The 72,089-nt window shown below is 36.3% G+C and overlaps 1 pseudogene; it reads left to right on the plus strand.

The window, feature by feature from the left end:
* Positions 1-26,958: 26,958 nt before the first annotated feature.
* Positions 26,959-57,471, plus strand: LOC122042889 (annotated as a pseudogene).
* The last annotated feature ends 14,618 nt before the right edge of the window (positions 57,472-72,089 follow it).

A 72,089-nucleotide genomic window follows, 5' to 3' on the forward strand; every position in this document is an offset into this window, starting at 1 on the left:
ACACTCCATAAAGGATCTTCGTGATCTTCAATGTAAAATACTTGCTTTGCTTGGCTTGCCAGGATAAAAGCGTCAGATTTGAATCCAAGTCTATTGAGGTTTACCAATGTGAAACCAAGATCATCTACTTTAATGCCGTTATTATGCTCCACCCAATTACATTTAAACATTGGAAGTTGAAATTTATGGTAATCAACTACCCATATTTCTTCTATAACTCCATAAAAAACCATATCTGACACAATAGGATTTTTATCCTTTGCACTTGCAACTTGCATTGTCTTTGCAACTAAGCTGACTCCGGAGTTTTGAACAACTCGTATAGCATCACGCTCTTTTGTAGCATAAGTAACCCCATCAATCAAATAGCTAGAGTATTTTAGTACTTGCTTGTTAGGCCCACGAGCTATCCACATCAATCTTTCTGAAACTTGATGAGTGGAATGGTCAACTACATCAACAACCTAAATTTTTTATGCAATAAATTTTTAATTATGCATAAATATGAAAATGAATGTATGCCAATATGTAATACTAAAGAAACTTACACGATCACGCAACCAAGTAATAAACGTTCGATTATGCTCATCTTGTAACCACTTCTTGGACTTAGCCTTACGAGGAAATCTTGCATTCAAATACGTCATGTGTTCCCTAATCAAATTATTTGGTATAAATAAACCAACAGAATGTAAGCAAACCACATTAAAATATTAATAAGTTAGATACATTACTCGATATAGAGATCAATCTCAAGATCATTTGCCAATACATAACGATGTGCTTGCGTCAACTCATCGTGAGTAGTGGAGTAGACTACTGCACCTGATAAAGGCTTAGTAAGTTCTATTTGTCGATGACTTGATGGGATCCCAATTGTGTGCACACTAGACAGATAGTCTGAGCAAAATTCAAACCTCTTCAGAATATAAGATTCAACTATACACCCTTCAGGTCGATTGTGATTTCGACATAACCTTTCAAAATCTTCATGTATCTTTCAAATGGATACATATACCTATACCAAACCGGTCCACACAGTTTCACCTCCCGCACAAGATGAACACTTAAATGAATCATTATATCAAAAAATGAAGGAGGGAAATACTTTTCAAGTAAACACAATATTGTCACAATCTCTCTTTGCATATCATCCATCCTTGAAACATCTATCACTTTATTACATAACACATTGAAGAAGAAACACAAGCGAGTGATAGTGTCTCTAACATGTTTGGGCAAAACACCACGTATCGCCACAGGAAGTAATTGTTGCATTAAAGCGTGGTAGTCGTGTGACTTAAGGCCAATAAGTTTTAAGTCCTTCAACGACACGAGGTTTTTAACATTAGATGAGTAACATGATGGAAGTTGTATTCCAAACAAAGAATTCAAAATTTTCCTTTTCTCATCCTTACTAAGTGTATAACAGGCTGTTGGCAAAAATGTTTTCTTCTCCCCCATCCTTGGTGCCAAATCTGTCCTGACATTCATTTCCAAAAGGTCTAATCTCGCTGCTACTCCATCCTTTGTTTTTCCTGGAATATCAAGTAACGTTCCGATAAGACTTTCACAAATATTCTTTTCAATGTGCATCACATCAAGAACATGTCGAATGTATAGATGTTTCCAATACTGAAGTTCAAAGAAAATTGATTTTTTTTTCCAGCATGATTTTACATCATCATTCGACTGAGACTTTCTACTCATTTTTCCCCAATGACAATTAATTCTTTCAACTCTTTCAAAAACTTCATCGCCACTTAATGGTTTTGGAGCAGGGTTAAATTCTTGGTTCCCATTAAATGTCTTTCGTTGCCTTCGATAAGGATGAGTTGCAGGTAGAAACCTTCTATGACCTGTATAAGACATTTTCCTACTATGCTTCAACCTTGTTGAATAGGTATCTTCACCACAAATAGGACATGCATGATATCCTTTCACAATGCATCCTGACATGTTCCCATATGCAGGAAAATCATTGATCGTCCATAATAAGATAACCCTAAGCATAAAAGTTTCTTGGCGATATGCATCATATGCTTCGACACCTATATCCCATAAGCATTTTAAGTCATCAATTAGAGGTGCTAAGTAAACATCAATATCATTTCCCGGCTGTTTGGGACCAGAAATTAACAATGTGAGCATCATAAATTTTCTCTTCATACACAACCATGGAGGAAGATTATAAGTAATCATTAAAACTGGCCAACAACTATATGCAGAACTCATTAAACCATGAGGATTCATCCCATCAGCTGATATAGCTAATCTGAGATTTCTTGCCTCAATACCAAAATCTGGCCATTTGCGATCAACTATTTTCCAAGAAGGTGTATCAGCTGGATGGCGTAAATATCCATCACAAAGTCTTTTTTCGGCATGCCAAGTCAACTCCTTAGATATCTCTTTATTCCGAAACATTCTTTGAAATCTTGGAATAGGGGGGAAGTACTACAAAACCTTGGCAGGAATTCCTTCATTTATCATATTTTTTTTCCCAACTTCCACCTTGACATCCCGCAAGTAGGGCAATTAGTTAAATCCTCATACTCCTTCCGGTATAAGATACAATCATTAGGATAAGCGTGAATTTTTACATAATCCATCCCTAATGCAGATAAGCTTTTCTTTGCATCATACAGAGATAAAGGCAATTTATTGTCATCTGGAAGTATTTCTCCTAACAAACTGAGTAGGTCAGTGAAACTTTTATCACTCCAACTATATTTGGCCTTCAAGTTGAATAATTTCACAATTGCATATAACCTTGTAAATTTAGTGCATCCCGGATATAAAGGTGTCTCGGCATCTTCAAGAAGCTTATTGAATTGGGTTGGATTCTCAAAGATAACTATCATATGCATCATGAACCATATTTATTGGTTCCTCACGAACATATTCATTTGGCCCTACTTGGTCACTTTCATTTTGTGAAATCCCTATCGTAGATCTTTCGCCGTGCCATATCCATGTATGATATGTCATATCTATACCGTTACAATACAGATGTGCCCTGATAGTTTGTATATTTTTCTTCTTTAGATTGCCACATTTTGCACATGGGCAAGATATTCCCATATTCGGATCATTAGTGTTTTCCATTGCAAATTGCAAGAAAGACTCAACTCCATTCTCATATTCACGTGATAGTCTATCCTTTGACATCCAATCTTTGTCCATTCTTTATAACTAATCAATCAACAATGAGCTAATACCTAAAAATATTAACACAAACAATAGTGTGAAACTATAACAAAATATTTAAACAATTAATCAAAATTGTATTTCTACCTGAAAATTTTTGACCATACAGGTTTCTCATCAAAATGCAATCCCAATAGCAAATTTCTCACTTGGGGAGATAACCTAGTTATCTATATTATCCATATGTACATGTTTGTTAGAGTCTACGTATAGGTAGTTAGGTACTTTTGCCTTGGTATAAATTGTAGAGTCATATAATATTGGAGCATTCACCAAAACATATTCTCTATTGAAACATGTTAACCTTTAGTTGAAAAATGAAACCATTCTAGGAAAATGCTTGAATTATAACTTATAATAAGCAACTTTGTTTCTTTAGCACTTGAGAATCTGCAACTTCCTCAAAGGGACATCAACATAAGCAACTCAATGCAATAGTGCATGATGTATTAAATCATACTTAAGCCATTAAGCTCTTAGAAGGCAAGTGACATAAATATAACAATAGTAGTTGATATAAATTCAACAAACTGAGTAGGCACAAGTCACTGTCCAGAATTAAGATGAGATAATGCAGAACACAAGTTTTAGATACAATAAAAATGAGAGATATTCTCTGCGCATTAAGGGTACACAATAAAAATAATAGTAGAATAACACTAGAGATTGATTAATTTCAAGCTGCACATTATACCTGACGACAAAGAAAGGCTGGAATGTGAATAATATCTACAACTTGGCCAACAGCTTCACACTGAATTTGAGAAAAAAGGATAGCATGTTATATGCTTCATGCTATTTTTAAGGATTAATACCTACTGCCAAAGTCTATAGCTAAACGTTTAAAAATTCCAGATTAAATCATGAGAAAATACAATCAGGGGAGGGGGAAAATTGATGCAGTATGAATCCGGCAAAATGGCTAGTTCGGAAAATAATCAAAAATAAACAAAATCTTATTCTAGAGGGATGGAAGAAATTTTACCTTTCTTTCTTCCGTTCCTCCTACTCTCGAATCTGCTCTGCGAGGAAGGAACTAAGATCGAAGGGTTCAGAGGAGTTGAGGAGCCGTGAGAAGATTAGGAAGGGTAAGCTGACTTTGATTGAGGAGATGGGGAAATGCGAGATTAGGGATCTCGACTTGGAGGAGTTGGGCCGGCGTGAGGAGTTTTGCGTGAGGAGTTTGGGTCGAGATTAGGGTTCAGAGGAGATCACGCGGCAAGGAGAGGAGAAGGCGCTCGTGGAGAGGAGAAGGCGCTCGTGGAGAGGAGTGGAGAGGAGAAGGCGCTCGTGGAGAGGAGAAGGCACTCGTGGAGAGGAGAAGGAGAGGAGAAGGCACTCGTGGAGAGGAGTGGAGAGGAGAACTCGTGGAGAGGAGTGGTGAGGAGAAGGCGCACGCGCGTTGAGGGTTTAGAGTTTAGCAAAGCTAGGGCTGCGAATTTATTTTAAGTGAGTTTAGGGGAAACATACACAACACTTTAAAAAACGTTTTTTAAAAAAATGTTGTCTTTGACCATAAACAACAACACTAAAGACAACACTTCATTAAAAACCGTTGTCTTTAGTAAAAAGTAAATACCATAGACAACGCTTTTCACTAAAAGCGTTGTAAAACAAAGAACGACAACGTTTTTATTAAAAAGCGTTGTCTATTGGGTGTTGTTGAATGCAAAAATTCTTGTAGTGGGTGTTTTGGGTTGAACTCGGGTTCGGGTCGAGTTCGGGTTGGGTTAAAAAAAAACACTCAACCTGACCCGACCCACCCGAGTTGACACCCCTACGTCTTCTGCTCAATGCCGAAGCATGTTCGCTTCTTCTGCCAAAGCCACTCCCATAGCACGTCGATGTCGTTTCTGCCACCCCATATAGTGGCGAGGTTGCTGACTACTATTGATCCCCCTCTAGCACTTTTCGATCCTATAGATAGGTCTGATTAAACCCATTCAAGTAAAGTGAATTTCTGAGACGGTAAGGAGTCCAACAGTGCCCTCCATTTCTTTTTTTTTTTAACTTTTCTAGAGGTATTAAAATATTATTGAAAGAATTAGTTAAATACTAAACTCTGTGAGCCTGATATAAACCATATCATGCTCACGCTATATATGCATTCAAAAGAGAGAGGAAAAGAAGAGAGAAAGACTAGAGGGATACAACAGAAAAAGTAAAAAAATTAAATTCACTCTTTGATAAAGTATAATGCATTTCTTATCCATGGGCAAATCTATATGTGCTCTTTGATAAATTGTTGCCTTTATTAAAGACTGCGTAGAGGTGAGTAAAAGTTCGATTAAACGGAATTAACCGACTAAATTGATCGAAGTTAAAAGTTCGGTTCAGTTAATTTGGAAGTTTGATTTTTTTTTTTGAAAATAAGTTTAATTTCAATTTTGAAAATCAAAGTTCAATTCAACCGATTAAAATAATATATTATCAGTGCACCAAAACAAAATAGAACTTAAATCCTAAACCAAATCAATAAACCCTAGATCTATTCACTCCTCACTGCTAACGCCGCAACTCCCATCCTGCTGCGATCTCGCTACGACTCCCATCTCCATCGTCCTCAGCTAGCCCTCCCCTCCTCCTGTCACACAACCACTCTACAAATTTGTCAGTCATCCCCTTCTCCCATCGCTCTCACTGTTGGTGAGGCCTTTCGTCCTCACGCCCCGACCAATGCTGCAGCTCAGAGACTCAGGCGACGTTCAATCCTCCTTGTTGGTCTCTCCATCCTCACCTCCTTGGCCATCTTTCAATTTTAGGTCACATCCATTTGTATTTGAACATCAAGTTGCTTATGAATGATGTGCTTAGTTCAGTAGCCTCAGGTTGCCTTCATGATTTTTACTATGATTGCTCTACTAGGTTATTGCTATGTTTTTGTTATTATTGATCTATTTTTACCGTTGTTGTCATACTAGGTTATTGGACTTATTGCTCTATTTTTACAGTTATTGCTCTAATAGGTTATTACTCTGTGGCTACTATTATTGCTTTGTTTTCCTATGCTTTCCCTAATAGGTTATTGGCATTCATGGCTTTTACTTGTTTTATCCATGTTTCCTTAATTTTGAGTGGTTTATATATATAGTCATCCATAGTAGATGTCCATGCATGGAGATTTATCAAATATGGAGGTCGATAATAGTTGTTGAGTACTAGAATTTGATATCAATCCTTCAGTGGGAACAAAAAAAGCTATAGATTCTAAAGGAAAGATAATCAAGAGAAAAACAATAAAACCAAGAAGTGAATTATGGGATCATTTCACAAAGTTTACTAATGATGAATCAGATAATAAAGCCAAATGAAAATATTGTGATAAAGAATTTTTTATGATCCATACAAAAATGGAATAATGAGCTTGAGATCTCATATTACCTCATGTAAAAAACACCCTCATGTTGTTCAAACAACTCAAGCATAGCTAAGTTTACAACCAGGTTCAAGAGAGGGTGAGGTGTGTTTGACTTCTTGGAAATTTGATCAAGATGCATCTAGAAAAGCATTAGCTAGAATGATTACAATGGATGAACTCCCTTTTAAATTTTTAGAAAGAGAAGGATTTAAAGCATTTATGGCCGGTATGTCTAATGTTTCGAATTCCTTCAAGATGGATGGTTGCACGTGATTGTGTTGAATTATATACAATTGAAAGGGAAAAATTGAAATGTTTGTTGCATGATTCAACACAAAGAGTTTCTTTGGCTATTGATACATGGGCATCGATTCAAAAAACCAATTATATGTGTTTAACATCTCATTTTATCGATATAAATTAAAATTTATAGAAAAGGTTTATCAATTTTTGTCTAATTATAAGTCATAAAGGTGAGACAGTTGGTTTATCCATTGAAAATTGCTTGAGGGATTAGGGAATCAACCGAATTTTTACTATTACAGTTGATAATGCAAATTCAAATGATGTTGCTATCAATAGTTTTAGAAAAAAAAATGATTAATTGGGATTTCACTATTTTAAAGGGAGAATATATATGTTCATATGAGATGTGTAGCTCATACACAGGCCGGAGGTGGGAGAATCTGTTTCAAGGAAACTGCGACTCGCATGCCTCGATCAGTTCGCCTGGTCGGTCTCTTTGTCAGACCGACAGACTTCTCTGCCCGCTTGGGATCTTCGCCTGGCCTATCAGCTTGCTCGGTCGACCAGTCTCTTTAACAGCCCAACCTATCTGCTTCACTCGGCCTGTCTGCTCGACCCGGCCGACCTCTCTGACAGCCCAACCTGTCTGCTTCTACCAACCTGTCTGTCGATCGGTCTGTCTGCTCGACCCGACCGACCTCTTTGACAGCCCGACCTGTCTGTCGCTCGGTCTGTCTGCTTGACCCGACCGACCTCTCTTGCTCGACCTGTCTGCCTCGTCTGACCGGCCACTCTTGCTCATCTTGTCTGCCTCATCCGACTGGCCTCTCTTGCTCGGCCTGTCCGCCTCGTCCGACCGGCCTCTCTGCCTCGTCCGACCGGCCTCTCCTGTTAGGCCTGCCTGCCTTGTACGACCGACCTCTTTGCTTGGACACTTTGCTTACTCAATCACTCTGAGGTTGACACTTGGATAAAAACCAGCCCCCTGTTGGCAGCCTGAGATCATCTGATCAAGTCAGCTCAACTGCAAGTTGAATTTAAATTTTGTGTAATTTTTAAATTCAACTAAGTCTCCTAAAAATCTCCGGCAACAAATTGTTTGTATTCCAACACCTCTATAGTAAGCAAGTTCAAAGAATGTGCAGAGATTGAAAAAATTGAAAGCAAGGAATCATTATGTTTAGATGTACCGACTAGATGGAACTCAACTTTGATATTGAATATTACTAAAAAATTTGAAAGAACTTTTGATAGATTTGATGAACAAGATCCATTTTTTAAATTAGATTTTCAATATAAAGATTGGCATGCTGTTTTGAATGAAAATGGAGAGATGCTACTTGGATCAAATGGTAAACCTAAAAGAGAATTGAAGACTTTTGATGGGAAGCTAATAAGTGCAGATTGGAATAATGTTAGACTTTTTGCATCTCTTCTGCAAGTTGTTTATGATCTAATATTAAAAGTTTTAGGATCTTTGTATGTCGCATCTAATACTTTTGCACACGATATTAGTTATATTCATACCATCTTGAAGGAGTGGCAAGAAAATAATGATCTTGATGTGTATTCGATGGGAATTAAAATGAAAAATAAATTTGACAAGTATTGTGGAGATCCTGAGAAGATGAATAAGTTGCTTTATATTGCAGTGGTGCTTTATTCAAGGCATAAATTGGATTTTGTAGAATTTTTGTTGATTGAATTATATGGAGATGAGAATGGTGCAAAAGTAGGAAAGATAATAAAGGATACTTTGTTTGTTTTGTACAAGAATTATAAGAAAAAAATGGAGCCTCAATGTAATACCTCAAGAGTTTCATCTATTTCAGAATCTGACAATAACAATGCTCTAGAAAGTATGAGTTAAATAGATTTGAAAAGACAATCAATCATTGACAAGTATAAGAAACAAAAGACACAAGTTTTTCGTGATGACAATATGTCAGAATTAGACAAGTATTTTAATGAAATAGTTAAAGAATATTGTAATACTTTTGACATTTTGGAATGATGGAAACAAAGTTATCATAGCTATTCTAATATCAACAATTACTTTAGAATCCACTTTCAGTACTAGTGGTACTTAATTATTTTAGGAGTTCATTGATTACATCGTGCAAAAATCAAGATTTATCATGTCATGCAAGAATCAAGATTGCAATGTGATGTTTAATCTTCACAATGAATTATTTACGTGGAAGATGCAAGAATCAAGATTGCAATGTGATCTTTAATCTTCACAATGAATTATTTACGTGGAAGTTGAATTATATGTATCATCTCTTTAATTTTAATTGACATTTGGCAAAACTTGTAATCTCCTAATTTTGAATTTTGACCATGTAGTGACATTTGTAACTTTGGAACTTGGAACTTGTAGATCATTCGGGGTTTATTGTAAGAATGTTATTAATTTTATAATATGCAAAAATATAAATAGTTTTTAGGTATTTTCTTCAGTTAATTCTATAAATGCACAGAGAAATTAATTCTACGAATATAGGAGAGTTATTTTGATTTTTTTATAATTTATTGAACCGTGTGGAGCTACATTTATTATTCTAAATATAAAATGATTAAAATTGAAAACTTATCTAATATATAAACTCTTTAAACAATTGTTCTCAGTTCTCACATGTATTTATAAAGTGAGGATAAAGATTGTAATATTACTCAAAAAAGAAAAAAAAAATTAAAGCAAAACCCAAGTTTATTGCTCATCGGTTAGATCAGAACTTTGGTATAAAAAATTTGATTATTTCGATCAAACAGAATTAATTAATCAATATTTTATCAATTTAATTAATTTGATTATTAAAAGGTCAGTTATTTTTAGATTAATTGGTTTGATCTATTGATCTATTTCGTCGATTCGATCAATTCAGTTTAAATCGATTGCTTTACCAAAGACTGCGTACGCCATTCTTTAATGTTTGCCGAACATTTTTCAGCAAGATCACACGGTGGCAAGACTCTCATTGCATGCTGTTGTTTCATGCGTGGCTACATGCGTTTAGTAGTTGACTAGCAGGCATCGTAGCACGTGGTTCAAACTCTCGGCGGCGTGAGTGTCGCGGCTGGTCAATTCCTGCTGTCTCGTGGCACCCGTGGCCAATGCCGTTCTTTAATTACGGTAAAGTAACTAAGCAGCTCAAGCACTTAATTCGGGTACAATGATGTTCACCCGATGGCTGCATTGGCATAGCACGCCCAACGTGAAACACAACGTCAGACTAAGGATGACAACTTTTGATTAAATCAAAATAACCCATAAATCGAATTAATTTAAAATTTTAATTCAGTTTATATATATATATATATATATATATATATATATATAATTTTGATTTAATTGTGTTCACACGCACAGTAATACACATGGTTAAATCTATTAGTATTATATTGGAAAGATATTATATTTTTTTTTAGTTGACATGAGGTATTCGATTAATTTTAAAAGTTATTTATTAATTATAGAATAAATAAAAAGTGCTAATGATGACTCATCTAAATTACCATCATTTTTTAAATCCATTTTTCATAGAGGAGAAATTTCTTATAATATGTTGCATCTAACATTTAAATCTACCCCTTAAGTTTTTTCATTGGAAGCATTGCATCATTACCCTCGAGCGTTAAAGGCATCAGGCTGACATAGGTATCGGGACATTTTAAAATTTTCAAACTTTATTAGAGAGGTAAATTAAAAAAAAAAAACTCACAGAAGGTAAAGCACACATATATTTTATTAATAAAATATTTTTAAAATAAAACATATTTAATATTAAATAACATATAATACTGGGCATAATATATTCAAATAATATAATAAAAATATTCTTAAAAACCACTTAAATATTACATATTTTATAAAAAAAAATCTCTACAAATACGTTATATCTGAAAATCAAATCATAAATACTTTAGAGATAACTAAATACCTTTACCATTGTATTATAGTCCTGGGAGAATCAATTTTAATCTGAAGAAACTTCTTTCTATGAATATAATGGTAACTGTAACTAATATAGTTAATAAAATTATATTGACAACATAAACATTTGAATAATAATCATTTACTTTTTATAGATAAAACAACACAATCGTTTTTTACTTCTGCTAGTAAAGAAGATCATTAAGTCCAGATATAAATCATGGCCATTAATATTAGAATTCCTACTATGCCTTTAAAGTTTGTTCGAAAATTTTACATGATTTCAGTAAATAATTATCATCAATAGAATAACCTTTCCAAACTAAATAAAAAAATCATATTTCTAAAATTGTTCGAACCGAGTTTATTGTGAAGAAATTTGATCCATTAAAAAAAGAAAGTAATATTAACTTAGAGACTCTTTAGTTGATTGTGTTATCTCTTCACCATCACTTTCATCAAATGGTGTCTTTCTTCAAATAATATATTTTTCTTTGGAGATAGCTTCTACTCACGTGTGACTTATCATTTGTTTAACTTCCTTCGTTGCCTTATCAAACCCAAATTATCTAGTCTTCAAAAGTGAAAATATATTCATATTTTCATCTTGAATAAGTTTACTCATAGTTTTCACCATAAAAAAAACCATGCATAAAGTCAATCATGAAGTGAATTATAGTCATCCAACCATCATGTCAAGTCAACCAAAGTCTCATAATCAGTACAAAAGATCAAATATAAGTCTAATCAAAAGATGAAGGTGGGTGCCGGCCCATGTGATAGGACCTGTAAAAATCCATCACCTCCTGGGGCTACTCCTCTTGCCACCTGAATCCTACTATTTGGGAAAAGGCAGGGAAGGAAATAAAAAGATGAAGAAAAAAAAGGAGATTTGAAATTTTATTTGTTTGTGAGAAAGTGGCATACTGAAAAGAATGGTAAAAAAAAAAGGATAAATTTAAATTTTTTTTACCTATGTAATGAATGAATTTTTTAAGATAATTTTTTACATCTTAAATGTGTAAGGAAAGTTAAAGAAAACTTAAAAAAAATTATGTTTCAATTTTATCTCTATTTTATTATATTAATTCTAAAAATCATTACTTTATGTCTTCTTTATATCGCGATGAAAAACACTCGCATCGTTCGACTAGCACTGTCCAATGTTCACAATCTATCGACGTCGATGTCGACTTTAATGTCGATGCTGACTTCGACGTCAACACCGATGCCGACATCGATGCCAACACCGATATCAACTTTGATGCCGACACCGACTTTAACACTGATTTCGACGTCGACTTTCATAAATAAGCTATAATTGCTTCAATGTGTAAGTCTTAACCAATAAATACATACAAGTTGCACTGCATAAGTCTTTAACAAAAGTTAAGATAATTTTATAACTTTATATATTTAATCTTCATTCTCCTTCTCTCCCAAATAAGAATAATATAAATATTTTACTTCTCCTCTCTTCCCCCCTCCCCTTCCATTCTTTCTTTTCTATTAATAAATCTTCGCTCACCCCATCGACACATCATATTTTTCTCGAGTCTAGTTATTCTTTCTTCCCTAATGAGTGGACCTGGAAGTGTCAACTCTAGTACAGGGATGATCTGGCATATCATTATTGTCTGTCCCAGGACGTAGCGTAGACGGTGGGCGCATGACATCTCTAGCGTAATGGTCAAGAGTCGATTCTAATTAAGAACTGATGACTTAGGATTTATCCCACCATATGCCTATGATCTGTGTATCTGCATGTATATCCTTTCATATCCGTAAGACTGGTATTAGAGGGCGCTAAGATAACATATCTATTTTTTTTTATTTTTCCAAATCATAAATCAATCTCCCTTTTCCATCTGGGCTAAAGACAACTGCATAAATCCTATTTTAACGAAGGATTCAGATTATGTTATGTTGCTTGATTTACATTTATGCCTATGGCGAAAAAAAAAAGAAAAAATAAAGAAAGGGTAATGACATGACACTAGGGCAAATGGACCTTCCTATCAGTACTAATGTTAGAGTAGTAAATGATGGAGTGGAAAATATGGATAATTACATTTATGACCAATCTATGACGAAAAGATAAAATATAAATGAGTGGAAGGTTTTGATGGCGTTAAGCTCTCTAGTGTTCACAGGTAGGGTGAAAGCTATGATGACTTTATATAAAATATAGTCATGATCCCTAAGATTAACAACACTAAAATTTGTTGATTGGGTGGGTGCACCAAAAATGGGTATCAAAAAATGGGTCAGGTAGTGGCTCAGTGTAGTAAGTTGTAAAAGGTGGAATCGTCATTTTAGCGATCCTCTGATCCGATTCCATAAATATTCAGAGGGGATAAATTATAGTTAAACTGAACAGGAGGAGTGACTGGGGGTCGAGTGGAATTTAAAGTGCAACAGACCGAGATTTTACGTCTATGTACAACTGACGATCTTCGACTCCCGAACCTCCGTTGCAAACGTCATGTACCCTTTCTGCCCAGCTTAGTGTAGTAAGTGAAGCAGTGAAAGCTGTTAATTGAGATGTCGGTGCAATTATATTTAATTAGGATGTGACGTTTCAATATCTGACAAGTATTTAAACTTAGAGAAAATGTGGATCTTACTTGTCTTGTGTGAGAAGTTGTTGGAAAAGTCATTACCGGTCTAGAGACCAAATACAAGATAAGAGGAGACATCAAGGGATAGATTCTTGTCTAGGAGAAGTTTTTACAAATCGGAAGATTGAATGTAAGGTATGGAAATTTAAGGAGGCCAAAGGGCTAGATTATTGGTAGAAGGAAAGCCTGAGAGGATTATGAGATCAGATATAAGGATAGATAAAAATTTAAAGATGAGAAAACTCTAAGCATAAAAGTCTAGAGAACAAGAGGTTCATCTAGCATGAGATATTCATGGGATGAGAATAGTGAAGTTAGGCATATTCCAACCATTAGGATGATTGAAACTATATATCAATTAATTGATAGAGTTTAATAATCAATTAATACATTGCAAATGAGAAGGAGTTTGTGATTGAGGGGTTGGGCGTGCAAACCCTAAAATAGGATTATCAATCAATTGTTGGGTTCCATTAATCGACTGATTGACTAAACCCAAAATGAGAAAAGAGTTTAGCAGAATAATCGATTGTGTCATAACAATCGATTGTTGAGCTAAACCCCAAATTAGGATTTTGCATAGTAACCCTAGCAATCAATTGCTAGGTAAAAGAAATCGACTAGTAAACAATGGCGAGCGAACATAACACTCACAATGCAACTGGTTAGTTTGATTGGTGGCTAGTAGTTGATTGCTAGGTGTTTTTCTTGAAGTATAAAGATCAAATCTTCGATACCTTGATTTATTTTTGTTAAAGAGTAGAAAATGAAAAGAAACACAAAATAAATTATATAAAAAATGATCATGGAGGTGAGTTTGAAAATGATAGATTTTCTAAATTTTATTCAGAAAAGGTTATAAATATGAATTTTCAACTAATCTTAAGGCACCACAACAAAATGAAGTTGTAGAAAGAAAGAATAAGGTGTTGAAAGAGGCGGTTAGAAGTATGTTAAATGAATATTGACTTCCTAGTCACCTTTGGGCAAAGGCAATGAACACGATATGTTACTTATAAAATTGAACCTTAATTTATAGATTCTTAGGTAAAATTCCTCATGAACGCTAGTTTGGTAAATATGCAACAATTAAGCATCTTAGGGTGTTTGGTTGTAAGGTTTATATTATAAACACTAAGGATCAATTAAAAAAAATTTGCAAGCAAGACTTATATGGGTATTCCTGTTGAATACTCCGGTCATAGCAAGACCTATATAGTTTATAGCAAAAGAACATGCTTAGTTGAAGAATCCTTAAATGTAGTTTTTAAAGAAAACCTACCATAAAACTTGACACAAAGAACATATTATGACATATTGTTTGAACTTAAAAAATTCAATTTGGAAGAGGGTAATGATCAAGGGGGAGTTAAGGAAGAATCAGATAAAGAACAAGGTGAAATAGAACAGTCATCACTTAAGGATGTAGTTGTCACAACTCAAGTACCAAGATCCACTAGAACAAGTTCAAATCACCCTTTGGAGCAAGTTGTGGGAAACATTGTTCAAGGGGTGAGGACTCAATCATATTTTAGAAATGAAAGAAGTCAAGTAGCCTCGATCTCCCAAGTTGAGCCAAAAGCTATTGATGATGTCTTACTTGATTTAGACTAGATTTTAGCAATGCAAGATGAATTAGCTTAGTTTGAGAAAAGTCAAGTTTGAGATTTAATCCCTACACCTGAAGCAAATTTAATTATTGATTCAAATTGAGTCTTTAGGAATAAACTTGATGATAAGGACGTGGTTATAAGAAATAAAGCAAAATTAGTTGTTAGATATTTTAACCAAGTAGAAGGATTGAATTATAATGAAACATACACACTTGTAGCTCTATTGGAATCTATTAGAATAATATTAACATTTGTTATTCACAAGATTGTATCAAATAAATATGAAGTCAACATTTTTAAATAGTTCATAAGGAAAAAGTTTATGTTGAATAACTATCGGAGTTTGAAATTTTAAAATTTCCAAACCACAAGTTTTAATTGAAAAACGACGTGTACAGACTTAAATAAGCACCTTATTTTTGGTATGAATAGTTGTCAATATTCTTAATGTCTAAAGGATTTCATAAAGGTCAAATTGATCCTACACTATTTTTGAAAAATAGTAGAGAATATATTTTATGGTCCAAGTATATGTGGATGACATTATTTGTGATAATGATTATCTAAATAAGTTTATAAATCACATGAAAAGTGAATTTGAAATGAGTTTGGTTGATGAATTGATAATTTCCTAAGCTTGCAAATTAGGCAAACTAAAGAAGGAATATACATTCATCAATAAAAATATACAAAAGAAATCCTAAATAAATTTGGAATGGGCAATGTTAAAGAGATACTACTCCAATGGCAATTACTCAAAGTTAGATAATGATCCTAAAGGAAATGAGGTAGATTTCAAATTATATCATAGTGTTATAGGAAGTCTCCTATTTCTTACAACTAATAGACCCGATATATTATTCGCTGTGGGTATGTGTGCGAGATATCAATCTTATGCCAAAGAGTTATATTTAAGCACATTAAAATAAATACTATGATATTTAAAGGGAACCCAATATGTAGGATTATAGTACCCTAGGACCGAAACCTTTGACCTAGTGGGATACTTCAATTTGATTATGATGGATACAAATTTGATCGAAAGAGTACCAATGAAAGATGTCAATTTCATAGTTCATCCTTAATTGGTCAAGTCGTAAATAACATTGTGTAGCACTCTCAACAACTGTAGCTGAATATATTGCTATGGGTGATTGTGTATTGCAATTGTTATGGATAACTTATACCTTAGAGGACTATGGTCTCATCTATAAAAATGTACAAGTCTTGTGTAATAATATGAACACCATAAACTTGACCAAAAATTCAATTCATCATTTTGGACGAAGCACATAAAGGTTAAATATTATTTCATTAGAGATCATGTAACTAGAGGAGACATTGCACTCAATTATCACTACAAGAAAGTTAATCTATTGTGACATTATCTTAATGACATTTATTTATAAGTATCATAACAAATACTTTATAATGACATTTATCAAAGACCAAAAAAAGAAAACATATTAAACCCTTTCTTATGACAGTTTTAATAAATGTCAATGTCTATTCGTTTGATGTTCGATTCTCTACCCACCAAGTCTTCCTGCCCCTCCGTCCAACAGACCGATTACGACTTCCTTACCTAACCACAATTAAGACTTTCTACCTGGTGTCTGATTCTTTTGATCCAGACATGGGAGTTCCCACTTCCTTTATTTGAGGTCAATATTCTACTCACATAGCTCGATTTGACTATAGCTCTTGTGCACAGTCGACGGTTAGACCTTCTGATAGTCCGGACTCTGATACTAATTGACAAGACCAAAAGGAATTCATATATCTCCATAATGGTATAATATTATCCACTTTAAGCTTAAGTGCTCATGGTTTTATTTTTAGTCTCTACCCAAAATGCCTCATACCAATGGAAATATCTTTCTTTTATAAACTAATGATCTTTATCATGTGTTTTCAATGTGGAACTATGTTTGGAACCTTTCAATCCCAACAATATATACATGTATAAGCTTATGAATGTATGTTGATTTTTTATTATAACATGTTAGAACTTCCTGAGTCTTAAATTCACTAGATCCATATGGTGCAGGTAATGAGGAGATGAGGTACTTGATGTTGAAAAAAAAATGTGAATGGAAAGTGGTGGAGTGGATGAAGGAGGCTTCATTGTGCATGAGACTTTAGCCCCACATTGGAAGTTTCAATGCTTAATGGTTGATTTATATTGTTTCTCAAGCATGTATATTGTGAACAAATGCTTGAATAGAAGCTTTCTCTTGTGTGTGGGTGTGCAAGGGGATGCAGATCCAGGGCCCGGATTGCACTGAATCAAGTTGGCTCGTGTGCGAGCACGACTTATGCATGCCCAAACCAATTAACTAACATTTTTGCCACCTAAATTATTCTTTTTCCTTAACGCTTAAATAAGAAACACACATTGATATAATGCATGTGACATTTCTTTAGCAAATGAAAAGTAACCTCATACAAGGCATCCTATAAAAGGCCTTGAGCATTAGAGGAAAAACAATAAGGAGAAAAAGAAAAAAAAAACTCCATCTACCTTTCCCCCTCTCTCTTCCTCTCTGTCGGGTATCTCTCGCTTGGTAGAATACTGGTGATAGCATTCGGGTATTTTTTTAGTTTGTTGCGACCACCTGTGCTTGGTGGAAATTACGGTTTAGTCGTTGTATCCTGGGAAACGGACGACCCACAAAAACCTCAAAGCATCGTGGAGGTGGGACGAATCTGTTTTAAGGAATCTGTGTTAAACGCAAATCTCGGCTCCTCAATTCCTGTGCACTCTACACAGGCACTCTATTTGGAATCCCGACTACTCAGTCAGACATTTGATCGACTCAGCTACATGCTTCCCTACTCGGTCGACTTGCTTCCCTGACTCGGTCACTAGGCACTCGGGATTCTTGACAGAGGACTCGCCAAAAAGGACTCGGCCCTCAGCCGACAGCTTGAAATTATCAGCTCAAGTCTCTCAACAGATAAGTTTGAATTTAGTTTATAAATTCAGCGTTTTCCCAAAATCTCTGACAACTTCTATTGTAACAATCTTAAAACAGACTCAATTATATTTAAGATGGCCACAGAACGGAATGTTGAGGTGCAACATACTCAACACGTGCAGGCCCCCTCCGTCCCGATTGAAACTGTGCCAATCAATCACAGGGAAAAGCCAGAGAAGTTTAGTGGACTGAACTTCAAGAGGTGGCAGCAGAAGATGCTCTTCTACCTGACCACGCTCAACCTAGCTTGGTTCTTGACTGAGGACCCTCCCAAGAGTGCTGAGGATGCTGATGCGCAGACCATTAGTGCAGTGGAAGCATGGACTCATTCTGAGTTCCTTTGCCGAAACTACATCCTCAACTGCCTTGCCGACTCGCTGTACGCTGTGTATAGCATGAAGAGAACGACTAAGGAGTTGTGGGAGTCCTTGGACAAAAAGTACAAGATGGAGGATACTGGGGCCAAGAAGTTCATCTTGGTTCGATTCCTGGACTACAAGATGGTTACCTCCAAGACGGTGATCAGCCAAGTCCAGGAGCTTTAGGTGATCTTGCACGAGATCCACTCAGAAGGGATGGTTCTGAGTGAAACCTTCCAAGTGACTGCTATCATTGAGAAGTTGCCTCCCGGTTGAAAGGACTTCAACAACTACCTGAAGCACAAGCAGAAGGAGATGAATGTGGAGGAACTCATTGTTCGACTTCGCATTGAAGAAGACAACAAGAATTTAGAGAAAAAACTGTTCTCTCATGCTACTGTGAAAGCCAACGTGGTCGAGCACGGTCAAAGCTCGAAACGGAAGAACCCTAAGTCTTCCAAGATGGGACTCAGAGGAGACATCAACAAAAAGAAGTTCTCTGGGAGGTGCTTCAACTGTGACCGAGTGGGTCACAAATCTTCGGAGTGCAGGAAGCCAAAGAAAAAGCAGGAGGCCAACCTGAATGAGGGACCAGAAATGAATGACCTTTGTGCCGTGGTCTCAGAACAGAATCTGGTCGGTTCGAACCTGCGACAATGGTGGATCGATACTGGAGCCACCAGATATGTGTGCTGCAACAAGGAGCTGCTCCACAACTTCGAAGAAGTCACTGGAGACAAACTGTTCATGGGGAACTCAGCAACCTCAGACATCATGGGCCAAGGAAAGGTGGTGCTGAAGATGACCTCGGGTAAGGACCTTACTCTGAACAATGTGAGATTCGAAAGAATCTAGTGTTCGGATCACTGCTAAGCAAGCATGACTTTCGCATTATTTTTGAGTCGGACAGAGTTGTATTGTCCAAGAATGGAGTGTTTGTAGGAAGGGGATACGTATCTGATGGGCTGTTTAACATAAAATACTGTTATGTGTATCTTCTCAAAAGTAAGGATGAAGCTATAGAGAAATTTGCTCTATATAAGATTGAGGTTGAAAACCAGCTTAATAGAAAGATTAAGGTGATTCGAAGTGACCGAGGCGGTGAATATGTATCACCGTTTGCTGAGTTGTGTACTGAACATGGGATCAGACACGAAACAACAGCTCCTTATACTCCTTAGCAAAATGGAGTTGTTGAGCGAAAGAATCAAACTCTAAAGGAGATGATAAATGCTCTTCTATTGAGCTCTGGATTGCCAGAGTCCATGTGGGGGGGGGGGGGGGGGGGAAGATGTGCTAACAGCTAATTACCTTTTAAATAAGGTGTCTCGGAAGAAAATACATAAGAGTCCTTATGAGTTATGGTATGGAAGACAACCGTCCTACAAATATTTACGATGTAGGGGTGTCTTGCCAAAGTGTTGGTGCCTGATCCGAAAAAGATTAAGATATGACCAAAGACTGTTGATTTCATATTTATTGGATATGTACAGAACAACAGTGCATATCGATTTTGTGTGTATAAGTCACATGTACCAGAGATACACAAGAACTCGATAATCGAATCAAGAAATGCCTCTTTCTTCGAACATGTGTTTCTGTATAAGACCCGTGAGAATGTTAGCTCCTCAAAACGGGCATATGAAACACAAGATAAAGATGATGATGAGGAACCTGTGGAGGTTGAGCCTAGACGAAGCAAAAGAGTTCAAGTAGAAAAATCGAATGGCTCGGATTTTATCACCTTCATATTGGAGAGTGAGCTCTGAAGTTATTTAGAAGCTGTAGGCTCTTCTGATGGAGCTCATTAGAGAGAGGCAATTACATCTGAGATAGAATCTATCTTGCAAAATCACACTTGGGAACTTATGGATCTTCCTCCGGGAAGTAAACCATTAGGTTGCAAGTGGATTTTCAAGAAGAAAATGAAGTCAGATGACACGATTGATAAGTATAAGGCCAGATTGGTGATCAAAGGATACCGACAACGAGAATGCCTCGATTACTTTGATATGTATTCTCCGGTGTCGAGAATAACTTCTATTAGAGTATTGTTAGCTATTGCCGCTTTATGGAATCTCAAAATACATCAAATGAATGTTAAGACTGTCTTTCTAAATGGGAATTTAGAAGAAGAAGTATACATAGAGCAACCTGAGAGGTTTTCTGTACCAGGGCAGAAAAACAAGGTAAGTAAATTGATGAAGTCATTATATGGCTTGAAACAAGCACCAAAGCAGTGACATGAAAAATTTGATAATGTCATGAAGGAATATGGATTCAAGATTAATGAATGTGATAAATATATCTACATGAAAGTCACAGAGAGTGACTATGTCATCTTGTGCCTCTATGTAGACGACATACTTATCATTGGAAGTAATGATAAGATAATAAAATCCACAAAAGGTATGTTGAGCTTAAGATTTGATATAAAATACATGAGCCTATCTGATGTGATTGTAGGAATCAAAATTCTTATAACAACAGAAGGACTTGTTCTTAGTCAGTCCCATTACATGGACAAAATTCTTGAGAAATTCACCAAGGATGATACTGCATTGGCACGAACGTCGATAGATACGAGTCAACATCTATAAAAAAAATTGAGGTGAAAGTATCTCTCAGCTAGAGTACTCTCGAGTGATTGAAGTCTGATGTACTTAATGAGTTGTACACGACCAGACTTGGCCTACGCAGTAAGTAAACTGAGTAGACACACGAGTAATCCCAGTGTTGAGCACTGGAAAGGGATAACAAGAGTACTGAGATACTTAAGGTATACTCGTGAATATGATTTGTACTATACGAGATATCTTGTTGTGATCGAAGGATACAGCGATGCAAGTTGGATATCTGACATAAAAGACTTTAAGTCTACGAGTGGATATGTATTCACTCTAGCAGGTGCAGACATTTCTTAGAAATCTTCTAAGCAAATAGTAATAACCAGATCCACGATGGAATCTGAGTTTGTAGCTCTTGACAAATGTGGTGAAGAAGTTGAATGACTAAGACAATTCTTAGAAGATATTCCGAGATGGTCGAAACCTGTGCCAACAATTTACATACATTGTGATAGTTAATCAGTAATTGCTCGGGCACAGAGTCATCTGTATAATGGTAAGTCTAGACATATACGTCGTAGACATAATACCATTAGACAACTACTCCCAACGGGAGTTATCGTCGTTGACTATGTGAAGTCAAAGGATAACCTTGCGGATCCGCTAACCAAAGGGTTAAATAGAGAGTTAGTTGCAAGCTCATCACGTGGATGGGCTTGATGTCGTTGTCAGCAATCAGTGCATAGGACACCCAACCTATGTTGACTGGAGATCCCAAGAATTAGGTTAAAAGGGACAACTAATTTACACTGACTAGACACACTGTGAGGGGTAGCCCAATAAAATAGTGACTGAATCAGGATAAGTCAATGGGCTTTTAATGATCAAGAAGAGTAGATGGTTGCTCTCGAGGGATCACCTATGTGAGAAAGAAGTGAGGCCGCTTCGAAGAGAATTGGAGGCACAATTCTTAGAGCTTCTCACAGAACCAGGCGTGTTCATGGCCAAGAACAGACACACTCATGAGAACTGAGATATATCAAGGAGAGTCCTGGGTGAGATATGTTAATATTTACACTAACGGCAGAACAGTTCAAGGGCATCATGTCTACTGTCAGCCAGTAAGCAAACAAGTCTTCACAAGGGAAGGTTCAAAGGATAAAACCTACCTATCCTATACTGGCTCAACTACTGAAAGCAATCACATACCATGTTTTCATTCATGTGGGGGATTGTTGAAAAAAAAATGAATGAAAAGTGGTGGAGTTGATGAAGGAGGCTTCATTGTGCAAGGGACTTTAGTCCCACATTAGAAGTTTCAAGGCTTAATGGTTGATTTATATTGTTTCTCAAGCATGTATATTGTGAATAAATGCTTGAATAGAAGCTTTCTCTTGTGTGTGAGTGCGCAAGGGGTTGTAGATCTAGGGTCCAGATTGCACTGAACCAAGTTGGCTCGTGTGCGAGCACGACTTATACACGCTCAAACAAATTAACCAACATTTTTGCCACCTAAATTATTTTTTTTCCTTAACGCTTAAATAAGAAACACACATTAATATAATACATGTGACGTTCTTTAGCAAATGAAAAGTAACCTCATACAAGACATTTTATAAAAGGTCTTGAGCATGAGAGGAAAAATAATAAGGAGAAAAAGAAAAAAAAAACTCCATCCACCTTTCCCCCTCTCTCTTCCTCTCTGTCGGGCATCTCTCACTTGGCAGAATACTGGTGATAACATTCGAATATTTTTCAGTTCACCACGACCACCTGTGCTTGGTGGAGATTGCGGTTTAGTTGTTGTATCCTGGGAAACGGACGATCCACAAAAACCTCAAAGCACCGTGGAGGTGGGACGAATCTGTTTTAAGGAATTTATGTTAAACGCAGATCTCGACTCCTCAATTCCTGTGCACTCTACACAGGCACTCTATTTGGAATCCCGACTACTCAGTCGAACATTTGATCGACTCGGCTACGTGCTTCCCTACTCGGTCGACTTGCTTCCCCGACTCGGCCCCTTAGTAGTTGGACTCAATCACTAGGCACTCGGGATTCTTGACAGAGGACTCGTCAAAAAGGACTCGGCCCTCAACCAACAACTTGAAATTATCAGCTCAAGTCTCTCAATAGATAAGTTTGAATTTAGTTTATAAATTCAGCGTTTTCCCAAAATCTCCGACAACTTCTATTGTAACACTTGATGGATGAGCTAGCTTATATCTGGTAGTGTACACACTCGATGGTCGTGTCCTTTTCTTTTCTGTTTAAGTTATTTATTGTTTTGGAATTGTTGTTGTACTTTTGGGTCTTTAGTGTTGAGTCATATGGTTGCTTCTGATTTACAGACAAGACTTTGTTTTACGCCTTTATAGTGAATATTGCTATTGTTAAGGTGCACATTATTCACATATAATTTATCCAATATTATTCATTTGTCGTTGATTGTGTTGTCTTTGGTGGAAGGATTTGTATGAATTGTTTTAGAGTTATAAGGGAGAAAGTTTAGGGTTGTTTTAACTGCGACACTGCTACTACTCAACTACGCCCAACTATTGTTTGTAGACTGACACCTACATTACTACATACGAGTACTTCCACTTTGATATATTGTGTTAGTAACATTTATTTTAAAGTCATTTACATTATTGTTGCTTAAAGGAAATATAAGTTATTACACTTCATTATTCTTCTCTTTATAATTGATCATTTATTAATATATTATCCATCGAAATAGTCCAATGGACTTGAATTTTGGAGTAGAAATTGTCGAAAGTTCTGAATCAAATAAACTGACCGTATTTTATTTTTCACTTTCATATTTAGTTTTATTCTACTGTACATTTGAATTTCAAAAAGTCGGAAAAAACGAGTTGTAAAATACACTGATTCGTCATCCCTTCTTCTCCTCCTCTCACGTGACTACAATCTTACCGTATGTTATTCATCCGTTCTCCTCTAGTGATCATAAGTGTCACTGGTGCACTATCACTTAGTATTAGAATAGGACTGCCTAGAAAAATTAATTATCAATTGAGCAACTAGATTAGGAGATAGGAATACACTTGAAGTGATGGCTGGATCAAGCTCTTCAAAATTCAAAGACTTCACGACAAATGCAAAATGGATGTATTTTTTCATAGGGATTTTGATGTAATAGTTAGATTTAAATATGGCTTCCAATTCCTTAGGAGGTAGATGGAGAAGTGATCGAGGAGTTCAGATGGTTGAAAAAAGAATTCAAGATGGAAAAAAATATTCTCAGGAAACAAAGAAATGCTTATTTATCCTAATTGAGAAAGATGAGGGTAATCATTTCATTAAATTATTTATTCAAAATAAAAAAGAAAACTAAATTATTTATTATCCAAAATATTTTTAAAAATTTTCTATTCAAATCTAGGACAGTCAGACATACCAAACAAGATAAATCGAGTTATGACGGACTAATTATTTAGCGGAGTGAGATGGATGGACTCGTCATTTGGATGGATTAGAAAATTTCTAATCCAATCCAACTTAAGATGGATTACGGATTTGGTGGGGTAACTCACGAGCCTATATAATATATATAGAAAATTTTAAAAACTTTTCAAAAAAAATCAAAGAGTGGAATGATCATAGAAATAATGTTATCATCGGTGTATAATGGTTTTTATTAGTTATAGAAACTCACATCAGTTCTTAAATTTTAAAATCTACTGTTCCGGATTTACTATTCTGGATTTTGAGTTCCTTATTTGTCAAAATTTTGAACAATATTACTACTTCTACAAAATAAATATTGCTATGAGCTTCCACCTTTAACCATCTTTTGAGTATACAAATGTATCATTGAGACAATGAGTCATTTAAATATTCCCACAATGTTCATTTATTGACCTGAATTGATGGGACAATTAGGTAGATCAAAATAATATTTAATCCATTAACTTTTATTATAAAAAATAACCTCGCCTACAATTTACAATGTCCTTATGTATCTCCTTACAAAATCAACCTTGGCATAGCTCAGACTTGCAAAAACACCACTATTTATCTAGGGTTAGGATTTAAACGAGATTGAATTATATGAAAAAAAGAGGGTCAAGCAATCACTAGTCAACAAAAAGAAGGGACAACGACACATAGACAATTCTAGTGTATTAAGAATAGATGATGATCACATAATAACGCACATATAAAAATTGGTGGTGACCCCACAATAAAATCCTAAACCCCTAAATCTCAACAAAAAAGAAATAATACAACAAAATGGGATGATAATGTATGTATAAGAGTTAAAATCCGGTAACTATTCCATTATGTCAAAAAGATATTCTCATTTAGTTTTAAATTTGGGGGATTTTTTCCCTCAACCCATGTAACCCAAGCTTACCACAGGTCAATCCATGCGGTCATAGGCCCATGTAAGTTGTTTTACTTAGACATCTTTAAATGAATTTATAAAATTTTAATCTCATTCATTTGAATTATTTGGTAAGATGGATTAATTCATGGAATGCATCAATATTCACGTTATGTTTTGTGGTTTACTTTCACATCAAAAGACGTGCTTTAGACATTTTATTACTGAAAAATAGAGTTAAAAAATCTCTAAATCCTTAAAAACGATCACAATGGTTGAAAAAAAATAATTTTATGAAATCCGACGAAGCATTAAACAGGTTTAGGCTCACCACATTATATGCACAATAAGAAGTCCTCAATCATGGACCTTTGCAAGGAATGCGAGTCCTTCAAATAGGACGTGCAATTAAATAATATTAAATTTTTAGATTATCTATTATATGTATTTTTTTTATTTATCTTAGTGGTCAGTAAAAAAATTTTATTGGACTAGGACGATCATCGTAATACTAGATAATGAGACTAACTCAATTTATTATTTTTTACTCAATCGTCTGAGCATGCCTTCCCATATACCTTGAGGATCTGCATTAATGGTTAGTAGTCACTCGTAATTTAAATTCTCTGTATTGATTTATGACGGATTAATAAGAATACTACGAACGAATCGTCTTTTGTCATAACTTTGAGGAACGCTATTGTCATTGGTAGATAAATAATGAGAGATTTCGTTGCACAACAATAGACAAAAGTAAAAAAGAGTCCAGACAATTAACGAGATATTCAAAAATCAACTTAAAGTTGATTGACAACAACACTTTTATATGAATCAATTGTTACGCTGGGAAGGTGCCGAGGATGCCGAGGGTGCATCTCAACAACGGGAGCAACTGCGATCAGACATTGCTCAACAGCTAGGTCCCTACAATTGTTCAATCGAAAAATGCCAACCATGTTGCAAAAGCCGTTGTGAGGACGATTGGAGGAATGACGGTGCAATAGCTTTGAGAGAGGAAGTCCGTGGAGCAAGGATCCTCCAATCCATTTTTTTAATTAGGGGATAATCCATAATATAATTATGGTCGGTTCACGATTGTAATTTGGTTACAATTGATTGTGGTCTCTCCTTAAGTTCACCTTTACATTCATGTTATAATTTGAGTCAGGATGGATGACCGGAGGCCGTCGACGGTAGGCGGGTGACTGGGTGTCGGCCGTCGAGCGGGAAACCGTCTCTGAGCAACCTTTGATCGTTCATCCCAATCCAAACTATAATTTAGATGGGAAGATGAATCTAGGGAAGGATTACAATCAATTGCGATCAAATCATGATCATAATCCGATTGTAATTATATTATGTACCATTTTCTGATCCATAAAAAGTGACTAATGAATCTGATGTCAAGTCCGTGGAAATGGAGAATTAGAGAAAAAATTGAAGATGATAAAACTTAGGATAAAAGATTTATTTAATAATTTTATTATTGCAACTTTCCGTTCAATTTGATAGGATGATTTTTTTTTTTTTTAATTTTTTGATAGGATGAATTTTTATCTCAAAATATCGATCGAATGGTAATTTCTTTTTTTGCCTAATATTTTTTATAAAATAAACAAAGAAAAACTTTTCTCAATTTTATTTTCCACCCCTCCAAGTAAACAAGGGCCAGGGGCAATTCCATTTTCGTTCCTTATTTCTCTCTCGCATCCCCGTCCCAGCCTGCCCCATCTCCCGCCAGTCAATCCCTATGGATTCCGTGCTAGCGCAGGAACTGATCGTCGTCGAGCGCGCCACCGATGGCGTCGCCGTCATCACCATCAACCGCCCCGCGTCGCTCAACTCTCTTACTCGTCCGATGATTGTGTCTCTTGCTGGTGCCTTCAGGGAGCTGGATGCCGATCCCACTGTGGGTGCCGTGGTAATCACGGGGAAGGGGCGAGCTTTCTGCTCCGGAGTCGACCTCACGGCTGCACAGGATGTGTTTAAAGGTGACGTCAAGGACGAGGAATCCGATCCCGTGATCCAGATGGAGCGATTTCGCAAGCCCATAATAGGGGCGATCAACGGTTACGCCGTCACCGCCGGTTTCGAAATTTCCCTTGCCTGCGACATTCTCGTAGCTGGAAAGGATACCAAGTTCATCGACACCCACGCAAGGTAACTGACGCTATAATCTCTCCCGGTGATCTAGTTCAATATATACCAAACACCTTGCAACGCTGCATACAATAAGTATCCATATATCTTCTGTTGGACAATCTATTGCCAGAGATTTTTGGAGAAAAATATTGAATTTACAAACTAATTTTAAACTTATCCATTGAGATGATCTAAGTAGATAATCTTATGCTGTTGGCCGATTAGGAAGAGTGCTGCTTCATATCTCCAAGTCTGAAAGTAGAGTGGCCGAGTGGGGAGTTGGAAGCCGAGTTTGGGTCGGGGTCGGAGTCGCCGAGTCGGGAAAGGAATTTGCCGAGGGAGATGCTGAGGTCTGCGTTCAACGCAGTTTTCTTAAAACAGATTCGCCCCACCTCTGATTGTGCTTTGAATTTTTGTTTCTAAGATACAACGGCAGAATCACGCGCATAACTAAGTATTGGTTGTTTGTGGAGAATGCACCATAGTGCTATCGCGAGTAGTTCAATCGAGCGAATGCACTGTTGAGAGGAAAAAATCGAAAACGAAGGTGGAAGAATTCTTATACTTTCGCTTTCGCTTCTCTTTCTCTACGCTTGCTCACGACCTCCTTTTATAGGACGTTTCACCCATAGCTGTAATAAATGACTAAATTATGGCGATTTAATGTTGGGTTTAATGTCAAATATTGTTGAGACATCATGGAATCACCATTAATGGGTTTAATATCAGACATTATTACGGAGACATTACGGAATCACCATTAATGAATTTAATGTCAGACATTATTGTCGACACGTTACGGAATCTCCATTAATGAATTTAATGTCGGCCATTAATTTCAGATTTATGTTTCCATTATACTCTTGATCAGGTAGTAAAAAGATATCTAAGTGGCAAAATGTTGGTTCATTCTCTTAGCCAAATTATACCTTGACCGATCCAGCATTCGACGCAGGTTGTGTTCGCATACAAGTCAACTTGGTTCAGTGCAAATCTGGACCCTAGATTTGCACCCTCTGTGCATCCATGCGTGAGAGATAGTTTCTTCACATGCATTTGTTCGCATCATCAATGTGTGTGCTTTGAAACTTCCAATGTGTGACTAAACCCATACATAAAGGAGTCTTCTTCTTCCTTTCCACCTCCTTTTCCATTCACATTTTTAACAATTCCCTATATAAATGGAAATAAGATATGTAAGCATTCAACAGTTGAGTCCAGTGTAGGACAGGTATGTTTTATCCTTTGAACCTTCTTTTGTGAAGATCTATTTGCTTACTGGCTGACAGTAGACACAATATCCTTGAATTGTTCCGTCGTCTATGTAAGCATTAACATATCTTACCCCGGGCTCTTCCTGTTACAACTCAGTTCTCATGAGTGTATTCGTTCTTGACTATAAACACGCTTGATTCGGTAAGGAACTCTAAGAATTGTGTCTACAATTCTCTTCGAAGTGGTCTCACTTCATTCTCACATAGGCGATCTCTTAAGTGTATTCCACATTACTCTACGGATCATTAAAAGTTGTGTGCTTAACCTCCATCCTTCACTGATCTATTGGGTTGTTCTTCACAGTGAGCAACTTTGTCGATGCAGTTAGGTTGTCCCTTTAAATCTGGTTCTTAGGATCTCCAGTCTGCATAGGTTGAGTTTCCTTTGCACTAACATTTCTCATCGGTATCAAGTCCATCCTTCGCGATGAACTTGCAACCAACTCTCTGTTAAACCCAATGGTTAACGGATCTACTAGGTCATCCTTTGACTTCATATAGTCAACCGTAATAACTCCCGTTGAGAGTAGTTGTCTAATGATATTATGTCTACAATATATATATCTAGACTTACCATTATACATATGATTCTGTATCCGACCAATTGTTGATTAACTATTGCAATGTATGCAAATTACTGGCACAGTTTCAGCCATCTAGGAACATCTTCTAAGAATTGTCATAGTCATTCAACCTCTTCACCACATTTGTCAAGAGGTATAAACTCAGATTCCATCGTGGGTCTGGTTATTATGGTTTGCTTAGAAGATTTCTATGAAATGGATACACCTCCCAGAGTGAATATATATCCACTCGTAGATTTAGAGTCTTTTATGTCAGATATCCAACTCGCATCGCTGTATTCTTAGATCACAGCAGGATATCTTGTATATTGTAGTCCATATTCATGAGTATATCTTAAGTACCCAGTACTTTTGTTATCCCTTTCCAATGCTCAACAATGAGATTACTCGTGTATCTATTCAATTTACTTATTACGTAGGCTAAGTCTGGTCGTGTACAATTCATCAAGTACATCAGACTTCTAATCACTCGAGAGTACTCTATGTGAGAGATACTTTCTCCTTTATTCTTCGATAGACGTTGACTCCTATCTATCAGCGTTTGTGCCAATGCAGTATCATCCTTGATGAATTTCTCAAGAATCTTGTCCATGTAATGTGACTGACTAAGAACAAGTCATTCTGTCGTTTTAAGAATTTTAATTCCTAGAATCACATAAGTTAGGCCCGTGTTTTTCATATCAAATCTTGAGTTCAACATATCTTTAGTGAATATGATTATCTTATTATTATTTCTCATAAGTATGTCATCTATATTCATGTAGACACATTTATCATATTCATTGAATTTGAATTTATATTCCTTCATAGCACTATCAAATTTCTCATGTCACTGTTTTGATACTTGTTTCAAGCCATATAATGACTTCATCAATCTACAAACTTTGTTTTTCTATCTTGGCACAAAAAACCCTTCAGGTTGTTCCATGTAGATTTCCTCTTTTAAATCTCCATTTAGAAAGGTTGTATTTATATCCATCTAATGTATTCCATATTTCATTGACGACAATAACCAACAACACTCTAATGAAAATTATTCTTGACACTGGAGAATACGTATCAAAATAATCAAAGTCTTCTCGTTGTCGGTATCCTTTGATTACCAAGTTGACCATCTGATTTTATTTTCTTCTTGAAGATCGTTTGCTTCCTGAGGAAGATCCACAAGTTCCCACGTGAGATTTTGCAAGATAGAATTTATCTTAGATGTATTATCTCTTTCCAGTGAGGTCTATAAGAAAAGCTTACCGCTTCTGAGTAACTGTGGGACTCACTTTCTAATATAAAAGTGATAAAATCCATTCCATAGGATTTTTCCACCCGAGCTCTTTTACTTTGTCTGAACTCAACCTCAATTAGTTCATCATTATTTTTTTCTTCTTGTGTTTCATATGCCCATTCTGAGGAGCAGGATTTCTCTATTATCGAGTTCTTGCATATATTCGGTATTTGTGACTCATACACAAAAAATCGATACACACTACCATAATGTTCATATCCAATAAATATGCAATTAACAATTTTTGATTCTATCTTAATCCTTTTCGGATCAGACACCAAAACTTTAGTGAGACACCCTATATTCACAAATATTTGTAGGATGATTATCTTCCATTGCACAACTGATAAGCGCTCTTATCTATTTTATTTTGGGGCACCTTATTTAAAAGATAATTAGCTGTTAATACAGCTTCCCCTCACATAAACTCTGGCAGTCTAGAGCTCAGTAGAAGAGCATTTATCATCTCTTTTAGAGTGCGGTTTTTTCGTTCAGTAACTCATTTTGTTGAGGAGTATAAGGAGTTGTTGCTTCGTGTTTAATCCTATGTTTAGCACACAACTCAGCGTACGATGAAGTATATTCATCACCTCGGTCATTTCGAACCATCTTAATTTTTTTATTAATTTGGTTTTCAATCTCATTCTTAAAGAGAATAAATTTCTCTATAGCTTCATCCTTACTTTTGAGAAGATATACATAGCAGTATTTTGTGTTATCATCTATAAAAGTGATGAAGTATTTATTCCCACTTTATGCCGATGTACCTTTGAGGTCGCACATGCCTGAATTAAGCCGAGTGGTTCGCTACTCCTTTTAACATGTTGAAAGGATGACCTTATCATTTTTGCTTCAACATAAATTTCACACTTGTGTCTCAGGTCAAGGTGAATGTTGTTATGCTTTGTATATTAATTAATCTACGCAACATATCGTAATTAATATGTCATAGTTTACCATGCTACAAACACGAAGACTCAAGCATATAAATGGAAGAGTTTGCAATTTTATTAACCTTCGGTGTAATCGCCATTACATTGAGCTTAAACAACCGATCGGGTACATAATCTTTTCCTAAAAACATTCGATTTTTTAGCAAAACAACTCTGTCTAACAAAAAAAATATGGAAGCCATGCTTCCTTAATAGAACTTACAACACATTGTTAAGAGTTAACTCTGTGCCCGAGGTTAGCTTCAGCACTACTTTTCCTTAGCCCATGATGTCCGAGGTTGTTGAGTTCCCCATGAACAGTTCCTCTTTATCTTTGATTTCTTCAAAGTTATGGAGTAGCTTCTTATTGCAGTAGATATGTCGAGTGGCTCCAATATCGATCCACCATTGCTGCGGATTTGAACCCACTATGTTCAGTTTGGAGACTACAACGCAGAGGTCGTCCATTTCTGGTCCCTCGTTTAGGTTGGTTTCCTGCTTTTTTTTTAGCTTTTTGCACTTTGAAGATTTGTGATGGACTCGGCCACAGTTGACAGAGAATTTCTTGCTTATGCCTCCTTTGGGTCTCATCTTGGAAGTTTTGGGTTTTTCCATTTTGAGTTTTGACCGTGCTCGACCATGTCGGTTTTCACCGTAGCCTAAGAGAATGACTTTCTCTCTGAACTCTTGTTGTTTTTTTCAATTTGAAGTCTAACAATAAGTTCTTCCACGTTCATCTCCTTTCGTTTCTGCTTCAGCTAGTTCTTAAAGTTCTTCCAGTCGGGAGGCAGCTTCTCAATGATAGTAGCCACATGGAAGGTTTTACGCAGAACCATACCTTCCGATTAAATCTCGTGCAAGATCACTTGAAGCTTCCGGACTTGGTTGATCACCATCTTGGAGTCAACCATCTTGTAGTCTAGGAATCAACCCACAATGAATTTCCTGGCCCTCGTGTCCTCTGACTTATACTTCTTGTCCAAGGACTCCCACTACTTCTTAGTTGTTCTCTCTGTGCTATACACTACGTACAATGAGTTGACAATGCAATTAAGGATGTAGTTTCAACAAAGGAACTCAAAATGAGTCTATGCCTCCACTTCACTGATGGTCTAAATATCAGCATCCTTAGCATGCTTGGGAGGGTCTTTGGTTAAGAACCAAGCCAGATTGAGTGTGGTCAAGTAGAAGAGTATCTTCTGCTGTCACCTCTTGAAGTTCAACCTAGTGAATTTCTGAGGCCTTTCTCTATGATTGAGTAGAACATTTCCAATCGAGGTGGAGGGGACCTTCATATGATGAGTCTGTTGCACCTCAATGCTTTCTGTGGTCATCTCAATAGTAACAAATCTATTTCAAGATTGTCGGACAATCTATTGCCGGTGATTTTGGAAAAAACATCGAATTTACAAACTAAATTCAGACTTATTTGTTGAGATGACTTAGCAGATAATCTCAAGCTATAGGTCTTGAAAGTCTGGCAGAGCTATTAGGTTGTCAGGAAGATTGTTGCTTCGTATCGTCGAGTCCGAAAGCAGAGTGGCCGAGTCGGGAGTCGGAAGCCGAGTCAGGAGTCAGAGTCGCCGAGTCGGGAAAGAAATTTGTCGAGGGAGATGTCGATGCCTGCGCTCAACGCAGTTTCCGTGAAACAAATTCGCCCCACCTCCGGTTGTGCTTCAAGGTTCTCTCGGGTCGTCTGTTTCCTAAGATATAATGGCAGAACCATGCACACAACCAAGTACTGGTTGTTTTTGGCGAACTGAGAATGCACTTGAGTGTTATCATGAGTAATTCAGCCAAGCGGATGCACGACTGAGCGGAAAGAATCGGGGAACGAAGGTGGAGGATTTTTTTACTTTTGCTTTCTCTTCTCTTTCTCTGCTATTGCTCATGACCTCTTTTTATAGGAGGGCTCATTCATGGCTGCAATGAATGACTAAGTTAGGATAATTCAATGTTGGATTTTATGTTAGCCATTATTGCTGAGACGTTACAGAAACGCCATTAATGAGTTTGATGTTAAACATTATTGCCGAGACATTACGGAATCGTCATTGATGGGTTTAATGTCAGACATTATTGCCAAGACGTTACGAAATAACCATTAATGGGTTTAATGGCAGACATTAATTTCAGATTAATGCTTCCGTTACACTCTTGAGCAGGTAGCAAAAAGAGATTTAGGTGGCAAAACGTTGGTTTATTCGCTTGGACAAATTTTGCCTTTACCGGTCCGACATTTAACGTGCCCACATGAGTCAACTTGGTTCAGTGCAAATCTCGGCCTTGGATTTGCACCCCTGCGTATCTATGTGTGAGAGAGAGTCTCTCCTCATGCATTTGTTCACATCAGCAATGCATGTGCAACAATATAAACCAATCATAGTGCCTTGAAACTTCCATTGTGGGACTAAACCCATACACAAAGGAGTCTCCTTCCTTTCCACCTCCTTTTTCTATTCACATTTCTAACATCTTCAAACCTGTACAACTTTATACAACACATTCCACTGCACTCTATGCAAGATTTCATTGCTAAGAATATTCAAATAAATTAAATATCTTTTTATTATATTAGTTTGAGTTTTTCTTTGATTTCACTCTATTCCTTCCACCTTCCACCCTCTTTTCAATTTAACTATAAATTTATTATTCTCATTTGAATTATCCATCCCATCTCAACTATGTACGGATTTGCTATGAATTAACTAAACACATGGAGGAATATTAGAATGAGTGGTAATGATATAGACAAGACTCCCCACGAGTTCAGTTTCAAATGTTATATTTTTTCTATGATCTATCATCAATTTGTTTTGATCTGAATTTGGTTCCACAAAATTGGCCACTGAATTATTCATTTGTTGGGCCAGGATTGCATGCTTAACCAGTGATAACTTCATACTCTTTAGATACAGATATATCTATATGTCTAATACATATTGAAGATAGGCAATGGACAAAATCTTTGTTCTCAGTAGTACAACTTAATGATTGTTTTTATTGTACTCCCATGAAACTGAGCATTGAGAAGCAAGCTGAATCACAAATGATTTATTAGAAATTTTGAGATTTGCAATTTTGAATGTTCAAATCATTTTTTAAAGTACTGTACATGGACATACAATGTTCTTCGATCTGAAGAGGAATGTATTATCCTTGATTAAGTTTTCATTTACACATCTTTTTCAAGATCTCCATTGAGAAAACTATTTTGGACATGAAGTTTTGACAAAAGGTCAATCATGCAAACGGTGCTATGATTTCCTCATAAACAATTGCCATTTTTTTTTCATATTCTTTTGAGGAAAAAAAATTAGCCTCTTACCATTCATCAAAACTATCAGAATTTTCTGCTTGAATTTTCTATTTAAATATTAATTGAATTTTTAATCAGATTTGAGTTGAGAGGCAAAGATACAAAATGTTTGTACGATTCCTCTTTGAAGTTTGCTCCTCTTTAAAGATCACTTATTTTTTTTTATTTTCCAATGTTGGAGGCTGTTAAATTATTAAAATTAATTTTTCTAGATATTTAATTCTGATAGACATTAATCATTTTATCATGTTAAATTTAGAGTAATGTCTCTTTCTCTAAATCATCACTTCAAAATTTTTCAATGTGGAGAGGAATGTGTTATCCTTCATTAAGGTTTCATTTACACTGCCATTGAGAGCATCATTTTAGACAACATCTAATGAAATTTATGAAGGTCAAAATGCAAATAGTGTTAAGATTTCCTCATAAACAATTACCATAGTTTTATTGTATTCTTCAAAATTCCAAGGAGAATGAAAGTCTAGACCACTAAAAGAGACTTATTGTAGGAGGATTCTCACAAAAATATAGAGTAGACTATTAGGAAATTTTTGGTCCTGTTGTCGAGATAGGCAAGGGCATAGTCTTGAAGCAATTTCCTAGCTACATCTCAAAGTCTCATCCATTATGTTTGCAAACGTAAAAAGACTATAGGTTAATTCAAGTACCTCAAGCTTGGTATAGTAAACTTGCTTAGTAATTTACAATTTAATGGTTATGTTTCCATTTAATTAGATTAAACCTTGTTTGTTAGGAAGGAAGACAATTTACATGATCTTGTTCTTTTATGAGTGAATGATACGATCATCATTAACAATGATGATGAGGTTTCTGAGCTATGCACTAGCCTTTCTATTCATTTTGTTATGAATAAATTGGGTGAGCTAAATCACTATCCTGGTGTGGAAATTAAAAAGATCAAGAATGAAATTGTTGTAGGCCAACAAGAATGCTATAACACGTATTAAAGAAAATTTTGGCTATTTGAGACTTTGACACTCAGCATGAGAGTATGTTTTGTTTCTATTAGGACCACAAGATCTCCCTCTATTTTGAGTTACATAATTTAGCAAGACTTTTGTGAGCCTCTTGAGTTGTCTGGTATGGGTCTTTCTTGCCTGCTTACCTTATTGTCCTCAGGATTAGACCCTTGACATGAAATGTTAGCTGGCTTGGTTAAGAACATTTATGATGTTTAGGGGCAATCAGAGATATATACTATGTGAGACTCTAGGGTGGGTGGGTGTGTTCAGTGCTCGTTAGACTTTCAACACCATGTCATGTATGTAAGGCTCCATATTTGTTGATTGGCTCTCCATATGTCTTTCTTACTAATTTTGGGTTCATTTTACCTGGACTTCTAAAAGAAAAGACATTACATCAAGGGCAAAAGTACTTGGTGGGGTGCAAGCCTCCTTCAATTCTTTGGCAGGTGCACCATTTCTAACATCTGGACATCATCCTTTGGCAGGTTTTCACAGAGAGAGTGTAAGAATTTTCATGGTTCAATGCGAACATACAACAGAGATTAAATAGCTCAGTCATTAACTTGCCTAATAACATCAATCAACCACTTTAAGAATTTGGACAACAGCTCGTTGTGTTCTTGCTGAAGTATCATGTGTGAATCTACACTCTAAGCTATGTAGCTACTCCCCAAGAACTAGGCTTTGATGTTGGGTGTAGGTTGTTAATGGTATCAATACTATTAAGGGTACACAATCCCATGGGGACTAGTTATAAAGACTTGACACATAAGGGCATTTGCAATTCCATACAAAGATATTTGTGTATTGAAAGGTTACACATCTTCCGATCAGGGATTGCCTCCATTGTAGGTGTCCATGTCAAGCACTTGAAATCCTCTTGGGATTGTTTTTTTCTTGGATTTTAAGGGTGAAGGGAGTATGAACCTTTAATATAATGCCAATTCTTCTGGTCTTGTGTTCGTTCCACATAGGCTTCTTGACTTTTCTTGAGCCTTGGGCTTACAAGTTCTTCTCCATCCACAAGATATGTTAGAGTTGTCCTCCAACTTAGATTTCCTTTTGGTGTCATTATTTGTCGCCCTTACTATTAATGGTTTTGACCTTCCTTTTCATATTCTCTTTCCTTCTTCTTGCCTTTCTCAAGGTCAAAGTCAAAATAATGGTATGCAGTTATTTCTTCATAGTCTCTCAGATACCTTTTCCAACCTAGATTATACCTACACCTTTGGTCCTCCACGATTGAAACATTTTCTTGGATTTGGGAGAAAAGATCTTTGTTCTCTAGCCTAGATTTTCATGTATTCTCTTCCTAATTAGGATGTTAAGCTTCCTTTCTTATCTCCATATGACGTGATTTTTTTATGTCAAAATCACAACATAAGAGTGTTGGTGCAATTGTGCTTCAAGTGGTCAGATGTAACCATTAAGTTTTGATATTTGAGCGAAGGGTTTAAATTAGGGCAAAGGGTTTAAGTTAGGCCTTGCCTTATTGTTCTGATGTGTGTTTGAGTGTGCAAGGATTGCAGGAACACACATGGAGCTTGGGCAGCTCGTGGCTTGACATAGTTGAGTGGTTGATGGCTTGCTTGGGATGGTCAAGGTGGCACACTTAGTGGCTTAGAGGTTCATAGAGATTGAGGAAGGATGATATGGGATGTTTGAGGGACCGCAAGACAAGGAGCACTAAGGTTGTGCTGGAGAGCTCTGGAGTATTGACTTGGTGCGACCAAGTTAGCAACAAGGATGAGGTGGATTTGATAGATGAAGGGGTGAAGGATGAGATATGGAGGAGCCATGGGTTTGTGTGCATCAGAGGGACTAAATAACTTAACAAGAGATCACTAAGAGGTGAAGTCAATCTGTGATTATAAGTCTCTGGTGAGCTATAAGCGTGGAGTACTTGTATTGTACCCACGGGGGATGATGGTAGAACTCAACATAGATATACTCGATCTTAGAGGTCGTCATAGTTAGGATCTATAATGCACTAATGAGGGGTAGTAGTTGATTGGTGATTGGGAAATTCAATACCCCGAGTGGATTCAAGGTTTAGGAGTTAATAGTCATCAATCGATGGGTCCAAGGAGCTGGTGGATAAAATGGTTTTGTTCATGGCTAAAGTTGGTAGTTAGCTATGACATAAGTTGACTGATGATAAGTGACTGATGGACTGCTTGCCCATGTGGAAAGTAGAAAGGAGCCGTTGTTGTGCGATAACGGTCGGGTCACGAGGAATAGTAGATTGATGAAGATGAAGTAGTCGACTATCGGGCGGCGACATATACTGGAGGATTGAAGGCTATAAAAGGGGTGCTCAGTGGAGTCTCTAAGGCTCACGAAAATAGGATTGGTTAAGTCTTATTAGAGTTCCTTCCTTCTCTCTATGCCTTCATTGTAGTTCTCTTATACTCTTGTGATTTTAAGAGGTTTCTCCACCTCCCATCATTCTTAAATTTCAGAACCGTCCTCATTGACAACTTATTCACACTTCGAAATTTGTATAGTTTCCTACATCTTTCTAGTCACCTATTTTAATTTTAATTTCTCTCTCCTTATCTCTAACTCCACCCATAATGTCATGGCGGGCCCCAAACTCAGATAAAGGAGGAAGGATGCGTTAGGTCGTCAGCTAACATTAAACTAAGATAAATGTTTAATGAATTGATCCATTAAACTATTATGTTAATGCTAGGTTGTTCCCTGGAAGGAACGCGTTGTAGAGTCCGACTGTAATGTTTCGGCAAAGACCGCTACATCTCTAGAACTCGTGTGTAGTGTTAAATATGCAAGAGTTTACGTTGCAAGATTCGACTGTAACATCTTGGCAAGGACCGCTACATCTCCATGAGAATTTGGATGTAGTGTTAAATAGACAAGAGTTCTCACACCTTAGATTGGATAAGAACAAATATTATAGGAGAACTAATTGTCTAAGATTTGAAATATGAAATATAGAAACCCTTACTGGTAAAGCAATGAAGGTAATAGATATGATGATTAGGAGAAAAATTAGTATATTGAGTGTATAAGAGACAAAATGGGTAGGCGAAAAAACAAAGATGATAGAAAACTCAGGTTTTAAGTTATGGTACATAAGAAATAGTAAAACAAGAAATGGAGTGAGTATTATGATAGATAATTTGTTAAAAAAAGTTGTAGGAGTAGTTAGAAAGATGATAGAATTATAGCTCTTAAAATAATAGTGGCGAAAAAAACTATGAGCATAATTAGCATATATACACCTTAAGTAGGATTAGATACAACATCCAACAACAACATCCAAGCCTTTTCCCACTAGGTGGGGTCGGCTGTATGAATCCTTTTACGCCATTGAGCTCTATCTCCTATTATATCATTATCTATATTTAAATAAATTTTATCTTGTTTTATTGTTGCTAACTAAGTCTTTTTTGGTCTTCCTCTTCCTCGTTTGATATGCATATTTATCATAGTTTCACATCGCTTAACTGGAGCATTTATTGGTCGTCTAAGTACATGTCCGTACCATCTTAAACGTGTCTCTCGGAGTTTTCTCTCAATAGATGCAATTCCGACTTTCTCTCTATCGCCTCATTTCTTATTTTTTCATCTTCGTACGCCCACACATCCACCTTAACATCCTCATCTTCGCAACTCTCATCTTCTCTCGTATACTCAAGTCATAGTTCAACATTCAACTCCATATAACATAACATAACAGGTTTTATAAAACTTCCTTTAAGCTTTAGAGATACCTTACAATCACAAAGAAGTCCTCCTTCATTTCAACCATCTTGTTTGTATCTTATGTAAAACATCTCTATCAACCTCTTCATTCTTTTGCAAAAACAAACCTAGATACTCAAAGCTCTAAGTTAAAGGTAACTCGCCATCTTCTATCTTAATAATTGTTTTACTATGTCTATAACTACTAAACTTAAATTTCATATGTTCTGTTTTTATTCTTATCTTAAAATATGCATCCAAGAGAATTTAAGATTTACTCCTTCACGTGTCTCATCTACCAAAATAATATCATCTGCAAATACAACATACCATAGTACCACGTCTTACGAATATCCAATGAGTTCATCCATAATTAGTGTAAAAGATAGGGACTTAGATCTGATCCTCGACGTAACCCTATCTTTATGCGAAATGCTTCGGTTAATCCATCTCAAGTCTTTACTCTTATCGTTACATCCTCATACATATCCTTAATTAGTTCAATATACGCTACGCTAACACCTCTCTTTTCAAAATTCGCCATATAATTTCTCTTGGGACTCTATCATACGCTTTTTCTAAGTCAACATAGATCACAATAAGATCTAACTTGAATCTTTGACAATATCAAAACTCAAGTTCGATTCTGGTCGACCCTGCACCAACATCGCAGACATATCTGAACTTTGAACCAGTTATTGGGTCCCACAAATCTAGTTAGATTTCAGTCTAGTGTCAGGTCCTTCAGACCAGTCAACTCCTGCACACTTGGTAGAAATGTTAGAAAAACAATACATCTAACTTTAATCTATTTATCATATATTAAAACTTGATTATCAGTGCAACTTGCACCAATAGTTTTCCTAGGCACTTCCATACCTCTATTAAAATATCATCTGGTCCAATGATTTTTCTAGTATGGATCTCATTTAAAGCTTGTTTTACTTTTCAAGTTTCAATTCTACGATAAAAATTTAAATTTCTATACTCATTCGACCTAATTAAATTACCCAAGTTAAGTTGGTCTCCTAAACCTTCATTAAAAGTCGATGAAAATATCTCTTCCACCGCTCTTTTATTTCTTCATCGCTACTAATACCCTATTACATTCATCTTTAATACATTTTATTTGACTAAGATCTTGTTTTTCTTTCTCTCACTTTAGCTATTCTATAAACGCTCTTTCCCTTCTTTTGTATCCAATTTTTGATATAACCGCTCAAAAGTTTCATTTTTCGCTTCACTCACCACTTTCTTAGCTTCTTTCTTATCAGATATTTTTTAAGTTTTCCTCATTCTTACAAATATATAATTCTTATAAGCTATTCGCTTTTCCTTCACTTTCTCAGACTTTCTCATTCCACCACCAAGATTCTTTACTTACGCAGACACGCCTCGACTCACCGAGGACACTCTTAGCTACTATTTTAACTTGATACCATCTTATCCCACGTCAGACAGAATCACTGTATATTTCACCTAACGCTTGGACTTATCTCTCTCCTTAAATATACGTTGCTTCCCATCCTTTAACTTCCACCACTTAATTTGTTGAATCATATATATTTTCTTTCTATCGATACTATGTTTAGGCGATATCCAACACTACTACCCTACGTTGGTAGTTAAGCTTTGGACGACTTTCTAATCTAATCTTACAAATATTTCTATCCTTCTTCCTAACCATAAGAAAGTCAATTCATGATTTATTATTCCCACTTTCGAACGCGACTAAGTGTTCTTCTTTCTTAAAAAACGATTAGCTAATAAGGTCATATGCCATCGCAAAATCTAATATAGTTTTCCTCCTCATTCCTCGCTCCAAACCCATAACTCCCATGCACTCTCATATTCCTCATTTTCACTCCGATACGCCCATTTGTGATCACCTCCTATTAAAACCTTTCATTCGTGAAATATTTCTAATTAGTATATACGCAATTACGCTCATAGCTTCGCCACTATTATCTTAAGGGCTATAATTCTATCCCCTTTCTAACTACTCCTACAACTTCATCCTTTAACAAACTATCTACAATAATACCCACTCCATTTCTTTGTTTTACTCTTTCCAAGGTACTATAACTTAAAACCCGAGTTCTCTATCATCTTCGCTTTTCCTCACCGTCCATTTTGTCTCAGACACAAAATATTAATTTTTCTCCTAATCATCATATCATGGTTCAATGCGAACATACAGCAGAGTTTCAATAGCTCAGTCATTTACTTGCCTAATAACATCAATCAACCACTTTAAGCATTTGGTCAACAGCTCGTAGTGTTCTTGCTGAAGTATCATGTGTGAATCTACACTCTAAGCTATGTAGCTACTCCCTAAGAACTAGGCTTTGATGTTGGGTGTAGGTTATTAATGGTATCAATACTATTAAGGGTACACAATCCCATGGAGACTAGTTATAAAGACTTGACACATAAGGGCATTTGAAATTCCATACAAAGGTATTTGTGTATTGAAAGGTTACACGTCTTCCAATCAGGTGTTGCCTCCATTGTAGGTGTCCATGTCAAGCATTTGAAATCCTCTCGGGATTGTTTTTTTCTTGGATTTAAGGGCGAAGGGAGTATTAACCTTTAATATAATGCCAATTCTTCTGGTCTTGTGTTCGTTCCACATAGGCTTCTTGACTTTTCTTGAGCCTTGGGCTTACAAGTTCTTCTCCATCCACAAGATATGTTAGAGTTGTCCTCCAACTTAGATTTCCTTTTGGTGTCATTATTTGTCGCCCTTACTATTAATGGTTTTGACCTTCCTTTTCATATTCTCTTTCCTTCTTCTTGCCTTTCTCAAGGTCAAAGTCAAAATAATGGTATGCAGTTATTTCTTCATAGTCTCTCAGATACCTTTTCCAACCTAGATTATACCTACACCTTTGGTCCTCCACGATTGAAACATTTTCTTGGATTTGGGAGAAAAGATCTTTGTTCTCTAGCCTAGATTTTCATGTATTCTCTTCCTAATTAGGATGTTAAGCTTCCTTTCTTATCTCCATACCTTCTCTCTATGCCTTCATTGTAGTTCTCTTGTACTCTTGTGATTTTAAGAGGTTTCTCCACCTCCCATCATTCTTAAATTTCAGCACCGTCCTCATTGACAACTTATTCACACTTCGAAATTTGTATAGTTTTGTACATCTTTCTAGTCACCTATTTTAATTTTAATTTCTCTCTCCTTATCTTTAACTCCACCAATGATGAATTACATTGTCATGGCTGGTGCCAAACTCAGATAAAGGAGGAGGGATGCGTTAGGTCGTCAGCTAACATTAAACTAAGGTAAATGTTTAATGAATTGATCCATTAAACTATTGTGTTAATGCTAGGTTTGTTCCCTGAAAGGAACACGTTGTAGGGTTCGATTGTAATGTTTCGACAAAGATCGCTACATCTCCAGAACTTGGGTATAATATTAAATATGCAAGAGTTCACGTTGCAAGGTTCGACTCAACATCTCGGCAAGGACCGCTACATCTCCATGAGAATTTGGATGGAGTGTTAAATAGACAAGATTTCTCACACCTTAGATTGGATAAGAACAAATATTATAGGAAAACTAATTGTCTATGATTTGAAATATGAAATATAGAAACCCTTAATGAAGGTAGTAGAGACGATGATTAGGAGAAAAATTAGTATATTGAGTGTATAAGAGACAAAATGGATAGGCAAAAAGGCAAAGATGATAGAGAACTCAGGTTTTAAGTTATGGTACATAAGAAAGAATAAAACAAAAAATGGAGTGGGTATTGTGGTAGATAATTCGTTAAAAGAAGTTGTAAGAGTAGTTAGAAAGAGGATAGAATTATAGCTCTTATCATCATGGGCGGAGTTAGTAGGATTAGATGAAGATACCAAATCAAGATTTTGGGACGACTTAGATGAAGTATTACAAAATATTTCATAAAATGAAATGATTTTAATAGGAAGCGATCTTAATGGATATGTTAGAGTGAAAAATGAAGAATATGAGAGGGTGCATGAAAGTTATGAGTTCGGAATAAAAAATGAAGAGGAAAAACTATATTAGATTTTACCATAGCATATGATCTTATACTAGCTCATACGTTTTTAAAGAAAAGTGAAGAACATTTAGTCACGTTCAAAAGTGGGAATAATAAATCCAAAATTGACTTTCTTATGGTTAGGAAGAATGATAGAAAAATTTATAAAGATTGCAAGATCATCCTTGTAGAAAGCTTAATTACCCAATATAAATTAGCAGTGTTGGATATATGCTTCAATCATAGTATCAATAGAAGAAAAATATATACGACTCATGGAATTAAATGGTGGAAGTTAAAGGATTGGAAGTAAAACATATTTAAGTAGGAGTACAAGCATTAGGTGAAATATATGGTGACTCTAATATGATATGGGATAATATGGTAACAAAACTAAAAATAGTAGCCAAAAGTATACTGGGTGAGTCAAAGGGATATGCACCACCAAGTAAGAAATATTGGTTGTGGAATGAAAAAGTACAAGAGAAAATGAAGGAAAAACAAATAATATCAAGAATTAGATATTTGTGGACACTTGAGCAAAGGATCGTCTAAGATTCTTTAGGAGGCTTAACTAAAAGATTATTAGTGGATTCTTGAAAAAATTCAATTGATGTAATCACTCATGCATGTATGTTGTATGTTCTGGGAGGATTGCTGATACAATCTAACCAAGCAGGTGTGTTGCATGGTTTTGATGTTTGAAGTATGTTTAAGTATTTGCTGTGATCTGATGTTATGTCAAATGTGCAGTAGTAGATAAACAAGAGATGTCGGATGCTAGGTAAATGGACATGGTGGAAGCCCTAGTAGACATGGGATGTCGGATGCTAGGCAGATTCTTAGCAAGCATGGGATGTTGGATTCTAGGTGGAGTAATTGCAATAAGGGTCTTAGCAAGGAAGACCTGGAGTGGTAAGATTCCAGGCACAGAAGTCCAGTTGGCATGGTAGTCTCCTGTCATTAGGTAAATCTCTAACCTGAAAGTTTTGAGATCATGTAATCTTGAGACGATCAACTCGTACATGGGTTGAGTCATGGTGCCTTAGTTGACTAATACTGAGGTAAAAAATCTATGTTGCACCGGGAGAGTACAAACTCTGAATTCGAACAAGTTTGGTTTTATGGTATGAGATGACTGTGGGGACTATTCAAGTCGACTGATCGATACCACGAATGACTTGAGATTTATGGTTTGTATGTAGTTGACTGCTGTGCATGTACAGTTGACTGATGGAAACTGTAGTATGTTTGAATTTGAGGTTTAGAATGAATGTGAGCTGAATGTTGAACAATTGACTCGGTAAGTCAATTAATGAATTTTGAAAGGGAGGAGATTGTTAAGCAGTTGACTAGGAGAGTCGACTGTTAACTTGTAGAAAGGAATGGAATGTTTGTAAGTCGACTCCGGAAGTCCACTCTTCAGCAACACAGTCGATTGTAGGAGTACATAATCAATTGGAGACAGAATTAAAAGTTGATCTGTCTAATCTCAAAGATTTCTACATGCTATGAATTTAGCTAGATACGATAAGGTTAAAGTGATCAACTGATTGATGAAGTATGTTCAGTCAATTGATGGTAAAGTCATAAAAGATGTTGTCTCTGCTGCATTGCTCTATTGTTCTCTGTGCTAAAGTTCTTTGTTGTGAGGACCTTGATCTACATGCAAGATATTTTTATCCTTCTTTCGATCTATAATTAAAAGGAAGGAATTGTCTTACAAATTCAGAGGATCTAGATCTCACTTTTGTAAATCTCTGTAAAGTATATTTTATTTATATTTCATTAGTCTTTTGTGCTTAAACCTACATCTCTTGTTAAGATGTAAAACTGTTATATTGTAAGAGGTTTCTTCTACCTCCGCTGAGGCCCAGAAGAAGAAAGTGAAATTTGCAGTGAGGATTATAGGATCGTGGAGTAGCAGCCTAAGGGTTATGAATGACATTGAACCCTTGTGTCTTGTGTTTGTGGTGTGTCTATATTTGTGGCGCATTGCTTAGTTGTTTATTTTTACTTCTTCCTACATCTCTTGTTAAGATGTAAAACTGTTATATTGTAAGAGGTTTCTTCTACCTCCGCTGAGGCCCGAAAGAAGAAAGTGAAATTTGTGGTGAGGACTATAGGATTGTGGAGTAGCAACCTAGGGGCTATGAACGACGTTAAACCTTGTGTCTTGTGTTTATGGTGTGTCTATATTTGTGTTGCATTGCTTAGTTGTTTATTTTTACTTCTTCCATGTTTACTCAAAAAGTAACTCAAAGAATGAAGTTTGTAATTTGTGCTGTTCAATCCCCCCTCTATCATGCAATTGATCCAACCTATTCAAGTAAATAGTGTCAGAAGGGTTTTTAGGAGGCTCGAGCAAAGGATTGTTAGGCCTCTATTGATAAGACTTGAGAAAGGAAATGATAGAGTGCTCTTTAGGGGTAAGATTAAAATATCATTAATGTTACGAGAAAACTAAATACAGGAATAATTTAATAGCTATATGATCGAGCTCATATTAAATGCTCTTTGAATTGGGTAATTTATTAGGGACTCTTTGAGATTTAATTATTGGAGTTTGCTTAGAGGCTCTTGTATCTTATGGATGAAACCACTCAACAAGATTGAGCTCATATTGGGTTTCTCTAATTAGGGTAATTTATCAGGGGGACTCTTTTGGATTTAAGTATTGGAATTTGCTTGGAGGTTTTTGTATCTTAGGGATGAGATCACTCATTAAGATAAAAATTTTGAAAGCATGTTGAGGTTTCTTAATAAAAATGTCTTAGGGATGAGATCACTCATTAAGATAAAATTTTGATAGCATGTTGAGGGTTTCGTAATAAAAATGTCTTAGGGATGAGATCACTCATTAAGATAAAAATTTGATAGCATTATGTGGGTTTCTTAATAAAAATAAGTTACAACGTACTCTTTTTAACTAATGATATGGGTTCAATTAAGAGTCTTTCCAGAGGACAAATTAATAAGAGGTAAGGAGCTGTCTAAAATGTCATTGGAGAGCTCTCTTAAGGTCAAGTTATCAAGAAATTCTTCTACAATCAAGACATGGAGAAGTTCTTGAAAGTCAAATTATTAGGGGATCTTCTAGGTTTAAGTCAATAGAGGAGTTTTCTTACATCATGTTATTATTGGGGCCTTTTAAGGTTGAATCTTGTGATTCACTTAAGCTTCATTAAGGTTAGGGAAACTATCAGTTTTGAATGTTGTTTTTAAATTTGATTCTATTTCTGGATATTTTTCTTTAAATAGAATGTGTATATTTGATTATGAATTTTTTATGTGTTCATGCAAAGATTTGTCTTCTATACTTTATTTAAGCTAAAGGGAATACTCAATTATTAGATCATTACAATGCACTTCCTATATTGTTGTATATGAAAATAGATTACCTTCTCTTTTAATTTTTGACCTAAATCTAATAAGTTATGATGGGCTTAATGCTACTATTCTATCACACTTAAAGGATGATCGGCTTTAATTATAAATTTTGTATATAGTTAAATGTGAGAGTGTGATGAGCCATATCTTTCTTTGAATTTACGACCTATTTAGCTAATGCTCAATAGGTTCTTGCGTATCATTGACTATTTGATGCCAGACAGGATAGTAATTATCTTGCGGGCGGATAAGATGACAGAATTGAGAAAAAGACAAGAAGAGAAAATCAAGAGGACAAAGAGAAATCTTGTGGTTTTCCAAAAAAGAAAACTTTATTACTAATAGAGGGCTAAACATGTGCGTATATAGATTCTAGACCCTAAGGCTAAGAAAGGAAAGAAATCCTAATATATGGACCTCAATTCCAATTTTGTTGTACAAGAAAAGAGATCTTTCCAAAAAATAAAATCTCTTGATAGAAATTAAAATTAACAGAACAAGACGCTGATATAGACAAACTAGGACTCATAATACGAGAAATATCAAAAATATCCTAAATACCATAAAAATAAAAATTATTAAAAATAATAATAAAATTTTTGAAGGTTCGGATGAGGGCTTAAATGGTGGATTTTGGGATCGAAACTTGGCGGTTATGGGTTCCCCAAACAAATGTAGATGCACGTGGGGTCACCGACAGAATCTTATTTCGAGTCTTGAGTCAAAAGTTATAACCCTTTGAAATTCAAGGGGTCATGTTAGGTTGGTCCCGTATCAGTCGCTTCGAGTTGAAAAGAACTCGTCCTCGAGTTCATTGTAACCTCAACAGCATCCATCGAGTAAGGACTGAAGTGCTTCACATTGAAGACATTAGACATCTTCAAATGACTAGGAAGGTGCAACTGTAGGTATTATTGTTGATCTTCTACAATATTTCACACGATCCAATCTTTCGATCCTTCAGCTTATTGTACTCGATAACAGGGAAACGATCACGAGTTAAAATAGCCTAGACAAAATGATCGACCTCAAAAAGTACCTAACGATGATAATTGTCAACCCTAGTTTTGTATTTGGTATTTCTATCCAAAATTGTCAATTTCACCTGCTCATGAATGCCTCGAAGATGCTCTGCCATCTTATTGTTTTAGGACTAAATTGTCTCACACGTGGAATAGGAGCTAAGTCCAGAACCCCAGATGAATTCCTCTATAGACAATCTCAAAAGGACTCGATCATGTGGTCTTGTTTCTTAATTTGTTCTTGGCAAATTCTGCTTGAGGTAATGTTAAATCCCACTGCTTCGACTTAGTACTTGTCAAACACTTCAGAAGATTGCCCAAACTTCAATTCACTACCTTGGCCTGTTCATCTGTCTGGGGTGGTTGACACTATTAAAGTTTAACTACATTCCCAATTTTCCCCATAAGCTCTTCTAAAAATTATTGATGAATTTGTTATCACGGTCGAAAGTCATGGATTAGGAGCACCATACAAACGCACGACCTCCTTGAAATAAAGATGGACAATCCTGACAACATCCATAATCCTCTTGGAAGCTATAAAATGTGTCATCTCTAAAAATCTGTCAACCACAACTAGAATAAAATTTGAGGTTTATTGGGTGCGGGATAGCCCCAATACAAAATCCATGCTGATATCGAGCCAAGGAGCTTCAGGAATAGGTAAAGGCGTGTACAAGCCTGCATTGGCAAGAATACCCTTAGGCCGCTAGTATACAAAGCACCAATCTACAACTTGGCCCAATAAAAATCAACAGAGATAAGAACTAGTGTCTTGTCACGACTGAAATATCCTTCATTATGAAGTTCACTTATATTTCGTCGCTTTAGTGAATAATTCGGAACACACAAGCCACGAAACATATAACTATTATGTCGAATAAAATCGTGGTGAATACTATCTTGCACCTCCTAGGATATCCTTCCGAATGAAGGATCTGTGGCATATATATATACGAAAACCTCAAAACTGACAACTTTGGTACTCATGGTGGTAAGTAACGAAGAGCAACGACTCAGACATCTGCTATACGATTGAGGCTTCCCGCTTAATGTTTCAACATAAATATAAACTCCTACAAATAAGTCACCCACTTGGCATGCCGCCTACTCAACTTGTATTGGTCATTGATGCACTTTAAGGTTTCGTGATCAGTAAACAAGATGAATTCCCTTTGTGCCAGGTTGTGCCATCAATGCTTCAGAGACTGAACAATGACATAGAACTCTAAGTCATAGGTAGAATAATTCTTCTTAGATCTAGACATCTTTTTGCTGAAGAAGGCAACTAGATGCCCAGATTGGCTTAAACACCCCCTATCCCAATACCGGATGCATCACAGTTGACCTCGAACACTTAGTCAAAATCAGGTAGTGCCAGAACGGGTGCTTCGGTCATCTTCTGCTTGACCAGTTAAAAACTAGCTTTTGCTTATTTAGACCACTTGAAATCTTATCCCTTGAGACACTTGGTGATGGGAGTAATTAGAGTGCTAAAATTTTTAATGAACCAACGGTAGAAAGAAGCCAAGCCGTAGAAACTTCTGACGTCATTCAAGACCACTCCAAGATTATGTCTATCTTCGCTTGATCTGCGTGCACACCATCAATAGAAACAATAAAGCCAAGGAAAGTTACCGATGTAGTAAAGAAAAAATACTTCTTAATGACAAATAAGCACTTTGTCTTTAGTTTTTCAAAAATAACACGGAGGTAATTGAAGTGTGATGCCTATGTCGGACTCCAGATGAGAATGCCATCGAAGTAAACCACCACAAACTTTTCTATGAAGGACCGCAAAATCTGATGCATAAACCTCATGAATGTGCTAGGTGCATTGGACAGTCCAAAAGCATAACCATCCACTTATAAAGTCCATGTTGCGTATTGAATGTATTCTTCCATTCATCTTCTGGTCTTATTCTTTTCTGGTGGTAACCTCTTTTAAGGTCAATTTTTGAGAAAACCCTAGAACATGATAGTTGATCCAATAGATCGTCTAAGCGGGGAATTGGAAACCTATATTTCGCTATAATCTTGTTGACTACTCGCCTATCAACACACATGCTACGAGTCATCCTTTTTTGGCACTAGTAGAGCAAGAACGACATAGGTGCTCATGTTCTCACGGATGTGACCCTTTTCTAGCAACTCCATCACCTGATGTCGTAATTCCGCAGCTTCCTTAGGATTGAGGCGATATGTTGGTCGATTAGGCAAACTCGATCCTGGAACAAGATCAATTTGATGTTAGATCTCTCATAGATAATAGCCCAAAAGGAAGATCCTCTGGCATCAACTCATAAAATCTACTAGCAGCTGCTGCATTTAGGCTGGTGGCTTTGTGTTCGTGGCTTGGACATCGCTCTGGTGTGGCAGCAAAGCATAGACAACATCGTCATGCTCCATCTCATCTAAAAACCTAGCCATAGAAAGCAGATTAGTAGTTTTAGCTGCCGGAATTGGAGTGGTTCCTTTCCATGGTGGCGCCAACACAATCTTTTTTTCCTTAACGTGAAGGGTATGTGTATTCTTCCACCCATCATGAACAACACTGTGATCATACTTCCAAGCAAGGTTTAAAATTTCAATCCGTGCCGAGGTTTCGATCCTGAACAGGAATGATACCGTTTTGGTATCGTATCGTACCGTGCCGATATAGTTTTGGTATTTTTAAATATAAAATATATTAATTAAAAAATAAAATATTTAATATAAATATTTTTTAAAAAATAAACAATGTAAAAAATAATCTTTAAAAAGGGAAAAGATATGACAATAGATAAACAAATAAATAAAAATTTTATTATAAATTTTAAATTAAAATAAATGAAATATAAAATTAATTAGATAATTTTATTAGGATTTAATAAAGCCTCTTTAGATTATTTCCATCGTAGCTAGGATCGTTTCGATCGTCTCGACACGACACTTTAAACCATGCTTCCAAGGCCACCCCAATAATACATGGCATGCATCTATGACCACCACATCACACCAAGTACTATCAAAATATTTGTCAATTGAAAAAGACACGAGACATCATCAGTTGACTATTACGTCACTGTCTTTATTCAGCTAAGATAACTTGTATGGTTTAGAATGATGGCCCATTTTCAACTATAATTTCTGGATAGTCTCAGCGGATAGTACGTTCTCACAACTGCCGCTGTTGATGATCATCTTGCAGACTTTGTCTGTGATGGTGCAGGTAGTGTGAAAAATATTGGTTCTTAACCAATTTTCCTTTGAATCTCCCTTGGCAGTCAGCAAACTCTTACTAAAGACCAATGTCTCTTAGCCGTCGCCATAAATCACTTGGTCAGACTCATCATACACCGGGTCGCCAATTGCTTCGGTCTCTTTTTCCATGTCTTACTTGACCAATAGATTTTTGTCTTTTTGATTAGCAAGAGTAGATTTCCTGCATCGGTTAGCGTTGTGTCCCTATTCGCCACAACAATAACACGTGATATGAACATTAGGATTAAACTTGTGAAGGCTGCTGCAATATGGAACGTGAACCTTCAGGGCGAACTGATTGATTGTTTTAGTCGCCTCTCACCACTGGCTTCCGGTTCTGTTGTTTTTCAACAACTAATGAGCTCTGGTAGGCTTCTAACATTGTCAAAAATGAATGAAGGCTGATGGTATCTTGTAAGGGTTAACGCAACCCCCTTTAGTATTGTGCAACCGTCTGCTCCTCCGTCTCAAATAGGTCGTTTCCGGCAGTCAGCTAGTGGAACTCATTCGTATATTCGTCGACCGATCTTGTGCCCTGTCTCAATGAGTGAAGTTGTTGAAACAGAGTTTGAGTATAACTGAAAGCTAGGAAGTGACCCTTCAGCTTCAACTTCTCCCAGTCATCTATTTTGGACTTGCCCAGTCTGTCCCGTGAATGCCGCATCTATTTCCGCCACGCTGATGCTCTCCCCTTAAGTCTGATGGCAATTATCTTCACTTTCATCCGATTTGGAACTTGTTTATACTCAAAGATTTGCTCCACTTCGTTCAACCAATTAACGAAACTACTCGAAAATTCTAGTAGTTCAACCCGAAAACCAAGGTCTTCATAAGGCTCCTCCCGAACATGACGTTCTCGACTTGCAATTTGATAGTAGTAAGGATTCTTGAAGGTAGACTCGGATCCTCGATCTGAAATCTCCCGACCTTCAAGATTTTATAGCTCCTCCATTGCTGCCATCTACTTAGTTAACTTTGCAACTTACCTCTACAAATCCTCAATCGTCATCATGTCCTGAACGCTACGTCCACGGTGCTTGGCTTCCTCAATTGAAACCTACCTATTGTTGCGACCCTGACCACTACCACGATCACTACCATTACAACCTTCCATTGGATCTGACGCTTGACTTCCTCAATCGGACACTTCTGACTCTGATACCAACTGATGTCGGGCAGAAAACTATTATCCTGCGGGTGGGTGAGACAATAGAATTGAGAAGACAAGAAGAGGAAACCAAGAGGACAGAGAAATCTCGTGGTTTTCCAAAAAAGGAAACTTTGTTACTAATAAATGGCTGAATCCTCGTACAACTAAACATAGTCTTATTAGATTCTAGACCCTAAGATTAAGAAAGAAAAGAAATTCTAATATATGGACCTCAATTCGAATCTCGTAGAAAAAGAAAATAGATCTTTCCAGAAAAGGAAATGAAATTAACAGAATAGGAGATAATCTAGACTCAAAAATATCAAAATACCCTAAATACCATAAAATGGAAATTACTAAAAATAGTAATAAAATCTTCGAAGACTCGGATTAGGGCCTAAACAGTAGAATTTAGGTTCGAAATTTGGCAGTTACGATCCTATAACAAATGTAGATCTCTGAATTCTGTACGTGTACACCGACGACAGAGCTTGATCCGAGTCCCGAGTCAAATGTTATGACCCTTTGAAGTTCAAAGGGTCATGTTGGGTTGGTCCTATATCACCATTAGCCTAGACATATTGCTAATATTTCTTTGTGGATCCATAAAGGCATAATTTGGCGAATCATACTTATATTTGTTTGATAGAAGTCATGTTAAAGTTGTCTTCTATTTTAATTATCAAAAAGTATTTTTCTGTTAAAAATTGAAACCTTTGTCCTAATATATCTAGGTTTACAATGTTTATTATTTACAGGAATATGACATTAGGAGAGATTTTTTTTTGACAGAATAATGTCAATGTGGGTATTAATTCTATGATGTATAGGGATGTAAGTGTATCAAAGGTAATGCCCCTCAAAGTTATACGTAATGGTCTTTTCATAAATCTATGCTCAACTAGCATCTATGTATCTGCTCTCTCATAATGGTGATGGTGATTTCTCTTAACTATGGTTTAAAATCTCGAGTCATACCGAGGTTTTAGTCTCGGATCGAAACGAACAGTTTCAGTATCATATCATATCATACCGATATAGTTTTGGTATTTTTTAAATATAAAATATATTAACTAAAAATAAAAAATTTAATTTAAATATTATATATATATATATATATTAATGAGATAATTTTATTAGACTTTAATTAAATTTATTTAAATTATTCTAATTATAGTTAGAGTTGATTAAATTATTAACTTATGTTATTTAATTAAACCTAAGTTAAAAACCTTACGCCTATTCCGCGCTGCCACGACAGCGAGAACACATGACCCGCGCGACGAGTCTAGACATGTTGCAGGCCCGTGCGACGTGACTGCATCGGAGGTGTTTTTGTGCGGGTGCCAGTTCACTGGCAGAACAAGATGTTTCACCCGTATTAGGCAAAATGACTCGAGATTTGAATTCATGCTCTTAACATGTTAATCTAATATATTAATGATACTTACAAAATGATAGATAGTAACGGAAGCATGATGATTATGATTAGTAAATTAAATAATACTGCTTGTATGAATTTTTTCTTGTTCATTTTTAAAGTGATAGATACTAATTAAATAGGAAAAAGAGATAATGTATGATGATATTTTTATATTTTAAAAAGATTTTGATTATACTTACAAGTTTTGTAAGAGAAACTAATTAGATGAAAATTTTAAATTACCAATTAAATTTCAAATAGAAAATGTAATTTACTTAAATTTTTTGAGCCATGTGTTGAAATTACCACGAGGTTTGCATTGTATCACATGCTGCTCCTTTCTTCCTTACAATTTGTAATCAATGTTATATTAAATCAAATTAACCTCGTGTCCAATTCTTGGGTATTTCTAAGATATCATTTTATGGTAAACCTTGGAGCACATCTAACATTTATAATAGATTCAAAGGGGAGTCCACAGACGACAATAGGAAGGTGTAAGCTAGAGATGTCACTATGATCACTACAGCGAGTCTTAATGGAGGTGGTGAAAATGACTTTGGTGTAGGCCGATTGGTGCTAGAGTGACCAATGACAATATTGTCAATACTGATATCGGTAGCGAGTTTGGAGGTGTTGATCATGCTAGTGGGAATTTGTTTATGGTGGAACATAGTTGTGAAGTGAGGTACACGCACTATGTGAAGGGCAAAGATGAGAGCAATCACATCATTGGAGATGGTGTAACTTGCAATTGCGAGTACCAAGAAAGATTCTGCTAGTAGGAGATTGGGAACAAGTGAAGTTTGTACACTGTCACGCGATGATGTATAGTAGGCGTCAGGGAGATTGGGATCAGAGGGCTTTCACTTGGTTTAATCTTGGTTCCTTAGAGGGCCATGATTATGGGAGGGGAGTCGCGGTTATTGATCTTAGTGATAAAAAAGAAGCACAAGATAGATAATTTTGCACAATAGTTGCTTGCTAGGAGTTCAGATCTAGGCTTCAAGGACGAGGGAAGCCTAGTCTATGGTGGTGGGAAAAACTTTAATTAAATAAGGTTGGGAAGTGATGAATCAAAGTATATGGATCTGAAAGAAAATACACCTCAAAATTTGTTTTTGCAAATTGTCAAATATAAACTTTATGCTTACACACATGCAAATTGCCAAATATAAACTTTAACTTAAAATGCATTGTCAAATCATTAAAATGTCATAGTTAGACCTCACCTATAAGCCTTTTAAGTTTTAACAACTACAACCTTCAGTGATCCACTAGAGGCTTGATAATAATAAGTTAATTAGTCAATCAAAATAATACACTTAAAAAAAAAAAATGAAAAACACTTATGTTCATTGTGTTCTATATGATAACTCCCATATCCCATTTTTTTGATGATAACATATACTCAACTTTAGATGAAGGAAGAGTTTCTGAAATTCTGAAAGAAACCTGTTGTCATAATTTTCATGAGATAATCCATATCCCATAGCCCTAGTGTAGGCTCTACTATCTAAGAATGTATGTATGTATATGGCCGTGACTAGGAGCTAGACCTTCCTGAAAATCCTCATAAAAAATTACAATACAAGCGTACAATTAATATATGTTCCAATCGTTTTCACTTTTTAATACTATATGTGCTTTTTAGTGGAATTAGATTCAAATGTGACACAGGTAAAAACTTAGTTGACTCCACACCTAATATAGAATATTTCTAAGGTTCAAAATTTGAAAAATACCTCATGGATCATACAGTATGCTACGTTTTTTTTCCCTCAAAAAAATTTTCACAAGCCATTTGGGCTTTTGGGAAGGTGGGCTTAATAATATGCTCACAAAATTACTAATATATTTAATTATCTTGAAAATGACATTAGACACTTTGAGATTCTTCGGATTGACTCTAAATTAGTTTCTTTCATTAAGATAATTTTTATTTTATTTCTGGTATCATTATTTTGTTAATTAATTTATATTTTTATATAATAAATAAATTTTGATTGTCTTCATCTTTTCTATTTTTATCTGAGTGATCTTGACGAATGTCTCGAGATACATCCTCAGCATATGCCGTGACTTAAGGAGACCAAGCATGATTATTCTATTGAACATGCCGGTTGTGGCGATCTACACAATCAAATTATGAGTCAAATCTTATCCTTCTCTGAGGTTTAATTGGATTTGGTTGTCACTTCCATTTAAAAGAGGAGCTCATCTTGTTCATCTGTATAAAACTGTAATTTCCTGCTTCTAAATCATTCTTCTGTTTACAGTTTCTGGGATTTGTGATGAATGGGTTACCTAGAGGCATCAACTTCTGTTACATATGGTGTATAGATTTGGGTTATTCACTTGATAGTTCAGTATCTTGCCTTAAGAAAAAAAAAATATATGATAAATCCAGTTAGTTTTATTGACTATCCCTGAGGTGACCGACCAAGTCCTACGGAATTATCCCACTGACCATCAGGGTAAATCGAGAAGTACGCCGGCGGGCAACCCAAGAGTCCAGTATCCTTTGGTTGTGCGCCCCATTTAGAGGAAAAATTCATGCAAATACGTCATAGCTGAGGATCAAACCGTGGATACTTAGGTGTCAACCTGAATATCCTACCGCGACACTGTAGCGGACATCTTGCTTTAAGATAGAGATTGTTCACCTTGAGGTTGATTTTCCTTCTATATTTATTTTTGCTGTTATATTAAATCACTGCCATACAAAATAGAAATGCTAGCACAGCTCTTGCTTCAACAGATGTAAACATTCATTCTTGGTAAATCCAACAAAATTCTAAATATCTTCTCATCTTTCACTATTGGCATGTATTCTTTTGCCGTGACTCACATTTCAATTCAAGTTGCAAAATTGACACTTTGTTTCAGGTTTGGAATATTTCCATCATGGGGCCTTTCGCAAAAACTTTCTCGTATCATTGGAATTAAATAGAGCTCGTGAAGTATCACTTTCTTGCATGCCCATAACGGCTGAGATGGCTGAAAAGTGGGGCTTAGTCAACCATGTTGTGGAAAATGGTGAGGTTTTAAAGAAAGCCAAAGAAATTGCGCACGCCATTTTAAAAAACAACAGGGACATGGTCTTCAGGTACCGATCAGTTATTAATGATGGTTTCAAAATGGATTTGCGTCATGCTGGTTTGCTCGAAAAGGTGAGATCTGAAATGGTTCATACTCTCTGTTGGTCAATAGGATGCTAAATTTTAAAATTAATTGCATATGGAATGCAAGTATTCTTTCATTGCCCTCATCTATTATGAATTGAGCTAAAAGAAGTATGCGTTGATGGTGTACCTTTGAGCATGACAACATGAAATTTGATATTATATGTTTATCTTGCCAGCAAATGTTGGATCAGAAAACTCATGCTCCACATATAGGACTTTCATTACACTTAATGAAGTTGCAGTTTCTCATCTTGCATAATTTTCACATGGTTATTTCGTAAAAGTAGTCACACCCACTTTAGTTGATGATTCAGCTATCTTGTTTCGGTTTCATTAATTCTATTTGTTTTGTCAAAAATTTCAGGAAAGGGCGCATAGCTATTATGATGGCATGACCAAGGAACAGTTTTCAGCCATGCAGAAGTTTATACGAAATCGAAGTTCAAAGCCACCTTCAAAGCTTTAGATGTATTTTATGCTTTATGTACCATGCAATAACATGGCCATGCCATGAATAACGTGCATTTTAACTATAAACCTCTGGGCATACAAAGAAAAGGTTCACGGTCTGTCTGCTTTGCCTTTCTAGATTTATTCTTTGGTTTGATTAACGAAAATATCAGAAAGAGAGCAGTACCCATTGGAACTCAAAATTCAGAAAATCTGCTGCCTTTAGCTCAGTGAAAATAATTTCAATGAAGCAGTGAAAGTAGAAGAGACAAGAATGGAAAATCTGAAGTATAAGAGCTCTTCTTTTCGCTTCCAGATGGATGAGAGGCTTGAACATTTAAGATGATTAGGAGAAAGCGTTGTAGAAAACCAGCTGCAAGCCCTTTTTAAACAGTCTCCAATGGGGCTGGTTTCTACACTTTTTGCCTCCACCAGTCAATTGCTATCGCCCAATAATCTATTGCTATAGAGATTTGACTATTGAATCATCCGTTGAATATCGAGAGCAGATCTTCTGGTCCGCAATTTGCGGACCAGGGGATGGTCCAGATCAGTGGACCATCCCCTGGTCCGCAAATTGCGGACCAGGAGATCCCGCCCCTTGAATATCACCTTGACTTCTGATCAGCTATTTATATCACCTTGATTTTTTGAATAGCAATAATTGTTAAAAGTCCCCGCTGTTAGTCAAATTGATCAGTTGTTGTGTTGGGAGCATTCTATTTGCTTGAAATTAACTAATAGTCGAATCTTAGTGTAATGATAAAGTTATTATAATGTGACCTAAAAAAGTCATGAGTTTAAATTTCAAAAATAATCTCTTACAAAATAGGATAACATTACGTACACCATTCTATGAGATCTCATGATAATTAATGTTTTGACTCATTATTTTGCTCTCGTACTTGACGTTTTTAATCCTCTCATATGTTTAAATCCTTTTTTATATCATATTTTGTGAGTTTGGATTTATTTCAATCTTCTTCGATGTAATTTTTCTTATATTTATGACATTATATCTAAAAGTGTGAGCTTGAGTTGGTAGGAGCCAATCTTAACCCAAGGCTAGGATTAAGGAGAGAGTTTTTTCAAGATTGAATGAGGGTTCAGTTCATCTTGGAGTGGTTCAATTGAGATTGGGTTCACATCTATGAAGTTGATTCAAGTGTTGAAGGGCTTTATCCAACAGCTGTTCACAACTTGAGAATTTTTTATCTCAATTGGAGTTTGGTTCAAGCTTGGATGGATTTGGTTCAACAAACATAGAAGGCCGGTTCACTTGAGGAAGCAACCGCACTAGTTCACCAAGGAGAGGAACACATGCCTCTTCCTCACTCGGATCAACTAACGCACGAAGCCTCTCCCTTCCTTGCCATCTCACCCACAACGTCATCTTTCCCCCTCACGCATGCCACTCCACCTTCATCCATACTTTGTTGGAGGGGTTCCTCAAGCCATCTCCACCTCCATCGAGAGCTCACCTCACCCTCTCCCAGTTGGGAGATGTTACATCTCCATCTCTAGTGGCCATCTCCCTCCATCCATTGAGAAGAAGAGATGAAAGGGGGTTCCCATCGTCATCTCCATAGCAACGCGGCTACACATTCATTCACCTCAAGAGGAGGAAAGGGGGTTCCCTTCCTCATTGGAGAGCCACCTTCCATTGAGGAGAAGAGATAGAAGGGTGTTTTCATTGTCATCTACTCCGCCTTTGTTCACTAGAGTTTAGGGGTTCCTAGTTTCAGACCGCATCCACCCATCTCGATCAGGGGAAGAGCTCCTTCACCTTTAGTGCTTAGTTTCCTTTTGTTTCTTGTATTTGCAATGTGTTTTTCTTAATTCTCCTTACATTACCTTTGTTACTTTAGTTAATGCATTTCAGTTTGTCTATTTTATGTAATTTTTTATTTGCATTTGAATGTTTGAGATGTTTATTCTTCATTTGGATTGCAATTAGATTAGATTAGGAATGCTTTACTCTTGTTAATTCCTTTCCAATTGTAGTTTAGCTAGGAGATTAGATTAGGATGGTTTTCATTTATTAGTCTTAACATCAAATCCTGGAAACAACCTCTTGCAAAAAGCAGGATAAGACTGCGTATAATGGATCTTTCCCCGGAACCCCGCATAGCGGGAGCTTCGTGCACCGGGCTGTCCTTTTTTAGTCTTAACATCAAATCCAACACAACCACCCCCTCCCCCCAATTTATACATCAAAGCCCAAACCAGTTACTAGGCAAGGGGAAGTCGTAGTAGGTCAGCTGAACTGAATACTAGAGAAGGTGGAAGTATGAGAAGATCAAGGACACTAGACGGGAAGTCTACACAGGTCAGTGGATCAGACATCTAGCAAGTCGATGGATCAAAGAGGACTGATCATCAGAGAAAGTCTTGGGGGGTCAGAGGATCGTATGCTAAGCAGGAAGTCCAAACAGGTCTAGAGAATAGGATGTTTGGTAGGCAGGAAAACTCTCTTGAGTGGAGTGGATAAGGACGAGTTCCTTTGAGGGAATAATAGGTGTTGGTATAATTCGAGATTTCACTAAAAATCTAAAATCGAGACCGGACAGTTGTAAAATGTCTTTTTATATTATTACTCTATTTGGGCTAACTCTATGGTACAAGGACTTGAGATCGGAAGTCGACCGGAACAGTGAACTCCAGGCGACCAGATAGCTTCTAGGTGACCGGATAGCTTCCAAGCACCTGGAGATCCAAGCAACCATATGGGATATAGGCACCCGGATAGCCCAAACACAGGCTAGTGTTCCAGATGAGGTGGTATGCTCCGGTTGATTTGCATACGTCAGCATCCAGGCACCTAAAAGGGATCTAGGCACTTGGAGAAGGATAAGTTGTAGCTGGATAGAGTTTTGTCCTGTTCACGCCATGTCAGCGGGCCAAGCGCTCGGAAGGGATCCAGGCGCCTGGAGATGGCTAAATCACTGATGGAGTCAGATCGGATGGGCCAATTTGGAGGCGCCCTGAAGGCCTTCCATGTGGTCAGAATGCCCTTTAAAAGAGACTTTGAACAACAGTTTCAATTCAACTTTTGCTACCACCTCATACTCTCGTTCTACTCAGAAACTCTGATGCAATGCCGAGAAGCTGCTTCTATAATTGTGCCCTATATTGGATTTATTTATTGTCAATATACTTGTCTCTTAATCCATCTTTTTAACTCAATTTTTGAAAAGAGTTAGTAAACTTGTTACCGATCCTTATCTTTGTAAAAATATGAATCTCCATCTTCGAGTTGTTATTCGAAAGAGATTTTAGTGAATTGTCCATCGGAAGTGGTCAATGACCACATGCCTTAGACTAGCAGCACATGCTATGAACCAAGTAAAAAAAATAAAGTATGTTTTTTTGTGATGTGTTTATCTTTCAATTCCACAGCTTAACGTTAAACCTCTTCTAGCGTCTTTTTGATCCTACATTCCAAATGAACCTCCTATTTCCTAGACTTTAGTGCTTCGATTTTTCTCATCTTTAGGTCTCCATCTACCTTACATCCAATCTCATGATCTGCTCAGGCTTTTTTCCTTTTGCCAAGAATCTAGCCTTCAACTTTCTTGGGCTTCCATGTTTTGCATCAGGTCTTCTAACCTACAAGGACTTCTCTTTGCCAAGAATCCATCCTCCAGACTTTATGGACTTCTCCTACCTTGTATTTGATCTCCAGAATATTGGTACATGGAGCATCATATAATCGAACCTATATTTTAATGTTGGCAAAAGTTTAAAGTTAAGTCGGTGTGATATGATATTTGTGTTAAGTGCATATTACTTAATAGGAAAACCCTAGTAGGTCTGGTGGAAAGGATACTAGGCAACAAAAGACTTAGAGGATCAAGTGGACTATATACTAGGAAGGAAAAGTCTAGATAGTTCAAGGGAATCAGACATCTAGCAGGACAAACTCGATGGTTTAGAGGATTGGACATTGAGTCAAAGGAAGTCTTGGTAGATCAAGGGATCGCAAACTATACAGAGGAGGCCCAAATAGGTCAGTTGTACCGAATGTTTGGAAAATAAGGAAACGAAGGTAAGTCCTAGAGTATAGAGGTCTTTCTAAAAAGAAGGTTGTGAGGACATTTCAAAGTAGAGATTAGATAATTGCTTAACTGTCTCAATTAGATCATGCATTAACTTATAATTTATTATATTCTATGTTAACTCTGTTATGTAGGATTCTATCGATAAAAAGGTGTGATTAGTTGACCGAACGGGTTGGGTAATCGAACAAATGAATTCGATCGACCAAAAGCTCATATGACATAGTAATATAACATGGTATTTGAAGTGTCCTTTGTATTGACTTGACACCTGATGTGAACGAGGATATCAAGATGCAGATGTGGCAAAGAATAGACTTTGAAAAGATGATGTGGCAGTTACAAGGTCAAAGATGGACTTCATCTTGCTGATATGGCAGAGGATAGACCTCAGGCAGCTGACGTGACAAATAGATAATGGCACAAAGAGACTCAGCTGGGTTCAGATGAATGAAAAATCCCATTCAGGAGATTGAAAAAGCCAAGTTAGTGGTGGAACTAAAACAAAAAGCTAACATGGCAACTTCGATCTACAGACAAAGGACAATCGGTCGACCAATTTACTAGATCGTGATATGGTATTTGAGGCATTCAGTCAACCGTATGGCCAGTTCAGTTGATCAATAAAATCCTATAAAAGAGCCTTTGAGCAGAGGGTTCAGATGATCTCTCACACACCTCTCAATCTCTCGTCTCATGTTAAAACATCCATTCTACGTCGTTGTGCTCTCCGATAGCCTAAGCTTAACTTCAAATCTTTTTCATCCATAATTGTTTTTGTTTTTTGCTTCCCTGCATTCCATTTTCTAAAAGGGAACGATAAAGTGTAACCATAAACCTTTTATTTGTAAGAGGTTTCTTCGCCTCCGAATAATTTTTGGGAAGGAGAGTTAGTGCTTGCCTACTTGTAAGCAATCTACAATTGGATCGTAAGCATTGGAGTAGCAGTCTTGAGGATTGTGAACCAAGTAAAAATAATTGTATTTTTTTTTTTATATTTTTCTTTCTTATTTCTACTACACTCTTACATCACATGCAACACACACATACAAGGATACAACATGTCAAATATGATAACATAATTAAATTTTTATGAAAAGTGAATTTACGTTAGGTGTACCTTACGGATGACCTATAGCGAGAAGGGCATCAACCGTAGTAACGTTGTCGAACCTCACCTCTATTTGTATTCATGCCAAGCTCTTCAAGATAACTCCTTGAGTACACGACTCTCATTCGGAAGTTACTAGCCACAAGCGAAGAAGAGAGATCAAGAGGAAGAGGAAGAGAAGCACACAAGGAAGAGATTTCTTCCTTGTGGTGGTCACAACAATAAGAGAGGGGAGAGGGAGAGGAGAAGAGAAATAGGGTTAAGGTTTTCCAAAAACCTTATAAGCCAATTATGATCTCATGTGTATAATCTTCTCTCAACCATATCAATATATAGGCCTCATTAATGAGTTGGATTAGAAAGCCCAAATCTAACCCATTATCTCTTAACAAAAAATTAGCCCATTAACCCCTTAGTTTGGTTCACAACTAAACCAAGTTGGTTCATGGCTAATTTATGATTAAACCAAATATGGTCCAACTCTTCCATAAGAGATGTGACCTATCTGTGCTTCCATTGTGACAAATATTTCCATATTTGTCTTATGTATGATCTAACCAAATATTTATCTCTTGATCTAAGAATCCTATTCTTTAACTTGTTTTACGTCTTTTAGAAACTTGTTAGTGCGTGTGACCCAATAGGTTCTCTGTTTATCTTGGCCGTCCATAGTTAACTACTTAATTATAGAACAATCATGAGTAGCACCTAGTAGTACATCATGATTTTCAATTAGCCGGAAAATCATAGTTGATCTTAGAATTAATTCTAAACCCTTTAGCAGTTACAGTGAGTCGTGTCTTATTCCTTTCACTTATCTTATACCCACTTGGTTCAGGACATGGTCTATGTGTCTTGTCCCCACTAAGTTGACTACGTCACACCTAGCTCAAGTAATACTTCCTCGTTCTATGAATTCAAATTACTCGTACATGTGTACAAGAGTCTCACACTCTTAACATGTGATGCTTTGACCAAAGACTTTGAGTAATAATTCTAATGAGTGATCATATGATATACGTCTTCTCGCAAGGAGCAGTAAATCCTATGTGGGCTATCCAAATACCTTCGGGCACTTCAACTTATACCCAATCATCCCGGGTCTATGCCTTAATGAGATGCTTGCTTAAAATGTCAAAGTATAAGTCTTCATGACCAAGATGATTTGTATACCTCAAGTCGAAGGAAACTTGTACTTGTGCTGCAGTAAGAACTTCACAGATATATCTATATATATGTAGAGAACCATATGAAGTCTTACAGCGAGTCACTCCAATAAACTAGTTACCATAACTAGCATCTACATTTAATTCTCGACATCCCAATGTCTCCAGCTAGTGAGAAAATAGCTGCTTGGTCGAACCAAGGAGTATAACCTGTGCTAGTCTTACAGAATTGATGATGTCTGAATGTATCAATTCGACGACTAGAAAAATTTCAATATATTCATAATTGTACATGTAGAGATAATCACTAGTTGCGATCTAATCATAAATTTTCTCATGCTATAAATTATATTACGAACATTCAGTAAATGAGCGTAAGACAATCAAACATATAATATACACTCAAATAGTGAATCTATACTTATCAAATAAATAGAAAAAATATAAGACGATTACCTTAGGACATCCCTCAAATTCTAAAAAGTTTTAGGAGAAATTTGATTTTGGAGAGCAATTCTAAGATTTCGATTTCTCCATGATGATTGTTGGCACCTTAAATATTATTCACTCTCTTACTTCAATATTTATTCGCATGCAGGTAGCTAGTATATACTTTTGGAATTATACCGGTGTGTCTATCCAAACTCGACGCTTACTTTCAAGGTACCCATACTAAAGCGACCAATTTCTCAGGGAGGTTCTTATCACGATGTCCCATGGTCCTCTAAGTGTAATCCCCTACTTCGTGATGTCAAATTATGGTAAACTCATTAGGCTCTGTGATAGGCAATGATGCCCTCATGAGGTTTTGAACTACTTTTGTGAACAACCCCTCACGTCTCAGTTTTTATGGGTTGGATATTTAGGTTTACTTTTTGGTCCTTCCCTGCATCCCATGGGATATGAAGATATACAATTAGTGTCATAATCATGTATGCGCAATAAAGTTGGATCATGGAATAAACATATATATAATAAAGAGAGACAAATAGATATATAAAGCTAATGCCAACAAATAAATCAAGTCACTCCCTTATCCTAGGATTATAAGTACTATTCCATGGAGATAAAGTTACAACCAAAAGACAAAGAAGAAGTCACCTTACAACTCAAATCAAAGAGAAAAGAAAAGAGGAAGCTTAGTCATGGTGTTGCCAGTGTCATCAGAAGAATCTCCAAGCTCTAGAGGGTGGATGGAAACTCCGACGACTCCTTGGAAATAACTCTCCTAGGGTTCTTTGTCATGAAAAAAAAAACCTTCTCCCTCAAACAAGAGCCACTTAGGGTTTTTTATAGCCCTAAGAATCGAATAGCGAGGCGCTGCCATCAAGCCATGGTCGTGCTACTCCAAGTAGTACAAGACGGGGTTAGACACAGCCATCCAGTTGGCACAGTCAAACTGTGTGAGGCTCTATGGTGATAAACACAACCGTGTCGTCGGACATAACCTAGGTATGTTAGTGTTTGAAAATAGCTGGTCTTCAGTAAAAAGGGACGCGGTCGTGTCTGGGGCACGACCTGTCAATGTTAGGCTATGTAAACCTCACGACTACTCTATTTTGTGCTTAGTTTCGACTAGAGGAACACGCCCGACATATGAGACATGGGCAAAGTGTGTTCCTTGCTTTGAATTCATTGTGACAAAAGACGAATACGCTCACCCCCAAAGCCCCTGCCAACCCGTCCTAGGGCCAAGACAGAGGAGGTAAATCACGGGCGGCTACTAGCCTTTGGAATAGTGACTAGCACATAAGGGAGGTATTTACCTCGGCTTTGCCGAGATTCAAACCCCAGACCTCATTGTGGCAACACCTCATGTGCTAACCACTAGACCCATCCAAGGGGGCCCTTGCTTTGAATTCATGTTCCAAGGCTTTTAGGCTCACATTTAGCTCCAATTTCATGTCCCATGAATCAAAAAGTATAAAGAGTATATCTCCGAACAAAAAGAGTGAAAACAATAAAAAGGAGATGAAAGTATGCAAGATATGCTATTGTGATGAAATGAAATACATACAAAACAATACTAAAACCATGCATAAAATACACACATCACTATTATTATTATTATTATTATTATTATTATTATTATTATTATTTGCATGCTTGTTTGAATTTTTTAATTTCATTTCATGCTTAATTTAGAAGGGCTAGATAGGACTAGAACAATTAGATAGGACAAAGGAATTTTGATCTTGACAACATAGTATTAGGATGGGGTGTGCTAATAGTACGTTAGAAAGACTTAAACTAAGTGCATATGCAGCCTGGATAAGGCGTATCCTACCTGACGCGCCTAGTTAAGTAAAACTAACTGAAGCTAACTCATGACCACATCTTAAGCTAATTAGACTAAAATTTTGTATTTAGTTAAGTATGTAATTTTTTTTATTTGTTTTATCTAAGGAAGTGGTCACTCCAAAGTAGGCCCCTAAGCCTTACCACAATCTAGAAGTTGGTTTAAGAAATGCCCATTTAACTTATCCAAAACTAAATTTAAATCTAACGCAAGATCAAAGACCCTTCACAAATCAAACTTAAATTAAACAAGTAAAATTGAAAAACTATCTCACAAAATCCATAAGGCTACTATGTTTGAAAATTTAGAATGCATGATGGAAAAATAATAGAACTAACAAATTAGTCAACCCTATAGGACTCTAGAAATTCGTTGGTACCAAAACACATACTTTATATGTAGGAATATAAAAGTTTGGACCAATAAATGTTACATAGTGGGTCTTCCATATATATGACCAGAGAGGAAAAAAATTACTAAGTTAAAACTCAAAAATCTAGAATCAGTAACTTTCGAAAACAATAAAAAATTGAAAATAATTAGGATAGGTAAATTGAACAATGAAAAACTTAAGATAATTAGAATAAGTAATATTGAACTAAAGTCAAATTCTATTGTCTATAAAGTCTTACTTGTAAATAAATTTGAATTCAATTTACTTAGTATTAGTCAATTATTGGATATTGGATATGTAGTAAAATTTCTATCATCTGAATGTTTAATTAAACATATTGAATGTTCAAAGATAATACTTAAGGAAATTAGGTAAAATAGCATTTATTCAATAAATCTATCTAGCTCTTCACTCAAGTGTCTTTTGACACAGCAAGAGGAAATATGGTTGTGACATAGGAGAATGACTCACACCCACTTTTGATATATTTCAAGAATAAGTAAGAATGGATAGTTAAAGAGGTTTACCCCAATTAAGGAATTTAAAAACAAAATTTGTAATGCTTATCCACAAATAAATTAAGTTTTCACATTAATTAACTAATCAAAATCAAACCAATTATATACTTGAATTACTACATTTAGACATATTCAACTCATATGGAGCTAAATCACTAAGTGGTAATCAATACTGTTTAGTTATAATTCACTAAGTGGTAATCAATACTGTTTAGTTATAATTGATGATTTTTTAAGATTTACTTGGGTAAAATACTTACAACATAAAGATGAAATATTTGAATAATTCATTATTTTTTATAAATTAGTAGAAAATAAAAAAGATATAAAAATTAAAATAATTAAAAGTGACCATCAAGGGGAATTTGAAAACCATAGGTTTACTAAATTCTGTTTAGAAAATGGATATCATCATGAATTTTTACATCCTAGAACTCCTCAACAAAATGACATAGTACAAAGAAAAAAATAGGACATTACAAGAAGCAGCAAGAACTATGATAAACGAATATAACATACCTAATCATTTTTGGGTTGGAGCCATAAACACAATTGCTGTATTCAAAATAGATTTATAATTAATAAACTCTATAATAAAACCCTTTATGAAATTTATTAAAATAAAATATCTAGTATAAAATATTTATGAGTATTTGGATGTAAAGTATATATCTTAGATACTAAGGACTAAGAAAATTTTACATCAAAATCAATAAGTGGTATATTTCTTGGGTTTATAAGAAAAATACCTTAAAAGTTAAAAAAAACAACTATTATAATATTTGACGAAGATAATAACCTTGGAAAACTTGAATTAGACTTAGAAAATTTACATAAAAAACAAATATTGAAAATTCAGAAGATGAGTTAAGGGAAATTAGACTTGAACAAAATGAAGATGAACAACAACAAGAAAATATTAATCAAAATATAGGAGCATCTAGAATAAGTTCAAGTCATCCAACTGACCAAATCTTGGGTGACCCAACTCTAGCAGTTAAAACTCGATCATCTTATAGGAACATGAGTCAAATTGAATTAATATATAAGCTTGAACCCAAAACCATAGGTGAAGCACTGCTTGATCCTATTGGGTGATAGCAATGCAAGAAGAACTAATCTAATTTTATAGAAACCAAGTTTGCAATCTAGTACCTCTACCAAAAGATAAAACCATTATAGGCACTAAAAGGGTTTTCCAAAATAAACTAGACAATAAAGGGAAAGTTGTAAGAAATAAAACTTATTTAATAGCTAAAGATTTTAGTCCGGTAAAAGGTTTGGACTATGATGAGACCTATGCACCGATAGCTAAATTTGAATCCATTAGAATATTGCTATCTTATGCAACATACAAAGGATTTAAGTTGCACAAAATGGATGTTAAATCTGTGTTTCTAAATGGTGTTGAAAAAAAAAGAGGTTCATGCATATTGGGATATGCCCGCTGCGGGTGCGTGCTAGAACATGTTGTTGGTGCAGCGGAGGCCGACAAGAGGGGGGTGAATTGCCTGCACAAATTAAAGTTACCCTCCTCGGATCTTTCAACTCAAAAATAAAGCAACTATAATAAAATTAAAAGCAGAAATAAAAAGAGATAGAATTTTAACTTGGTTACAACCAAGATGGTTGTTAATCCAAGGCAGTCGAAGATCGCACTAGCAGAGTCTCCTTCACTGTAGGCGGAGAAGCCTTTTTACACACTTAAAACACTCACTAGTTGCTAGGAATGACTACAAAGTTGATTGCTTGAGTTGTTGTTTCTTTCCTAGCTCCAGGGGCCTTTATATAGCTCCTGGAAAGTCTATCCCGAGGGTCCAAGGCGCCTCCAACAAGGTCCAAGGTACCTCCAACGAGAGAGGGAATAAAACTTTATCCAAACAGCTCAATGTTCACTACTGCCAGGTCCGAGACGCCTTCAACAGGGGTTGAAGGTGCCCTCAAGCTGGAGGCGCCTCCAAGCCTGATGGAGGCGCCTCTAAGCTAGACTCGACCCCGAGCCGGGTCTGGCCCGGACCCGGCCCGGGCCCGTAACCGGGTCGAACCGGAACCGGCCCGGCAAGTTGTCGGGCCGGTTCTGGTTCATTGGTTGTAAACCCGGCGAACCGCCGGTTAACCGGTGGTTCAGTCGCAAATTTTTTTTTTTTTAAACGGCTTGAACCGCCGGTTAACCGGCGGTTCATAGCCGTTGGAATCGTCGGTTAACCGACGGTTCGTAGCCGTTGGGAGGGTTTTTTGGGTATTTTTTTTCAACGGTTAGGATCATTTGACCGTTTTTTGATCAATGGCTATGATTTAGTGTCTGTTACTATCAAAACTCTATAAATAGAGAGCTCATTTCATCATTTTTCACACACATCTTCTCTACTCTTAATCTCATTTTCGTATTCTCTAATCTCTACACGCTTTCGTTTTCAATTTTCAACTACAATGGAAGGAGGCCGCGGAGGTGCATCATCTCGAGCTCGGAAGGGAAAGCAAATAATGAATCCGCGGGAGGAGGACCCCAACATTCAATCCACCGATGATGAGATCGAGCATCTTCCGAATCCGACACCCGAAACACAAGGAAGTACCGATGCAATTACTTCTAAGGTTCGGGAACTTCCTCCTCTAAAGTCTTCTATTTTTACTAAACATTTTGAGAAGGTCACTCTTCCGTCGGGAGAAATGCGTGCAAAATGTAAGCACTGCAATGTTTCCCACAAATTCCAAGCCGGCGGCGGCTATGGGTCGTTGAAACGACATGTAGAAACGAAGCACCCAACGGAATACGGACTCGACCGTTCTCAAACACAATTATCAAGATTTTCTTCAACTAGCGGTAGTACCGATTCCGGTTTATTTTTATATTCGGATAATAAATTAAGAGAATCATTAGCTAAATTTGTTTCCGTAGAACATCTTTCTTTTAGTTTTGGATCTAAATGCACATTTGAAGATTTTTGTAAAGAATCTCTTAATCCATGTGCTAAACGTGTTCCTAGGACTACACTTACTCGTACAATTAAAAAATTAGTAAAACAAGGAAAAGGAATTTAATTGATGAATTTAGTAAATTAGATAATAAAGTTTCTTTATGTTCCGATATTTGGAGTGATCATTGGCAAACACATTCGTATATGGGTGTGACTTGCCACTGGATCGATAACTCTTGGAACCTCCAAAAAAGATTATTAGCTTATAGAGTTTTTGATGAATCACATAATGATCATAATATCGCACAATTACTATGTTTAATTTTAGAAGAATATGGTTTAACTCATAAAATATTTTCAATATCATTAGATAATCTAGTTCTAATACCGCTTGTATAGATGATCTAAAATTTGTTTGTCAACCTATTATTGGAGGTTTATTTTTTCATATTCGTTGTGTATGTCATGTTTTAAATTTATGTGTTCAAGATGGTTTAAAAATTTTAGAAAATTATATTAAACCAATTAGAATTGTAATTTCTTATTTATGGTCTCATCCATCTATAATGAAATAATGGGGTAGGTTTTGTAAAATTAATGGAATGAGACCTAAAAAATTTCCATGTGATGTACCAACACGTTGGAATTCAACATACCAATTATTACAAGATTCATTTCAATATAAAGAATTATTATGTTAATTTTTTGCACAAAACACTAATACTAATATATATTTATTTTCACAACAATGGAATATTTGTAGTAGTATTTGTGAAATTTTAAAAGTATTTAATGATGCAACCGAACAACTTTTCGGTGTTTATTATCCCACTGCTCAATTAGTTTTAGAAAATTTTTCTAATATAGTATTAGATTTAAATGAACATATTAATAATGAATCTTTATCTCCTTTCATCTTAGCTATGAAAACTAAATGGGAAAAATATTTTTATTTAATTCTTGAAATTTATTTAATTGCATTTGCTTTAGATCCGAGATTTAAATTAGAAGTTTTACAAGAAATGTTAACTTTATATTATGACGCTTTAATTCCAATTAAAGATTCTTCTTCCCCTGATCCAGTTAATATTATATATAATATTAGAATTTATTTATATGATATTTATAATCAATATTATGCAAAATATGGAACACAAATTAATATTTCTGAAATTCAACAAACTACTAGTAGTAATTTAAAACTTACAAAAGCACAACTCTTATTAAAAGAACGGACAAAACGTCCACGAGGATCCTCAAGTTTCACACAGGAATTTGAGAATTATTTTACGACTTCTTTTGATTTTAATGAAGCAGATAGCGAAAACTTGGATATCTTAAAGTGGTGGTCACAGAAAGCTCAAAGCTTTCCCGTTCTCTCCGTGATCGCAAAAGAAATTTTAGCTTGTCCAGTGTCAACTGTTGCTGTGGAGCAGACGTTCAGTGTCGGCGGCAACATATTAGATGGACGACGATCAACTTTGTCTCCCGACTCATTGGAAGCCCAAGCATTACTGGACGATTGGACCAGAGCGGAGAAAAGAATCCAAGGAATGCAACTTTCAGATGATGAAGTTGAAGATTTTGATACTGAAGGAACAAATACGACAGGAACAGGAAATGGAAGTGAATGAAAATGTAAAAGGATAAAAATATAAAAGAACTACGTGGGCTTTGATTCCCCTAAAGGGATACGTAGGCAACTTAAATAAGTGCAAGCCCTTTTTTAAATAAATTTTAATTTCTAATTTTTAATTTTTAATGTTTAATGTTTAATTTTTAATTTTTTTTAACATATTAATCTTGAACCGTGGAGAACCATGACGAATCGTGAACCGAACCGTGAACCGGCGGTTCTGAACCGTGAATCGTAACCGTCTTGGGCGGTTAAGGTTAAGGGTCGACCTGCCTGGAACCGTCAAACCGGCGGTTCCGAATCGTCGAACCATCGGTTCCGAATCGTGGTCAGGTCTACTCCAAGCTGGCTGGCAGCTTTTCCAGCTTGCTTACTTCTGTGCTTCGTCTTCCGAAGTCTCGTTCTTTTGGGTGATTCCGGCCAACCGAAATTGGGCTCACCCGAACCCAATTTCCGACCTTCTCCTCGAGCTGGCTTCTCGTCCCTCGAACACCGCGCACGTTCTTCTCGTCTACCGAAGTACTCTTCCGTAGCTCTCTCGTCCTTCGGACGCACCGAGCCCGTCGGCTCCCTTCCCGTGTCGTCCTTCTCACTAGCTGTGTCTTCCGCTCGACTTCCTGCGCTCCTAATGTAAAAT

Source organism: Zingiber officinale, chromosome 2A, assembly GCF_018446385.1.
Source record: "Zingiber officinale cultivar Zhangliang chromosome 2A, Zo_v1.1, whole genome shotgun sequence".
Lineage (NCBI taxonomy): Eukaryota > Viridiplantae > Streptophyta > Magnoliopsida > Zingiberales > Zingiberaceae > Zingiber > Zingiber officinale.